Genomic DNA, 62,182 nt, shown 5'->3' with positions numbered 1-62,182 from the left:
TGCGGGGGTCCCCTTTGGGGTGCGCCAGGCTGGTGGTGATGGGGCCACCCTCTGTCCTCAGGGATTTTGCAGCCCGCATGGATGCTTTGGGGTCTGGTTTTGGTAGGTTTTGCCTGCCACTGGCTTGGAAACGCTCTCTCCAGGTGAAGGAGGAGAAGGGTTTTACTCCCATAAAGTCAGCGTGAGGACGGGCAGCCCTTCAGGTGCCCCTCTCTGGGTGCTACCAGAGATGCCAAGCGGGTCACGGCCCCCAACAGGACAAAAAAAATCTCATCCCGGGTTGCAAACTGGGGCAGAGGGATGTGGAATCTTGCTCGGTCCCCCCCTTGGCATCCAAAAAATGTCCCGGTGCCATCCTGTACCCTCAGAGGTGGGTGGCGCGGCGTCAGGGCGCATCGCCTCGGCTGTACCCGTGCCACCGAGGAGGATCAGGTGGCTCAGCCACGGTGAAAGGGGGACAACGGGCGCGATAAACCCCCCTCCACGGGGCTGCGGGGGGCTGGAAAGCGGGGCAGGAGGTCAGGAGCTTATCTCTGCCATCAGCGGGGCCGGGGCCGCCGTTCCCACCGGGCGCAATGATGTCAGGCGGCGGCCGCGCCGCGAGGCAGGAAGCTCCCCGCAGCCAGCGAGTCTGTCCTCCTCGGCCTCCCCATGTGGTTTAGTGAACAATGCTCCCCGCCAGCCTGGCCCTCCCGCGCCAGCCGGGAGCCCAGCGGGGTGGGCTATGGGATGGGGTTGGCCCCGTGCCCTCCGCGCGGGGTCTGCTGCCCTCGCTGCGGGGTCGGGGGGGAGGTGGGGAGGAGCCCCCGGGGGGCTGCAGCTGGCACCGTGGCGCTGCTGGGCGCATGGGGCTGCCATGGTGCAGTGGGGCAGAGGGCACGTGTGTGGGGGAGAAAGGTTGGAGAGCCCCCAAACAGGTTGGTGAGCCCCAAAACGGGCTGGCGAAGCTCCCCAAAAAAACCCTTGGAGAAAGGAGAGCCGTGCTGGCTGCTGACCTGGTGGTTTCACCTTCCTGGCTCGGTTGTGGCAGTGCAAACACCCACCCTGAGCACCCAGCCTCGCCTGCTGCTGCCTTTCACATCGGGGCGAGGCAGCAGCGAGCACCCAAGGGTGCAGAGGGAAAGCTCCGGCACTCCTGGACACTTTGGGATGCTGCGAGGCACAGAACTTCTGCTGCTGGGGCTCTGCTGGGGTACTGGGGGTGAGAACCCCATTTCTGCCCTCCCAGCCCTCCCAGTTAGGGCTGGGCTTTGCCTCCCAGCCCCTCGCAGCCCCCCAGTCCCCAGCAGATGCTCGGGGCCGGCAGGGCGAGGGCGACCGATGTGCGCTCCCGGAGAGCCGGCGGTGCCGGGGGCACGGCGCCCGTCGGGAGAGGGATTTCCTGAGCACGGCGGCTGAAGGATGGCCCCGAGGGCTCGGCCTCTCCCTCTCCGCTCCTCCGCCCTGCCCTGCACGCCCTTGTTTTCGCAGCAGGGCAGCGGCACGAGGTGCCCCCCTGCTCCGGGGAGGCACCAGGCTGCGTTTGCCAGCGGCTGGCAGCGCCGCTCGCGCTGGTGCCGACAGGCCGGCTGGCATGCTTTCCCCCCAGGGAGGCTCTAGCAGGAGGCTGTGCATTTCTGGGAATTGTGTCGGGCAGGGAAGGAGGTTATTGTTCGAGCTGCAAGTGTGCGGCGCGCTGATGAGATCAGGGCTCGCTGCTCGCCGGAGGGGCAGCTGAGCCGGCTGCCCGACGGGGCGATGAGCGGGGAGATGGGCTCATCCGCGGGGCCATCGCTGCGGGGAGAGCTGGAGGGCAAGGGGACGTGGAGAAATCCCGGTGACCCCACTCTGTTCGGCCTCGTGGCGTGGTTAAAATGAGGCAGGAGGAGAATTGTTTTTTTTTTTTTTCAGATAAAGGGAGCAAATGGTGAGGTGGGGAGGGTGCTGCCTTCACCCAGGGCTCTGCTGTGCCCTGGCTGTGGTCTTCCCGTGGGGATGCAAAGTTTTTTCTTCCCACTGACCCCCAGTTTGCCCATCAGCCCCATAAATGCAGCCCCAACCCAGCCCCGATGGCTTTCAGGTCTCCATGGGGGGACTCTGCCACGCCAAAAGGGGATTTTGCTCCTGCTGTGGCTGGAGGAGGCCAAACGCTGCTGGGGTTGCATCTCTGCCTCCTGCTGCTCGCTGCTGGGAGGTTTGTGGCTGTGCAGCCCTGCGCAGGCACTGTCCCCGTGTCCCCATGGTGGTGGTCCCCAACCCAGGGCCAAAACCCTGAGGATGTTACACTTTGGCAGGGCAGCTCAGGAGAAGCCATTTCGGAGCTATTTCTGCTATTTCCCTCCGTGCCACCCTGGAACTCCTCGCTGAGCTTCAAATCCACCGAGCCGTCCTCCCTCTCTTCCAGCCTGTCCCTGTCTCCAGCCCCTCGGTGGTCCCAGTCCCACCCCAAATTCTGCGGAGGCAACCCCAGAGCCCCGTTTGCAAACCAGGGTGACAAAGGGGCTGTGGGGTCAAAGCCGTGGGTGAGCTGAGGGATGCCACCGTCACCCACCAGCTCGGTGATGCGAATCCAACCCTCCTCCTCCTCCTCCTCCTCCTCGGGAGAAGGCCTTCCTCCACACACCACATTTTTTTGGTGCAGAGCGAGCCACGAGAGCCCGAGGAGGGCCAGACCCGGTGCCGTGGAGGGGCACCACCACCCGGAGAGCTTCCCCACCGCCCCGGTCTGGAGCAGTGAGCGGGGACAATATAGGAAACGCGCCATGGGAAAGCCCTGTGTGAGAGCCCAGGAGCCCCTGCCTTCCCACAGTGGATTTATCAAGGCACCCGTTCGGAGTGGTGCTTTCCGTGGGCCAAAAGGGAAGTGCAGACACACCAGACTCCTCGGGGTCAAGGATGCTGGGCGAGCAGCGAGCCGGAGAGGCTGCAGGGGGCAGGGGAGGGAGCCGGGGCGTGGGGAGCGAGCCACAAATAGCCAAATGAATGGCTCCAACTTCCGATGTTTTATGGAGGAGACTGCAAGCAGACAGAGAGACGGGGAGAGAAGGGAGCCCCCGAGGGCTTGCACAAGCTCGCACGCACACACGGAGCCGGCCAGGAGCCCCGGTGCCATCGGTGGTGGCTTGCACCCACCTGGTGGGCACGGCTCTTTTGGGATCGTCCCTCTCGTGGCATGACGGGCTGCTGCTCTGCACTTCTTCCTCCCCCCCGTTGTCGCTATTATTTTGAGCAGCAGCCAGGATAACTGCAGTGGTTCGAAGGAGGAGATTTAGGGAAGAGCATCTGCAAAGCTGGAGGTCCCGGCTCCACCCTGGAAATGAGCAGGGCCTGGGGGGAGCCCTCAGCTCCTCCGTGTCCCCCCTTCCACGCTCCCCGTTTCACGGCGGGGAAGAGTCTGGGCTGCCACGTGGGGTGGTCCTGGCCGTGTGTCCCCTCCTCGGCTGCTCCCCACCAGACGAGGTGTGGAGAAGTCCCTTGGCTCCCCAGAGGAGAAATCAGGAGATTCTGCATGGCAGAAATGGAAGTTGGGCCAAATTCTCTGGTTTTCTGAAGTGTTTGGATGGAGAATTTTGGTCTCCAGGGTCAGATGTCCCTAACATCAGGGTTAGACATCTGCAGCAAGGAGGGGGGCAAAAGGCAGGATCCCTGCCTCTAGTTTGGGGTTGCAATGATCTCATGTCTAAGGGACTGCTTCCTCCACCTCTCTCCTCTTCCTCTCCCAAATGTGAGCTGCCCTGGGCTCGGGGAGGAATCGCAGAGCTGCTTTTTGCAGGGCGCATTCCCCAAATTGCTGCTGCGTTGGTAAAGCCTCCAGCAGCTGTTCCCATCTCCCTGCTGGTGCTTATGGTGCTGGGTGAGGATTTGGGGTCTAACAGCTCCTTGCCGTGTGACTGTGACCCCAAGGCTGAGATCCCACAGAGCTGGGCACACCTGAAGGACGGGGTGTTTGGGGTCAGAGCTCCCTGTGGAGTTTGTAGGGGTAGGTGGGCAAGGCTGGGCCCAGGAGGGGCTCATCTGCACCTCCAAAAATGCACCAGGCTGAGCCTCTGTGGGCTTTAACCAGATGGGGCCACCGTGGTCGGGAACAAGAGAAAATTTTGCGATTTTGGGGCAGCTGACCTCCAAATGAGTGACCCGAGCCACCCGAGCCACCCGCCAGGTCCCAAATCTGCTGAGAGCCACTCGGGAAATGCTGTAACCCGGGGGCAAAACCAGGCGAGGTATCGCAGGGTTTGCTTTTATTTTCACAGCAAATTCTTCCTCCAGGAGCCTGCAAGCAAGGAACCACACGTGGAGACTCTCCGGGAGCCCCCCAGGCGTGCAGGGGTCAGCTCGAGCCCCCTCCCAGCTTTTCCCCCGAGCCGGGCTCCAGCGCTGGGCTCGCCCCTGCTCCGTTTTTAGCGCATTGAAGTCGCTGCTTTCACAAGGGGTAAAGGAAAGTTCACGGCTCCGTTGACAGATCGGCCCGAAGCGGGAATTTCTCTGGGAATTCCTGCAATAGCAGGTTGGCTCCCGCGGAGGTGGAGTTTCCTCTGCATCTACCTCCACCCAAGCTCGGGGAGCGCTCCGGCCACCGGCTCGCGCTCGGGGAGGGCTGGGCTGAGCGACGCCGCGCTGCTTCCCAGCCAAGGTCAGCCAAAAACCCTCCCCGCGCCGCTAACGCCTGTCCTGTTAACCCTTGGGGAGAGAAAAAGAAGAGGGTGGAAGGGTCAAGGCTCGGCTGTGGAGCTGCTCCGTGCCCTCCACGCGTGCGTTTTGCTCTCCAGCTCGGCGGGCAGCGGACGGGGCCACCCGCGTGCGAGCGTTTTGTGCAGTCACATCCCTGCGGGTCCCGCTGCCATCGGGAAGCCGTGGAGGCTCGCTGAGGATGGCCACCGTGCTGGGAGGCCGGTGGGAGGCCGGTGTTTGCCGGCGGTGGGCTCCAGCAGGGTGACGGGCTTCTCGCTCCGAGGCGAGGAGCGCCGAGGCGATGGCGCTCGGCGTGACTGAGAGCTCTGGAATCCGAGACACGTCCCGGGCCATATTTGTGGTCGGGAACCATGTTCGCCTCGCAGTGATACAAACCACATTTACAGTGGCAGCAGTGCCTCTCCAACGCTCCGCTGACGCCAAGGACCGGCGTGACCCGACCCCACACAGGGGACAGGCGGCCGCCCGCTCCCAGGGACCTCCAAAAAGGTCCCCTCGCCTCCTCCTCCTCCCGAGCAGAGCTGGGCCTCTCCAAAATGGCATCCCCTCGCTCCCTGGCCAGACCCTGCCAAGGGATGGAGGCTTTCCAGACGCTGCGAAGGCTCCAGACTGTGGGTTGGAGCGCGTCTGCAAACATGGGGCCAAGCCAAAAAGTTTCAAGGTAGCGCCAAGCGTCACGCCAGGGAGAGGGCCCTGAGTAGCTCAGGTTTGGTCCGGGGCCACCGCCGCTGCTTTGTGGATGAAGCTGAACGTTCGTCTCGCACATCTGGGGAGCAGCTCTTGCTCCAGGGGATCCCAGACATTTGTCCAACTCAGCGGGAGCTGCTGTAAAGAACAGCGTAAGCAGCGGCTTTGGGTACCGAAAAGGCAGATTTGGGGCACAGCCGCCCTGCAGTTTTAGCACCAGGCTGTTCAGTGCTCCCCGCCTCGGTGTAATGCCCTAAACTCCGTGACTTGCAGGGCTGAGGGAAGTGGTTGTGCCACCATCCCTGGAGGTTTTTAAAAGATGTTTAGATGTCGAGCTGTAGAGGTTTAGTGGAGGACTGGTTAGTGGCAGGGCAGAGGTTGGGCTGGGTGGTCTTGGAGGGCTCTTCCCACCTGGACGATTCTGTGATTTTGTGATTCTGTGACCTGTGATTTTGTGATTTTGTGAGTCTGTGGTTCCGTAGCTGGGGCTGAGCTCAGGGATTCCTGGTTCCCAGCAGCTAATCCTGCAGTTTATCCCCCCAAATACCCGCTCCTTCAGCCCATCCCAGCCCACTGGGGCAGCACCCAGCACCCACTGACAGGCAGCGGGCAGCACCCAGCGCTGCCTGGGGCTCTTTCCTTTCCCCTCGCCCCTTCTCCAAACCCTTTTTCCCAGCTGTGGAGGAGGCCAAGGAACTTCTCCTCCTGCCGGGAGCCTCCTGGGGACAGCGACAACTTTCTGGCAGCCCCAGGAGCCGGCTCCACACCCGGGCGCTGCGCAGCGTGCGAGTGCCACCTACAGGGGGGCTCCGGAGCCCATCCACGGACCCCAAGGGGTCGTGTTGTGCCCTGAAGCCCCCAAAATGTCTGCTTTTAACCACGGGGTGGGGGTTACACGGCCCTGAGGGCGTTGGTGTGGTGGTGAAGGGGGTGATGGAGGTGATGGGGGTGATGGGGGTGTAGGAGGTGTAGGACGTGGTGGAACTGTTGCCACAGCCCCAAGGGGCTCCTGAGGGCCGGGTTCACACCCGAGCCAGGCCAAGCGGCCGGCACAGCCCCAAAACAAACGCGTTGGGTCCCCGTTCGCCCGCTCAGCCCTGAAATGGCGGCGGGGGAGACACCGCGAGGCTCCCTCCCCCATGGGGCCTTCCTCAGCCCGCGGAAGCGGGGAGGACTACAACTCCCAGCATGCCCCCTCCCAAAGCAGGGAGGTGGGCGCGGGGTGTGCTGGGAGTTGTAGTCCCCACGCACACAGCCGCAAGCGGGGGAAGAGGCGGGGCGGCAGCCGCGGGGACTACAAATCCCGGCGTGCCCCGCGCGCCGCCCGCCCTCTCCACACTGCGGTACCGGGGCTGAGGTGGGCAGCGGGGCTCCGCCGCCGCCTCCAGCCTCCCCCCACCTCATCCCCGGTCCCTGTCCCCCCCCCTCCTCCCTCCCGGTCCCGGCCGCTGTGGAGCGATGGGAGGGGAGGAGGAGATCGTGAAGATCGCCCGGCGGCTGGACAAGATGGTGGCCAAGAAGAGCGCGGTGAGTGGCGGCGGCTGGCCCCGAGCCTCGCCTCAGCCCCTTCCCTTCCCTCCCCCCCTCGGGGCCTGTGCGGGTTTTGGGGCGGGGGGCGGCTGTCCTGAGGGGCCGGGAGCCGTCCCCGTCCCCGTTGTCTGCCTCAGGGCAGCCCCCAGCCCCAACAGCCACGCCCCCGCTGGGTTTTGGGGGCCCTCCCTGGCGTGATGGTGGGGGGGGCACAGACACCCCTCCCCCCCATTATCCCATTACTGTGGGGACACAGACCCCCCCCATTACTGTTGGGGTGCAGACCCCCCCCGTTACCCCTTTACCCTGGGGACACAGACCCCCCCACTGTGTTACCTCATTACTGAGGGAGCACAGGACCCCCCTGTTACCCCATTACCCTGGGGGCACAGACCCCCCCCCGATTACCCCAGGGGTGCAGACCCCCCCCCCCCCCAATTACCCCATTACTCTAGGACACAGACCCCCTACCAGTACCCTGGGGGTGCAGGACCCCCCCCATTACCCATTACCATAGGGATGCAGACCCCCCCCCCTTGCTACCCCATTACCATAGGGATGCAGACCCCCCCTGTTACCCCATTACCGTGGGGCTGCAGGAGACCCCCTTTATCCCATTACCATAGGGGTGGAGGCCCCCCTGTTACCCCAATACCGTAGGGGCACAGACCCCCCCCCCTCGTTACCCCATAACCATGGGGTTCCCCCTCCCCAAATTGGCTGCAGGGGGTGCCCCCCTCACCCCCATCTCTGCCACCGTGCTGTTTGCTGCCTCCTGCTGAGGGGGGCTCCCTGCTCCCCCACAGGGGGCTGTGGGATCCCCCCTGCCCCACATTGCACCACCAGGTCTCACCCACCCCCACCTCATCACCCTGGGGAGCATCCCCAGCCCTCCCTCCCCATCACCTCGAGTGGGGGGGACCCTTGTGCATCCCCCCTGGCGGCTCTCGAGTTGTTCCCTGCAGGAAATCCCGAGGTTTGGGTTTAGGGAACGTGGTGTTTGGGTTACAGGACATTCAGGTGAGTTTCTGGCTGCTGGGCTGCAGAGCAGGGGAGCACGGGCACCGTTATAAGGTCCCAGGGACACACACAGGGGTTCAGGAGCAGCCTGTGCTGTCTGCTTCTGTCCATGGCAGGTTTTAGGTGCTGTCACTGGAATAGGAAAGGATGGCTGCCTGGAGAACCCGCTTGTTGCTCTAGTTTTTGTGCGGACCCCCCGTTTGCTGCTGTTGGTCTCTGAGTACCGATTTTAGGGACCCACACGTTGCCCAGTTGGATACGTTCTGCATCTGGGTTCCTGGAGGCAGAGCTGCTGCGAGGCTTCCTCGTGTGGGGAGTTTAGAGTGAGCGGCTCCTCAGCTTTGCTGCTCGAGGGCTTTGCTCCCGTTATCACCCCTAGTGCTGAGGGGACGGCTCCGATTCAGGGCGTATTTTTCAGCTGTTAAAGAAAACAAACTTGTCACATAGAGGTAATGGCCTGATGCTCAGTAGTCTTGAAGATATTTTAAGGAAGGTTTGTTGGTTTTGCTTCAATTTCACCTTTCTGAAATTATTCCCATCGTGTTAAATTTCTTAATGAAAGGCTGAGGCACTCACTCCTGGTATCTCTTTTCCTTTCCAGGATGGTGCAATGGATTTACTGAAAGAGCTGAAAGGCATGCCCATGACTTTGGACTTGCTGCAGGTGAGTTGCACGGTTAGGGTATGAAGCTGAAGTCTGGACGAGCACAGCATGCTGTTTATGTGGGCTTAATAGATGTCTCCTGACTCTTTGCATCTCTCAAAGCATCAAAATAAGCATTACATCTAGAAATAGTACTGAACCTGCGCTTTGGGCTGGCAGTTAAATAGCTTCGGGCCACAACGTGCTGCCTGAATTTGATTGCAGTTGATCAGATTTGTGGATATCTGTTCAAATCCTTCCAGGGATCTCCAGAAGGGAAGACCAGATTAAAGTAGCAAACACAAAGGGCAGTCGGGGGAAGTTCTTGAAGTCTTTGTGATGGTGATGTGATATCCAGGATGCTGGGGAGGCGTGAGGAGAATAACAATTCGGAGATTAAGATAGGAATCTGGGATTTTTTCACTCTAAACTAGAGTGTTACTTCCAGGTGTGTGGAGGAGGTGTCTGTGGGTGATGGCATGCCTCGCTTGGCATCAGTTTTAGCAAGCCAGAGTCAGTCATCTCCTTCCAGAGCTGGAAGGATCTAATCACTCTGGAAAATGCTCGGATGCTACATATCTCGGTCGTTGCTTTGCCTATGTTGTGGTTATTTCTGATTCCAGTTAGTAACAAGTAACGAATCTGTTCGGGAATGATTCATGTGAGTGTTCACTTGCAGTCCACCCGCATCGGCATGTCAGTAAACGCACTGAGAAAGCAGAGCACAGATGAAGAAGTGATAGCGCTTGCCAAATCGCTCATCAAGTCTTGGAAAAAACTTCTAGGTAAGGAAATCATCGTGTTCCTGTCACATTCAACTTGCAGAGGCGCTGAGTTTCTCAGGAGAACTTAGGGATTGATCTGCATAGAACATTCTAGCAAATCAGCCTGTAAAAGTGCACTGTCTTTTGAGTTTCAGCTACAACCAGGGATTCCTCGAGGTTGAATTCCTGTTGCCAACCCAATGGCTAGCTTTTCCTGGACAGAGCATTGAAAGCTTAGGGCTACTCTCAACATGTACCTGATCATAGAATAATTAGTAGCATTAATTGTAGGAACAATACCCGTACTCTGCACCCTCCACCCCCACTTGTGTGCTACGTGGTATTAACACAGCGTGCACTGTCACCGTGTGCCTCAGCTTAGGAAGAGAGAAGCTGGAATGTGTTTTGGGTGATGAGTTGGAGAAGGGCCTTAGTTTTACAACTTGCAGACACATTCACATTGCCTGTTCTCTGCTGAGGAGGCTTTCGTGGTGATTGACACCAGTAAACAGAAGCTTGTAACTCTCTGAGTAATCTTGTGCTGATACAGCACCAAATGTCAAAATTATCAATAGAGGGCTTACAATTCTTGTCTTTGTGGTTACGTTTGTGATAAAAGAGTGAGGCATTGGCAGTTTGGAAGCACAGCCATACGTGTGTACTGCACACGTATCTTCCAGTCTGTGCCAGTGGAAAGTGCCCCCACATGAAATTCAGATGCTTTTCACGCTGACTGCTTGGGCACCTGCGTGTAACAAAGACCCGGGATGAAATGTTTGAGGCTGAGTGCAACGTATCTGCACCCAGGGCTCCCCATTTCTATTGGCAGCGCTTGAGACATGCAAGAAATTGTATTCCCAGAAGGAGCAGCCCTTACTGGCCCTTCAGATGGTGCTGGCTTGAAGCACTGCGTTTAGTGACGCTTTACAGAACTCGATCCAATTTATGCTCGGCAGCCAGGGGCTCTGAAAGGAACTTTTGTGATGAGGCCTGTCTTGTGAGGAAGCTTATCTCCTAAGGAGGGAAGGTGATTGCTCGCCGCTCTCTGGTTTGATGGAGAAAGCTTTTATTTGATTTAGTTTCTACTTAGGGGCAAGTAAAAGGTCTGTTGGAAAGCATGGGAGGCCCTGAAGGCCTTCTCCTGATTCTTTTTGTAGATTAATAATTTACCTTAGGCCAAATCTGTGGTTTTAAGACACTGTTTAGTGCATGCAGGGTTGTGGGATAAAAAAACAGTTCTCAACTCTTCAGGATCTGAGCTTGCTTTTTCTTTCTTTTCAATGTAGATGCTTCTGAGGAGAAAAGCGAGGAGAAAAAGAAAAACCTGTCCTTGCCAACTTCTTCCTCAAAGGACACTGGTAATTCAAAAGACCAAAGGTAAAGCTTCCTTTTAGCCAAAGATGATACCGTTAGCTAACCTGAATTTTCTGCTGCCATCTTACATTAATTTTTAAAAACTTTTAAGTGTCTGAGCTGGGGGGGTTGTGTACTCAAATTCCTGGTCAGAAGCACCAGGAGTCTAGGCTGCTTCAGGGGTGAGCTGCATGGTGTTCTTAATAAACTGAGCTGTAATGCAGAAATAAACATCAGAAAAGATGGTGGCTTTGGTGATTTTTTTGCTTTTATTCATGACTTTTTGTTTTGTTTTTTCTATTGTTTTGTGTTAATTTTTTTATTAATAAAACATTTTTTTGGTTGCATTTTTATATATTTTTTTTGCCTGTTTCTAACTTTGAGCCCTTTAGAATGAAGATTATTTTTGGCCTTTGCAATGTCGAGTGATGGATGGCATTGACTCATGCACCGCTATTGTCAAACTTCCATTTCTCTGTCCTCTCCTCAGCGAGTCCCAGCAGAAGTCCTCTTTTCACTCTGGACTGGTGTCCACCCCTCTAGCAGGTCTGCTGCATGCTTGTTCCTTGCCATGCCTTGAGTGTTGCATCCTCTTTCCACCGTCCTATACGTGCTAAGGTCTTGAGTGGAGGCAGTGGGATCAAAGGGGAGAGGGCAAAATGCGATTTAAACCTTTCCTCTGCACCTCTTCCAGAGGCAAGAGGCTTCCCTCAGCCTCAGATCCCAGGAGGGTGGGTCCTTAGGAGGTTTGGCACTTAGAGATTTAGCTAGCTTTATGAGTTTGTCAGAAGATTTAGGGTATTAAGGATTTCCTTTCTGGTTTGCAGACTTCCATGTCCGCAGCCTGTCCCCTGCTGGTCGCTTTCTTGCCACTCTGTGCTTCGATTCTCCTTTGCTTTTTCACTCACGTCTCCCAAGGCTTGTTTTGGTGTGAGCCTTCTCACCCTTCACAGCTCTGCACGGGGCAGGTGACGGAGAAAGCTACTGATGCTGAGCTATGAAACTTTAATTTAGGTGCATCTTTGGCCACCTCACCTCTGTAAAATGTGAAAAGGGAATCGTGAGGTGTTGCCACGAGAGATTTAATGAAGGAGACTTCACAGCTGGAAGAATTGAGCCTTGTAATGACACGGTGCAGCATGGGAGCAGGATAGATCTGTGGGATAACGCATCCAGTGGCAGGACTGATGTAAGAGCAGTGGGATGGGATTTCTGAGGTGCTGTTTCCTCTCATCCTGTTGTTTCCTCTCGTCCAGGACTCAAAGCTTGGAGGCCACAAAGCGGCCTGTGATAGCTGAGAAGGGGATGCTTTGTAAGCTAATTAGTCTCAGCTTTGTGATGCAAATACCTTCTCTTTATGATCCTTATATCCCATAAAATTGCAGACTAGTGCTCCCTTCCCCAGGGTGCAGGCAGGAAAGATTCGTTGTGTGACTAAGGAGGGTGAAAACGGAGTCAGATGCTGGGGTGAGAGCCTCCGAGCTTGTCCTTACTGGGAAGGGGAGCAGCTTTCCCTCCAGCCTGAGGCCAGAAGCTGGCGTGGAAGCACTCGTGAGCTGTTCCTGCTGGGGAAAGGAAAGGGCAAGCATTACAAATCTGGCTGATAGTGCTGGAGCCAGAAAGCTGCGCTGCACTTCAAAGGGAAAGGGAAGCTCCTGATTTAACCTCTGCAGGACTGACCCTGGGGAGCGCGGAGCCGGGAGGGAAGGAAGCGTGGTGCATCCCCTGGGTGCAGTGGCAGCAGCCACATCACGAGCAAAACGAGAGGGGTCTGCGAGGAGACGTGAAGTAATTTTCCTCAACGGGGCCCTGGCTGTAGGCAGAGAGGCAAAAAACCCACTCTTTTCTTAGGCAGACAGCATGGGGGCTGTAGGGTGGAAGCAACGAGCTTCCTGGCTTGTGCTACCATTCCGCTGTGCCTCGAGGGTGTGCTGCAGTTTTTCCCTTGATGCTTTCCACATATTCATCCCTCCAGCATCTTCTGAGTTTGAGAGCATCCCCCTGGTCGTGAAGGATAAACAGCAGCCAAGGGGGTGACTTAGGACGGATCCAGCAGAAGGGGCTCGTTCTGCTGCTAGGCTGAGCCAGGCTCTCCTCGCAGCCCGAAGCGGTTATCCTCCAGCGCTGCAGAACAAGCTGCTAATCTGCCCTGAAAAAAAAATAAATATATTAGCAGCAAAGCTTTTTGGCTTTGCTCTGTGATGGGGGGGCTCTGAGTTAGACCATTAGTGCAGCCCGTTTTAATGGGCCGTGTCTGATGTCTCTGTGCCTGACAGCAGGAAATTTCCCTTTTCCAATGTTCTCTGAAGATTTTATTAGGCGGTTTTGGATCCGTGGCCTGAATTCGGCTCTTCAGTGAGATTTTCTTCCAGCGCAGCCCTGAGTTCTGTTTGTAGCCTGTGGCTCTCACTCTGCCACCATTTTGTTCCAGCATTTTTATTTTTATTTTATTTTTTTTTTGGTGTGTGTGTGATCTTTTGTTGTCTGGATAGATTTACAAGCTCCTTCTCTTGTCGAACAGGAACAGTGTGAACCACAAGGATTTCCTGAAATAAGTCTTCTTAGGTGCGTTTGAGGTCTATTTCCCAACGATGCTAATAATAAACCAACTTCTGAAACTTAATAAATAACTTTCAGTACAGCTGTTGGAATGTCTCAGGAGTCTTTCATCTAATTCACGAGTGATCAGTTGTCATCTCGGGGCACGTAGGGGCATGGAGGCAAATTCCTTTACTCATCAGCTAACAGAAGTGGAATAACCACGCAACTGCTCTAGTTTTTTTTTTTTTTTCCTCCCCCAGGGAATGACCATTTAATATTTAAATCAATATGGGATTGATTTAAGTCAATTTTAAGGGATATCAATTTTAGGGATGTTTAAGTCAACAGCAGTTGCAGATGGAACCTTCCTGAAAGTCAGGTGTGGAAACAGTGGTTTAAAAACCTGACTTTAAGCGTTGAAAGTTAGTGTCCTGGCTTTATTTTCCTGCATGTCAGAGCGCTGGCTGGTTGGTGCTGCTTTTTTTAAACATTCATTGACCTTCACCCCATATTACCTCTGACACTTCCAAGAGTTGACACCAGTATTTTACTCTGGGAAACCTTCGTGGCTCTGCCTGGAGAATGGGACAAACGTAAAGCTGGAAGAGCTCTCAGGAAAGTTTCCTCACCCCTTCCTAGGACAACATGCTCTCTGCCCAAGCTGCTCCCAGCAGGCCTTTTTCTAAGCTGTTTTATTGACAGTCCCAAAAAACCATCAGGGTAAGGTGTTTCCAGAGTTGCCTTTGGCAGTCTCTTCTAATTCATAACTCACCTTTACAGTTTGAAACTTCCTCTTGATCAAAACCTGTCTTGCTGAAGACCTTTGCTTCTTGTAAAATTTTTACGGATGCAGAGGGTTTTCCCTGCACTCCTCCTTTGGAACAAGCCTTCAACAGTTTCAGCACTTGTCTCCTCCAAGTCTTCCCTGCTGTAAACCACTCTAATCCTTTCAGCGCCTCCTTTTGTTGTAGGTGTTTTCTGGGCTTTTTGCCTTTGCCCTCGGGAAGTTTCATTTTTCCCAACTCTTTTGTAGGAGATCAGCCAGCGTTTTCAGATGACTCTTCCTGATTTGGGTGGGATTTGCTGCGTTCACCCCGTGTGCACCACCACCAGCCCTGAGCTGTGCATAGTTCCCTAGGCACAAACATCCCTGGCAGCAATTTGTCTGATCCAGACGAGATCAGCATCTAATTGATTACTTGCAGGCTAAGTTTACTTTCTTGTAATGCGCGTGATGTAAATCCTATTGAATGTTTTTAGCTGTTTGGACACCTGAGTAAATCTGTGTAACAGCCTCATGCAGGGCTGACCAGTAAAATTGGATGGCAACAAGTCTTCAGGTGCTGGGGTTACCCTCCCTTGGAGCCTTTCTATTTCATCTGAGCAAGAAATTAATCCTCTAGCTGTGGTCTGACCCGAGCAATTTGCTGAAGGTGCTCTGCTGAATGCTTCTGCAAAGAGCCCGACGAGGTTTGGAGCTGTGAAAATCCAGCAGTGCTAACGATGATCTGAGGGCTTTGAGGCATCCCGAGCCAGCCTGGATTTGAGCTTGGCAGCAGCAGGGGCTCCGGGGCTGTCCCTGAGGTTGTCTGGCTCACTTTGTCCACCTGCACGTTCAGAAGGCTTCCAGCTTAGCACTGCTGTGCTGCGGGCTAGCTAATCCCTTCTGGGACTTCCCCACTGGAAGTCCCTGCTCACAAGAGATTTATTTTTGATGGCAAAGAGCTGGAGGCAGTGCCCCAGCTTCACAGCAGCTGTAACCCACTTGTGTCTCAAGGAGATGTTGCCCCTATGGCATGGGTGAGAGAAATATCAGGGCTTCTTTCTTCTTCCCCCTGTTTGTCTCCTGCTGCGCTGATGTTACCCAGACATTGGCAATAAATAACCTGCATTTTATGGCCCAAACACCAAAGTCAGAGCAATCTCAGCTGAAAAATTGGCTGTTCTACTGCCTAGATTTAGGGCTGGGGGGGAAGGAAAGCTCTATAAAATCATCTGGGAATCATAACAGCCCAGATTTTTTTTATCTGCAGCAGTTGCAGGGCTGACTAACCCGACGTGCAGATGTTAGGCTTTTACGGGCAGGATGTTTCAGCATCGTGGGTATTCACCAGGCTGAGCTGCGGGGTGAAATTACCCCTCTGGCATCCCGAGCTGGGCCCTTGCTGCATCAACCTGCTGCATCAGGCGGTGGCTCTGTGCCCTCTGTCTCTCCTGGCAGGTGACCCGAGCGATGTGGGCACAGCAGGCGATGTTTGCGTTCCCCTGCCTGTGCCTACGAGTGCTTGCAGGCAGAAAATGAAGCTCTTTTTTTGCAAGGATAAAGCCATTAGCTTTGTTTCCCTTTGCACAGAAGCCCCTTGTGCTGGGGAGGCTTCTCTGATTTCTGCACGCTGCCCTTCTCGGTGGTTAGAGAGCACCAAGGGGGTTTGTTCTCCTCTTCCTGCTGCTGACATCAACAGCGAAGGGTGTGAGACGAGGAACCAATTCTGGCACCTGCTGAGATGAGCCTTAGGGTGGCTTCTGCTTGCTTTCTGCTGGAAGCATTTAAGGACAGGGTCCTGCAAAGTAAGAGAGGAATCCAGCACCGTGAGCTGGGTGCTGCAGTCCGACAGAGGGTGTGCCGATGCTCTCAGGAGTCCTGAGCACGTTTGATTGATTTCCTGATGGTGTCCGATGGCTTCTTAACATTTTCCCTTGATGCCCAGTGCTCTGGCAGATGTGCTCGCTGTTCAGTAACAGGAATTGGTTCGCAGGCCTGCTTCGTGGATTAAAGCTCCGGTTACAGCCAGCAGATTCCACGGGAGAGCTGGAATCTGCTTCGATGGCACCGCCTTGTTGGTTTGGGGCACGCACCTGCACTGTTTTCCTCTGGTTTTGGGTTGTAATTAACAGGATGCTTGGCCGTGTGCCCACTGATCCCTCCTCTGCCCTCGGCGACCCGAGCTGAGGCATTCTGACCGCTGAAGTTTCTCTTTTAGCTCCAACAAAAGGCAGGAGCCTCCGAAGACCCCGACCACTCCCAAAATCACCACCTTCCCTCCGGCGCCCGTCACTTGCGATGCTGTCCGCAACAAATGCAGGGAGATGCTGACAACGGCTCTACAGGCTGACGGTGAGTGCTGGGGGAAACCCCGCGTTGCCTAAAACATTCAAAATATTTAAAATATTTAAAATATTTCACAGCTCCTGGTGCGTTCTGCCAGAATCCTCCGCACTTAGGGTCAGTGCCAAGTTCGGCACCTCTTAGCTAGGCTCTTCTGGAGCTGCCTTGTGGAAGGATTATTGCTATCAGCTCGGTTTAGCCCCCCTCATCACCCTTTTGTCAGGCTGGCTGGCACTGCAGCACCTATAGATACACGGATACAGACCTGGTAACTAATTAGCATGGTAATTAAGAACACGGGGTCACGTTTGGGCTTCTGTTCCGCAGCCTGTAGTGGGCGGGTCTGGCCAGCAGTTTGATCTCCAGGTGTGCAGGTATTTGCTTCCCTTTCCAGGTCTCAGTCTTGCCTGGTTGCTGTAGAGCGAAGCTGGCATCTCTGCTCACCCCTGGGGCACAGAGCGAAGCCGTAACTCGCTGTGTGGGATTTGTCGGTAACGGTGCTGGTGCCAGTCCCCTCCTGCACTCAGATTCCCCCTGCCCACGCAGGCTGGAGCTGCTTAAACACCGGGGTCCTCTGCGGATCTGGGTTCTGCTTGCACTCGTGCTGTGCCACCTAAAACAGAGGCAGCTGCAGGTGCTCAGCGTCTCCGATTTTGAGCGCCTTGAGCCGGACACGTGCTTGAGTCCAAGTTGCAGGTCCTCTTGGAAAAGGGGGATCTGCCCAAGAACTGCAGAGTTTGATTAATTTGAAGCCAAGGAATGGAGGCAGCAGATGGAGAAGGTCACAGAGTCATTCTTTCTATCCTTGCTCTGTCTGTGTGTGTGTGCTGCATTAAGTGCTCTGTGCAACTCCTAGAAAAACCCTTTCTGTAGGAAGCCTGGGAATTAGTCCCCTAAAATCTGCTGCTAAGCTCAGCCTGGTTTTATGCTGCTTTCCTCTGCTTTGTGGTGGTGGTTGCCATACCCAGTGTCCCAGCTCAGAACAGGTTTTTGCACTCTGCTGCTGTTTAATTGGCGAGAAGCAGCACGGGAAAGAAAAGGGCAGGTGGAACCCTGAGCTGAGAGCAAAAAACGAAGGCTTGATTTCGATGCTGCCTGTCCTCAGGCTCTGTCAGATCTGGTCTGAGCGGAGCCACTTCTGGTTGACACCAATATCTGGTGAGAATCAATTCCTTCCTGGTTGATTGCAACTGTGGCAAAAACACATTGGATATGGGAAAAAACACGTGGGATATGGGGAAAAAAACACATTGGATATGGGAAAACTCCTTCTGCAGGGCAGGTTCTCGTTAGCTTTGTGGAGTCCTGGTGGAGAGGCGGAGGGCACAAACTGGCTGGATTTGCGTGTTCTCATCCCTGCTCTTTTCAAAAGGGTCAGAGGGGTGCCTAGAGCAAAGGCCGCGATGCCTTTTGGTGGAAAGAGCACGTAAATCAGAACAGCAAGCTCTCTGGCTTTGTATCTCCCAAATACCGAGCCCAGGGACCCGGTGCCTGGTTGGAAAGCGCTGACCTTCTGTTTTCTTGCCTTACAGATGACTACGTTGCCATCGGTGCTGACTGCGAGCACATAGCAGCCCAGATTGAAGAATATATCCTTGCTGTGCTGGGCTTCCTCCAGGGCCTGCGTGTCTCCAGGCCGTGAATTTAATGAGCTGAGAGGAGAAACGGGGCGCTCTGGCTTTGTGGAAAGGTTCTGATGCAGCTCTGCTTGTCGGGGCTGTGCTCGGCTGTGTCCTGGGGCACGCAGGAGCCACCAGCGGTGCTGGGAGCTCAGGGCAGAGCCCTTGCTGGTGTGATTGGCACAGAGATTTCCTTCCTGTTCACACCATCATGGGCTTGTATGGCCCAAGTTCTCCTTCCTGTCAAAACGCTATTTCCTGCTCCCAGCTCTGCTTCCAAAGGCTTAGCATCTGTCCTGCGCCTCGCTCTTGAGAGCAGTGTGCTCACAGGGGGTAAAATAAGCGGGGAAGACGGAGCAGCAAGTGTAGAGTTGGGTGTCGATGGGGATAATTTTGGAGCTTGCCTTGGCGTGGTGGCTGTGGGGTGCAGCTGGGCTCTCTCTGGAGCATTTTGTGCCTGCCTCGCTGCGGGGGAGAGCAGGTTGAAGAACCAGAGCGTGACTAAAAATACAGATTATTTCTAGTACAGTGCCAAAGCTCCTGGTCTCCGGGATCACCTAAGCCTGTTCTCAAACACAGTGTGAATTTCCCAGAGCGGAGCCTGTCTTTTGGTTCCAGCACCGTGGTCTGTGTCCTGGCAGCAGTAACGCTCCCTGTAGGTGTAGGATGTGCTTGGAGGCTTCGGGGTTGGCTGGAAAGTCCTTGACTGCCACGTACGCATATACCAGGACATCAAGAACACTGACATGAAGTACAAAAACCGCGTGAGGAGCCGCATCTCCAATCTGAAGGACTCCAAAAATCCTGAGCTGAAAAAGAACGTGCTGTGCGGGGCCATCACCCCCGAGCAGATCGCAGTGATGACCTCGGAGGTGAGGAATCCCAAGTGGGGTTGGTTTCGGACAGGGAACTGCCAGGACTGCAGATTTCTCAGCAGCTGCTGCCCCAGTGCATGGGGAGGAAGCTAGCCGTGGGGATTGCAGTGTGGAGAGTCTGTTGGGATGTCAGCTCATCACAGGGGTCTACACACGGGCCAGTAACCAAAAACCAAAAGGCTTTCTGGCTTAACAGCCATCTGTAAGCCCCTTCTGTCCCCTTGGTTCCTTCCCCTGCGGCGGGTGTGGTGGCAAAACTGGGCAGATGTGATTTTATTGCTTTATTTTATTTTATTTTTTTGAAAGGAAATGGCCAGTAATGAGCTGAAAGAGATCAGGAAAGCCATGACGAAAGAAGCGATCCGGGAGCATCAGATGGCCAAGACAGGAGGGACGCAGACCGACCTCTTCACCTGTGGGAAGTGCAAGAAGAAGAACTGCACCTACACCCAGGTTAGTCCTCCTGCTCCTCCAGCCTCCCCAGCACTGCCCAGCACACGATCTGTCACGGTCCTGAGCTCTTACAGCTCCTGGACAGGCCCCGCAGCGTGACAGAAATTTTGCTGCTGGTGGAGAGAAGCTTTTTGCATGCTTGGGGCCCTCTAAAATGCAGTGCTGATGCTTCTGCATACACCTTTCGTTGGAGCTTGTGTGAGTTTCTTGGTTCGTTTGTGCAAATGCTGTTTTGCATCTGGAAGAGCAGCACTAAGGAAGATTTCAAGAGCAGCCTGGGAGAGCTGAAAGCAGGTGCTGGGGGTGTGACAGTTCAGAGGAGGAAGGAGTGGGTAGTGTAGAGGAGTAGAAACTGAGGCAGGCACGGTGATGGTATTAAAAGCGCAAATTAGGAACGTAGATAAGCTGCAGCTGGACAGATCCCAACGCCTTTAAACTAAAACACGAAGCAGGTGAAATATCAATAAGGAATAAATGAAGTGGTGCGAGCAGGCAGCGGCAGTTCCTTCCCTTCGATGGACGGCTGCTGGAAGCCTCGTACGTTGCCGGCGCGTTTTAGTTCCCGTGTTGGTGCCAGGCATCTGGAGATAGATGTGCCTCTGCTGTGAGTCAGTGCTGCAGAATGTGCAGATACCCAAAAATGCACCAGCAACCACGCGATTGCTACTGCCTTTGCCGAGTGGGCGCGCCCGAAACGCTCGTGCAAGCCCCTTGACGTGCTTGGATGCGATGTGCAAACACAGAGGAGAGCCAGGGTGTGCCCCGGGCTCAGCAGCGGTCCTGCAGCCTACAGCGTGCCCCAGGAATTCCCTGCCTGAGCTCTGCTGCTCCCCTCAGCAGCACGTGGGCCCCGAGCTCTGCTTGTCGTGGGCTGCAGTCCGACTGCTCAGAGCTAGGGCAGGTCACGGCAGCATCTCAGCAGAAATATCAGAAGAAAAAAACAAAAAGCTTTTTTTTTTAATTATTTTTTCCAGAGAAGAAACAATCGCTGGTACTGACATGTTCTACATTTCAAGTAGGTGAACTGGCATTTGTGAAAGCAGCCAGAGCCAGGCAGTAACATCGGGTGGGAATTACAGAGTTTAGCCATCCAGCGTGCTTGCAAAACATGTTTAGTTTGCATCATGCAAATGCTATGGCTCTTGCACGCTGGGTAATTACACATGTAGATCACCATAATTACCCTCGGCATAGCTCTGCTGTCTGATTCGCGCAGGGAGTGCCAGGATTTTGAGCGCAGACCTGGTGTCTTGTGGTACTCAAATGCCATGAAAATCGGATTTTTAGCAAACCATGTGTTTCTGGCGCGAGCCAGCCAGAGGCAGCCGTCACATCTGGGTTAAATATCAGAGTTCCTTAATGGCTCAAACACAAACCAGACGAGAAATGTGCAGAACCTGGTAACCCGGAGTCTGTTTCTGGGAGGCCAGGACCTGGGACTGGGTTTGTAAACGGGAGGAATGGCTTTGAGTGCTTTTTTATGTGTTCCCGTGGAGCGAGTGCTTGATGGGCCGAGGGCTTTGCAGCCTCCCAGCCAGCTGCATCCATCCCTGCGTGGGGCTGTGGGTACTGCCAGAGCCACCCACAAAAAATGGGCAGCACAGGGCTGAGCAGGGAAGTTGCTGCCCCAAAACGAGTCACTCAGATAGCGAGGGGTCTTTAGGCAAGAATCTCCTCAAGCAGCTGCTGCTGAACGCCGGTGGGATCATTTTATTGCTGCTGTCTCAGTCACAAGCACAAAGAAAAGGTGGCTGTAAAGGGAGATCAGAGCCCGAGCTGCTCCGTTGTGTGATTCTTGGAGGAGATGCAGGGCTCCGGCAGCAGTGCAAATCCTTGAGGATGCTCCAAGCCAGGGGAGCAGGTTGTGTGCTGTAGGTGTGTGTCCTGGTGCCCTTCGTGGGTGTGTTTTGTGCCTGGTGGGGTAGCTCTCTGCTTCCTACCCGTGGCCTTTCAGCAGCAGACGTTTAAACTGCTCTGCTCTGTGCCCGCTGTACCCTGGGCACGCTGGCAGGCGGCTGTTGCTGACACTGGCTTAATAGGTCATGATTTATCCGGGCGTTTCCACTAGAAGGGGGAGCTCGGCTTAGCTGCAGGATTGGGAATCCTCCGAGGGGTCGGAGAGCGTGTGTGTGCATGTGGAAACTCGTGTGTAAAACAATAACCAGATCCGTTTCGCAGGGAGGCTCCCTGTGCTCTCCCAGGCCTCGGAGTCTCGATGATTTCTGCCGGTGTGACCAGATGGCCAGCAGAAACCCTCGGTGGCCATCGAGGAGCTGCTCTGTGAGCCCTGCGCCAAGGCCACCGGCGGTGCTCAGCTCTCCTTTCCCTCTTGTTCCCCCCCAGGTGCAGACCCGCAGCTCCGACGAGCCCATGACCACCTTCGTCGTGTGCAACGAGTGTGGGAATCGCTGGAAGGTAGCACACCAAGGATATTACTGGCACTGAGGGGTGTGATAGGGTAGCCGTACCCGCGATGCTGCAGATGCTTAGCTGCTGTCCTCAGAGGTGCTTGCCAAACGCTGCCTGGCTCTAGCGAGTGATCTTTCCTCCCAGCACAGAGGCAAGAACTCCTGGGTTCATCCCATCTCTGCCGACCAGCTGGGGCCATGTCTCACTTCCACCTTCCCCATCTCCTTCCTCACATCCCTGCTGCTGCCACGACCAACTCCACAGCGCTTTTCTCGCTCCCTCCGCCACCCAAGAGATGGCGGTGATGACATCGTGTAGGATTTTAAAAAAAAAAAAGCTCTTTTATACTGTGTGCAGAGCTTGGATGTGAGCAGAAATCTCCCCGTTGATGGTGAGCAGAATTGGCACGGCTACAAAGTGCCAGAGCCACAGCTGAGAGATTCCAAGGGGAGCTCTGTTTACCCCCTGCTGCAGGGGGCTGAGCGCTGCCTCCGTGCAGCCCCCGAGCCCTTGCCAGCTTCCGAAACAAGAACCATCATCCGGATCCCCATCTTCTAGGCAGCGAGCGCATGACCTGCACCTCCCCTTGGTAGTGAGGCTTTCTAATCAGGGTTTAAACTCCCTTCTCTTGCAGTTCTGCTGATATGTGCCATGGCCCGCGAGCGGCAGCCAAACGAGAGCGCAACCTCCATCCGCCAGCTCCCACGGCAATTGTGTTTTGTGTCCCGAGTGAGTTTGCATTGTCACGCGCTGCGAGCAGCCGCGGGGAGGCCTGCCTGCCTCTCTGCTCGGGCCGTGCTGGAAAAAAGCCGCTCTTGTGGGCTGACGGCGTGGCAGGAGAAGCTCACTAAACACACTTAGCTGTTATTTTCTCATCTTTAAGCGAGTCCGGTCACGTTTTCTTCAAAAACTAATATTAAACATTTGTCAGTTTCTGACTTTTTTTATTTCAACCCTGTGGGTGCAGCGCTTTGCCTTCGCGCCGCGGAGCCCCCTGGAAGCGTGGTGGGGAGGCGGTGGCCGGAGGGCCGGGAGCTGCTCTCGTTGCTTGGAGCACCAGAAAGGAAGAAGCTGCTCGTGGCTGCGCCCTCGGTGCTTCCAGTCAGCCCATAAAACCATCGGGCCCGCTCCTGGGGCACTGGGGGGCAGCGCTGGCCTTCCTCACCCGGCTGAGGTGATGGAACAGAGCTTTTGGGGCAGCGAGGAGCTCTGCTGGGTACCCGTGGCATTCAGGTGCTGCAGACCTTGTGATCCTCACGCCTTTCGATGCCCACGGCATGGGATTGCTGCACAAAGGTCGAGAACATCGCTCTCCACATCGCAGCAGCCTGAAAACACGGACACCAGTCACCAAAAACAAAACATTGGAAGTTTAGAGGAGCAGGGAAGGGAGGAAGGTGCGCTCAGCCCACCAAAATTTTGCGTTTCCTAGAGCTCCATCCCTCTGTGGAAGGGAGATCTCACAGCCAAGAGCTCTGTGGTGACCTTGCGGGGACCTGCGGGATCGGGCTGGTGGTGGGGGGTAACCACAACCTGCTGGGGAAACTCTTCCCTCACGATAGCTTTTGGTCTGAGGTTTAATTCCTCTTCCCTTCTCTTCTTTCCTTGCCTCTGGCCGGGGTGGTGCAGCACTCAGGGGACCCCCATGAGCTCTCTGAGCGCTGTGCAGCTCTCCCCTGCGCTTCAGCAGCACAGGAGCGTTTGCAGCAACATCTCACAGCCTCGCTGCCCCGTTCCGGAGTGAAAAACAAGAATTTCCACGGGCTTTTCAGCATGCCAGACAGCAGACATTCACCAGAGACCTTGGAGATGCTTCGAGGGGAGTAAGCAGCCACATGAAAGCCACGGAAAACGTGCTCGCAGGCCCTTTGAGGGCTGTGTTCCTCTCGAGGCAGCGATCCCAACAGGATCCTTTGCTCAGGGCTTTCACTTCGCGGGGTGCAGCCAAGTCTCCCAAGAAGGAAAAAGATTCAAAGATGCTGACAACTCGTTAAGCCTCACGAGTCTTGCGGCGGATGGGATTATTCGAGCCAGGCTTGTGAGGGAACAGTGTCCTCACAGTAATGCTTTAAAAAAAAAAAAAGAAAAAAGCTTCAGGATCTAAACCCGAAGCTGGCCAAGGCGCTCTGGCTCGTGCGCTGTGAACGGGAGCCAGCTCGTTACCAGTTGCTGTTGCTTTTTCTTCTCGTCTCGCTGTACGGGGGGGAGTTGAGCTCGGGTGCAGTTTGCTGACAGCCCCCAGTTGCAAAAGGAGCTGCAGAAACAGGAGGAGATCCTCAAAAGCTGGGGGGCTGCTCCCCCATGGCGGTCCGGGAGGGGGAAGCTGTTGGGTAGAGGTGTCTCAGCGGGAGAGGTTCCCCTAAAAGAAGCTTAAAAGCAGCAGGAGTGGGAGCTGGGGAGGAATTGGGGTTTGTTGGGGTAAGTGGAGAGGGTCTGACCCCCTGCCATGCCTTTAAAACAGCTTTAGGGCTGCTCAGCATCCAAACCCTGCACCAAACAGATTTTGGGAAGCAAGGCAAGGAGGCAAACCCAGACTCAGAGGTAAAATCTCTCCAGTTTGGGGTCCGAGCTCTGCCCTGCTGCGCTCCCTTGGCCCAAGCCCTCATCGCTCAGGAGCACGAGCAGGGAAAGCGCCCTGGGCAGCGAGGCTGCTGCTTTGCTGCTCGTACCCACCACGAACCTTACCTTGGGTTTTATACGGCTGCTGGGAGCAGGAGGGGAGCTGCCTGCCACCGAACCGAGCACCAAAAACCCCGACATTCCTGAGCAAACAGCCCAACTCTGGGCTCTCTCAAAAAAATCCCTTTGCTCCAGCTCTGTTTCCAGCTTGGCAAACAGCACCGCGTTCACGGAGCTGAATTTCCACCCAGTCACACCACTGGGAAGGAAGGAAACAGAACCAAAAAAAAATAATAATAATAATAAAAAAAAAGCTGGGAATTTTTTTTGTTTGCTTAAAAAATACCTTCAGTAAAAAGAACCAGGGCTTTTTTTTTTTTTTCTCTTCTTTTTTTCTTTTTTTTTTTGAAAAGGGAGGGGATGAACATAGAGCCCTGGGGTGTCGGATGGGGCTGGCAGAGGGGGCAGCTCCAGGACACCCCCTCCCCGCTCTCCGAGTGCATCCTTGGGGCCAAATCCCTACTGCTGGGGTCCTTCTGGAGGCTGAGCCCCTCGGGCTGCCTCCCTCTGCCCCCCCCCGGAGCAGCTCTCCCCCAGCAGGACGTGGGATTTTGTCCTCTCCTGTCCCCTTTTCCAGCCCCGTGATGTCCCCCGGACCTTTTTGGGAACCCAAAGGGGCTGCAGGACTGCTCCACCCCCCCGTCGGCCACTTCAAACAGACGGAGCGAGGTAAACCTGACAAGTTTTTATATGTACACAGACGTCTGTCAAACCCCCCTCCCGCCCCTCCAGACGAAACCCCCCGCCCTCCTCGTAAAAGCCAACGAAAAAAAAAAAGCATTTAAAATAAAAAGATTAAAAAAAAAACAAAAACAAAAAACAACCGACAATTGACCTTCCCTTCCCGACACCTCCCCCCCCCATAAAGAAAAACCCCAAAAAACAGTCCCCAAACGGGTCTCAGGTGGGAAACGGGGATGTGCTGTGTCCCCAGGGGTGGCGGAGAGGGGATAAAGTGACCTCTTCAAAACGGGGGGCGAGGAGGGGCGCGGGGGGGAGCCCCGGGTGCTTCCCCAGCTCGACGGGGCCGGGGCAGGGTTCAGTAGTACGGAGCCACCCCGGGGGGGGCTGCGGTGCCACGACCCCCCCCCAGCAGGATAATCCTGGAGGGTGGCCCTGGGGGGGACCCAGAAACCGGCCTGAGGGTTCGTAGGTAAAAAGCTAAAAACTCAGGGGGAAGGGAGGATTCGGGAGGCTGGCGGGTCCCCAAACCCTCCCGGGGGTGCCGCATTCCCCGCAGGTGTGTCCCCCCTCCCTTTTAGGACTCGGAGGAGGAGCGGGAGACGCTCTGGAGCAGCGATTTGTATATGGCAGAGTTCAGGAAGCGAGGGTAGGAGTCTCTGTGCATCAGGGTGTAAATCTGCAGCTGCGCGTCGTCGAAGGTGTGCGAGGACGGCTCCTGCATCTTGCGGTTGATCACCTCCCGCACCCGCGAGTCCAGGCTCACCTGGGCATCACAGAGAGAAATTAGGGTTATCATTGGGAAAGCCCGGCACCAAAACCCCAACCCCGAGACCAAACCCTGGGTGAAAACCTTGTGGGGCAGCGCCAAACGGTGGCTCCGTGGCGAGAATTTGGGGACCACCCTGGTGCCGTGCCAGCAGAACGGCTCCATCCCTGGTAAATTCCTGGGGACAGGGTGTAAAATGGGCTCACACGGGGATGTTTTTGGGGTGGTGCTGTCCCCTTCTGTCCCCTCGCTGGGTGCTGGGATGAGGCTCAGGGTGTCCCCACCCGGGGCTGCTGCAGCATCTCCTCGGCGCGCTGGTGCCCTCGTGAGGCTCCGGCCCCGCAGCACAGCCCGGCTGAGCCATGGGCCAGCGCTGTGAGAAATTTTGGGATTGGGATTGGGATGGGGACACTGCTGTGCACCAGCAGGGGGCAAAACCTTCACCCTGTGCTCTCCCAGGGGTTTGGCACGATCCCTTCACACCCCTGCTCTCCTCCTGCTGAACCAGGGTCCCCAGCGCATCCCCGACACCCCAAACAGCCCCGTGGGTGCTTTTTCCCTAAGAAAACCGCCCCAAAAACCTCACTTTTTTACCCCGCATGACCCCTTCCCATGCTCTGGAGGGGCCCTGCCCCGTACCTCCTTGGGCGAGAGGATGGAGATGTAGTCCTCGTAGATCATCCTGGCCTTCTCGTCGATGGTGTGTTTGTTGCACTCGGTTTTGAGCTCCTCGCACGCCAGCCAGAAGAGCATGTTCTCCTCGCTGTACTCAGTCCGCAAGAACTCCCGGAAGACGTTGCGGCCCGCCGGGCTCTTCATCAGCTTGTCGAAGGACTGTGCCCAGCCCCGCACCTCCTCGGGCGTGGGTTTGGCGCTGCGGGGTCGCCGGGATGGGGGGAAGGCAAGGGGAAAAGCATTACCGCTGGAGCAGGACGTGGGATGGGGCTGGAGGGCTGGGGATTCCCCACCCGTGGCTCCGTGCGCATCCCCTACAACAGGGATGGTCCCAGGGGACCCCTAAACCACCCCAAATGCACCCCCTGTGCGCCTGCTGCTCAGGCTCCGCTCATTGCGGGGCTCCCGGAGCTCCCCAGAAGCGCTCATGGGGTTTGTCCGGGCTCTGTTCGGCCAGGCTGGACCCTGGGCTCGGTTTAAGCTCAATTTCCCCAAATTAGACCCATTTTGCTGCCGGTTTTGCACTAAGACAGGAGGGAGCACAGTGCCGAGCTGCACTGCAGGCAGGTCCAAGCCACTTGGGGAGAAACCAGGCTCAGGGCACAGCTGCTCCCCACAAACCCTCCTCGCTACAGCAAGGCAGGGGCAGTAATTACTGCTGGCTAATTAACACACCTGACCCCTGGGTGCTGCACCAGGTGCTGCACAGAGCACCCACGGGTGGGCTGTGTGTGTGGGGGTCCATCCCATGCCCGAGGGAGCAGGGGCTTGGTGCTGGCACCCCCGTCCTGACCCCCGTGGGTGCCACAGGAGGCTTGGCGCACGGCTCCCCGTGCCGTGCTGTGCCAAACTGTGCCGTGTCCCCGGTGCTGCCCCTGCACTCACCACGCTTCACAGTTTGGGATGGTCTCCAGTTTGGTCTCCCGAGACGCCCTCCATGCTCGCTCCCGGTCCTCGTTCCTAACGGGGAGACGGAAAGGTAGAAACGGGCGGCAGGGGCCGGGGCTGCTGCCCCCACCCCGTCCCCGATAACTCCTGGATGAGAAATTTCCTCCGTGGGCACCCACACCCCGCACCCCTGGCTCTTTCATGGGTGCAGCAGCGCCCTGCCCACCCCCAGCACCCCGGCTCCCTTCTTGTGCAATTCCACCCCGCTCGTGCAATGATTTCCTGCGCTCGGAGCACCGCTGAACCGGGGCTGAACCGGGGCCGGGCAGCAGCACCCGCAGAGATCAGCAGCCAGGTGCAGCCGGCGTGCACCACGCCACCAAAAAGTGGCTGCAGGACGCTGCGGGCAGGGTGCTGGGCTGGGTTATCGCCCTCTCCAGCTGCCAGCGGGTCCCGGTTTGTGCAGGAAGCACGCAGCAGGGATAAATTTGGGAAGGGGACGGGCTGAACCCTGCGCTCTTGCTGCGCCGGGGATGCCCCAACCCGGAGCCGGAGCGCACGCACGACGGAGACACCGGGGCACCGGCGTCCTCCCTGCGCTCTCCGCTCCTCGCCCCCACGGTGCGAGAGGAAAGCGGCCTCCAGCCAACTTCCCCCCGCGAATTTCGGAGCCCGGCGCCAACCACAGAGCTTCCTGCTTGCGACACTGCCCCTCGGCGCTCGCACAACGTCGGCCCTGCAAACTTCTCCCCCCCCCTCGGCAGCGGGAGGGTGGGCGAAGCCGTGGCGCGGTGGCTGCGGCTGCGGGCACGTCCCTGCCCACGCTGTCCCCAAAGGGTTTGTCACCCGGCCCTGCCGAGCCCGGGGATGGCTCATCCCGGTCCTTTCTTGCTTTCTGTGGGGTTTTTCTGTCCCGTCTCTGCTCGTGAGCTCTCGCGGACACCGAGGAGGGAGGCAGGGAGGTGGCACGCTGCCCGTGCCCGAGTGTCACCGAGCCTGGGGCTGGCAGCGAGGGGAGCTGGGAGCTGCTCCGGGGCCTCGCCGCGTTGGGAGGTGGAGGAAACGGAGCTGGTGAGGAGCTGGGGCCCCAAGGACACAGCAGAGGCTTGCGGGGCCGCGGTGTGGCAGTGCTGTGGAGTGACAGAGTGCTGCCGTGCCAGCGCTGGGGTGTGCCGTGGGGGTGCACAGGGCTCAGCTCCAGGTCTGGATGCTCCTCCGGGCTTGATGCTGTCGGTGGCCACATCAGGGATCTCAGAGGGCTGACACAGAGGATGGAGAAGAGCAGGCGGGCTCCCCAAAATCCGGTCATCCAGCGAGAAAAGGGAGCTGGGAATCCTCGGAGAGGAGGGGAGGCGCAGCCGACGGTGAGCAGCTGGTGGTGGCCTGGCTTTGGGCAGCACCGGGGCCCAGATCCGCACAGCACCACGCACAGAGCTCCTGCTCCTGGCCGTGAGACCTGCCCGGAGCAGCCGGGTCCCCCAGGAGGGGGGGGCCAAGATTTGGGATGAAGCAGGAGGGCAGCGGAGCTCCCCAGGCTCTGCGCAGATGCCAGAGTGTGCAGATGCAACGTGTGTACCCCTCCCCACAACAGCCCGGCTGATTTCCCGGTCCCCTCCAGGTCCAAACACCCCCCTACAAACCCCACGAGCACAGAAACATCCCAGAGGTGAGAGGGGGGGGGCCACACACGTACCACGAGCAACTGCAGCAGCAGCACCAGCAGAAGCAGCAGGCGTTGGGGCGGTGGTTGCTGGCGGGTTGCACCGTTGTCGGAGAAGTCTCATGCCGGGACATCGGAAGGGGTGTCTCTGCGGACGCGGGTCCTGCGTACTGGGGGGCACATGGAGAGGGGGGTGAGCGAGCTGCGGGCAGGACACCGGCACCAGTTTCCTCCCCCCCCCAAAAAAAAAAAAGCAGTTTTTGGGGCCGTGCTGTGGGTGCCACCACCGGTATGAGCACGGAGCTGAACGCAGGACCCCAGCACCGTGACTTATTTTGGGCTCCCGCTCACCATCAGCCACCCCCCGGCCCCGGTCTCTGTCTCACCTGCGTCCCAGCCTCATACACGGTGGACGTGGGGGGGTCGTGCTGCGGGGGCCCTTCTGCTGCTCGCCGCTCCTCCCAGGCTGCGGGTTGTGACCCGTGGCGCCGGCACAGCCCCGCTAGCGTCCCTGCAGCCTCCTGGATGGAGCCTGTGGGAAGCCAGAGGGGGGGCACCGCGTTACCCCCGCGGCCAGCACCCATCCCCGAGGGGAGCAGCTCGGGCAGGGCTGCTCCATGCTGGGAAGGGCCCTTGGCACGCTGCGGGTTGGGGCACGGCGGGCAGAAACGGGGCAAGAAAAGGAAGTGAAAAGGAAAGGAGGAGGGGAAAGCGAGGCAGAGGGTGCGCTCCACGCCACTCTGGGACCCCTCTGGTGCTTTGCTGGCAGGGTGATGGCTGCGCCCTGCTGGGCACCCATGGGTGCAGGGCTCCTGGGGGCTGCTCTGGGCTGGCCCCGGGCTCGATGCCCCCAAATTTTGGCTCTGCAATTCTGTGTTTGGCTTACAGCAAGGGGATTGGGGGTGCCGAGCCTTGCACGCAGCAGTGGGACCAGGTGGGGAGCGGGGCTGAGCCTCGCCCGCCCCCAGCCGTGCCCCGTGCCATGGCTGGGCCCCAGGGAGCCACATTTTGGGGATGGGGAAGTCAGAGCTGCTCCGCGGCATCATGTGAGTGGAAGGAAACAGGGGGGGAAGTTCTCCGAGCTCCCGGCACCAAACCAGACCTGAGGGGTGCCAAACGCTGACTGAGCCCGGAGCTCTCCGTCACGGCTCACCCCGCTCGCCCACCCCACAGCCCCCAGCAGCCCTGTCCTGAAGCAGCCCCGACCCCATTACCCCTCATCTCATCCCTCTGCTTCAACATCCTGCCACGGGTTCGGGGTTTTGGGGACAGGCTGAGCAGGGGGATGCTGGTGGCAGGCGCTCAAAGCCGTGCACCAAGGCTACAAGGACCGGGGGCTGCGCTCGTCCCCTCCCCGGGCATGGCCACCCCATGGCAGAGCCTTCAGCGAGCTCCTGGCCCCGGCCCTTGGAACCCTCCCGCTGGCTCCCCTCGCTCCCACAGGAACTAAAAAGGAGCGAGGCTGTGTTTCTCTCCCAATTGTCCCTATTTATAGACCCGAGTGCTGGCAGGACGGCTGTGACCTTGTCACCCGGCTCGGCAGCGGGCTCTGCGCCCTCAGACAGCGCTGCTGTCAGGTGCATTTCAAAATCCTCCTTTTTTTTTTTGGTGTTTTTTCTTTTTTTTCCTTTTTTTTTTTTATTTCCCCCTTGGCTTTGCTTCTCCCAGACCCACCCCCTTCACTCCCCCCAGCCGCTCTCCCCCCTGCCTGCAGGCAGCAAGATCCCACAGCAAACCGGCAGCGACCGGGGCGCGAATTACAGCAAGGGGGCTGCGGGGACGGGGCAAACACGGGGGAAAACCGGGTGCTGGGAACACCCTGATCCAGGCGGCCCCGGGGCAAAGAGCAGGAGGCCGTGGGGTTGCCGAGGGTTGGGGACAGGGGGACGGGGCCGCAGGGATGGGGCCACCGGGGCCGGCGGATCAGGAAGCGGGGCCGCGCGGTGCCGGAGGGGAGGCGCGGGTGCGCACGAGGCTGCGAAAAGAGGAAGGCGGCCGAAAAGGGGACGTTTCCCAAGCAGAGGCAAGAGACGCCCCGACAGCCACCCTCGTCCCCACCCAGGCAGCTCCCCGAGCTCCCCGGGGGCTTCGCCCGGTGCCGCCCCGCAGCTCTCCCCATCCCAATGCAGAGCGCGCCGGCAGTGGGGTCGTGGCCGTGCCACCCCAGTGCCTTTCACAGCTCCAAGCCCCCTTTTTGGCTGCGCACGACGGAAGCTGCCCCAAAATCGCTTTGGAAGGGAAATGTCCCCCTCCCCAGGCTGGCTGCCTCTTTATTGGGGCCGCCATGGTGTCGGCTTGGCCCCCAGGCACCATGTGGCACTGCTGGCCCTGGCCAAAGGCACCAAAACCGCCCCACAGCGGCTGCAAGAGGCCCCACGCACCCCGACACCACGCAGCAAAGCCACGGAGAGCGCTGACCCAAGCGGTGGGGGCGATGCCCCCGCACGCACCCCGTGCTCCCCGAGCTGGGCACGGTGCCTGCAGCCACCGTGGCAGCGCCGGGGCATCCTCCTCATCCTCCTCTTCCTCCTCCTCCGGCCACAAATCGGGGCGCAACCGAGCGCCGCGCCCCGCGCCCGCCCCGGCCCCGCCTCGCCGAGCCCCCCTGCACCCACCCGGCCCCCGCTGGGACGTCCCAGGGGCAACCCCGACGTCCCCAAAGGGCCAGCACCGCAGCGCATCCGTCCCTACCTGCGCTCCGGCCATCGCCACGCCGCCGCCGGCACCCGGCTGGGCTCGGCCCGGCAGCCTCAGCGGCGGGAGCGCGGCATCGCCCGGCTCGGCGGGCAGGGAGACGGGAGAGAAAAGAAGAAAGTAAGAGAAAAGAAAAGAAGCCGAACACATCCTCTCACAGGAAAGGGAGTGGTAAGGGAAGTGGCAAACTCAAACGAAGAGTTCAGACCTTTTTTGGGAAAGCCCCGCCAAGGCCCGGCTGCTCTCCCCGCCGCTGCTCCGTGCCGGCCAAGAGCCGAGGGCGCCCGCTCGGGTGGCACGGGAGGGCAGTGCCACGGGCACCGGGCAGCCCGGGGGTTACGGGGAGCCCGCTGGTGGCGGCGGGGCCGTGCTTTCTTCCTGCTTCCTCCCCTCGGCTGCCTCCTGTCGATGCTGTAAGCGTGAGAGCAGCGTGGGGACGGGGCTGTCCCGGCGGTGCCGGGTGCCCACCGTGGTGCCAGGCGTTTTGGGCACAGGGACAGCACCAGGGTGTGCCGGTCCTGGAGCAGCCCCGCAGCCGAGGAAAGAGCCACCACGAGGATCCGAGTGATCCCAAGTGATGCACGGATGCGTCCCGAGCACTTCGAAGAGCCCGTGGTTTCCGCCACGCCGTGCCCCAGGATTTTTCGGGTCTCCAGAGCCTCCTAGGGCTCTGCCCGCGGAGCGAGGAATTTGGCAGCGGGCGAGCGGGGCCGGTGACTCCGGGCGGGCTGAGTCAGAGCCTCGCACGGTGCCTTCCAGCAGCATCTGTGCGAAACAGGGATGCGCCAGCCTGCTTGACATGCAGAGTGGAGCTGAACTCCCTCGGCCAAGAGTGACTCACAAACAAAGTTGTTTGGCTTTTTTTTTTTGAAGAGAAAAAAAAAAAACAACAACACGAGAGAGAAAAATCAGACGCGCGACCTCAGCTTCCTTGATTGAATTTGCCCTCGGCAGCGCTGTGGGTGGAGGGGGCTCCACCCCCGGCCTCGGGTGCAGACGCCGGGCACGGCCCCGCTCCTGCCACCAGAGCCAAGGGGCCGTGGTGACGGCACCGTGGCCACCCCGGGGCAGCTCCGAGCCCCGGCCGCAGCACGTGCCCGTTATCAGCCCAGCCCAGTGCCCTTTTTGCTACCTCTCCTTCCCCGGAGGATGCTGGCTGTTATCTCCCACGCCATGCACCCCAGCACCCAAAAACAAGGGCTGAGTGCGCACCGCAGCGAGGGGGGAGCCCCCTGCAAAGTCCCCCCACGTTTTAGCGGCTCCTTTTCCTGCACCTTGGCCCCACGGAGGGGTACGGCACCGGGTGGGGATGCTGTGGGGCCAGGATTCCCACCGGGCACCTGCATTTCCCAGTGCACCCAGCCCGGCTGGGGCTTCACCACTCGGCCTCATCCTGCCTCTCCATGCAGCAGCTGAGCGGCCCCGCTCTCCTGGGGGCTTTTGGGGCTCTTTTGGGACGTTTTGTTTCTCCGGGCACCCGAAACTCGTTTATTTTCCCCAGGGTTTCCCTTTTCCAGCTCCCAGCCCCGCGTGGGAGCCCCCAGCACCCCCAGCTCGCTGGGCACCGCGGGTATTTTTGTTTTCCACCATGGGCGTTGGCTTTCTGCCACAGGAGGGAGCATCCCCTCGTATTTTAGGGGTCAAAAACAGAAGGCCAAGCTGGACCCACAGCCACACGAGCTCTGCTACCTCTCCATGCCCCAGCAGGGCTGCAAAAACACCCGGAGCTCGTGCCCCCCACTGCCACCCGTGGAACTGTCCCCACGGGATGGTGAGGGGACACCACGGTGCTCATCCTCACCCTGCCACCCGCAGCCCTTCCAGCTTCGGGCGCGCACAACCTCAGCACCTCCGACCTCTGCCAAACTTGCCAAATTGGGCTAGAATCGGCCCCCGCTGGTGGCAGCGGGGCCGGGACCCCCGGGACCCCCTCACCCCATGGGCACACGGCGCCGCCGAGCCCCGCAGCTGCCTCCCGCCCCCGCTGCCTGCCCCAGCCACCTGCCGGCACACAGGAAGTTTTAGGAGCTATTCTTAGACACTGTTTTTTTTGTTGTTTTTTCTTTTTTTTTTTTTTCCCTTCAACAATTAGAAAAGGCCTTAAAAAGGCTGGGCTCAAGCCCCCCCTCACCATCCTGGTGCCCTGTGGGTACAGAGCAAGGCTGACCCGGGGGTGCTACCAGGAGGTGCCAGCGCCTCCTACAACCACAACCGGGCACCGGCCGGATCCGGGGACCCCCTTGGCCCCGTGAGGATGAGGGCGGAGGTGATGCTCCCACATCTGCACCTCCACCCCGCCCTGCCCGCTGCTGGCTCCCCGAGCACCCGCAGAGGCACCCGCGCACGTGGTGGAGGTGGCGGCGGCGAGCGGATGCCTCCGGGGGGGAGCCCGGCTGTGATTTTTCTGCCACCCGCTACGGCGGGGGAGAGGCAGGGCCTGCCGACAGGAAGGAGGAGATGCTGCACGCGGCGTTTGGTTCGTCCCGGCACCTCCCTCGTCTTTAGCACCGGGTCTTTCTGCAGCGAGCATCCTCCGAGCCCAAACCCATCGGTATTCCCCCCAAAACAACCCCAGCCGACACGCCCCGAGGGGACCCCCTTGCAGCCGGCGGCCTTCCCCTCCAGGCCCCGGCTCCTGCACAGAAACGTGGTTAATTATTCCGCGGCGTAAAAATAGCACAATCAGCCGGGGGATTTAATAAGGCAAGCCCTGGCAATTCCGCTTCTATTAGGAGAGGCACCGCGGCGGCGTTAGGGCCGGCTCCCATTAAGCGCTCGGGAATGATCCATGAGAAAGGAGAAAGGTCCCAATAATCAATACCAAGCAGGGGCTAAAATGCACGGACCGAGCCCGGAGGCTGAGAGGAGAGAGGGAAGGAGGGAAGGGAGGGAAAATGCTCGGCGTGGCCGCAGCTCCAGCCCCGTTTTGCAGCGGGAGGCGGCAGGACTGGTCGGGCACCTCGAGCAGGCAGAGCCGGGCTGGCAGCACCCGGTGCCACGGCCACAGCGTCCCCGGCCCCTGCACCGTGCACCGAAACGCCTCCATCGGAGGGATCCAGCCGTGGGTAAACCCCTCTGTGAGAGAAGAGCACAGCGAGGATCTGATCCTGCCTGGTTTTGTCCTGCAGGAGCCCAGGTGAGGTGTGCAGGGGACGCCGCCCGACCCCATCCACATGCAGGCGGGAGCGCTGGCACGGCTCCCCCCAGGATTTGGAGTTATTTGGGGGCTTGGGGAGTCCAAGAGAAGCAAGGAGGAGAAGAGGAGGAATTGGCCTTTCTGAGGAAATGAGGAACTAAAGGAGAATAAACCCGGGAGCGAGGTGAAAGGATGGGGAAAACCCCTGCGTGCCGGGGAGCGCTGGATCAAAGGGCTCGCTTACCGCGGCTCCACGCGCTCCCCGATGGGCGCCGTCCCCCCCAGCCCCGGGATGAGACGGGTGACGTCCTCCCCAGCCCCAGGATGAGACCAAAACCCTGTTGGGATCCCAACAGCCTCATCCGGGGACCCACACACGGTGATTTGGGCTCCTGAGCTGGCACGGGCAGGAGGTGGCTCCGGATACACCGAGGACGCGTCCGGCCCCACTCCCATCGATGTGGTCAGGGGCCAGGGCCACGCCAGCCCCGTGCCTGGGGGCTCAGGGAAACACCTCCCAAATGCTGCACACAGGAGGTGTCAGCTCAGCTCGGCTGCTAGAACCCAGCAGACCCCTGCCCTGAGGACGCCTGCCAGCCCCTCTGCTCCCCCCCATCCACAGGACACCCCCCAGGAGAGCGTCCTGCGCACTGACACCTCAGGCAGGGGAGATTTTGGTGACCTGGCTCCTTGCCCCAGCTCCGGAGCACCCCAGGGGACAGAGGTGACCCCCACACAGCGGTGATGCTCAGCCCCGTCCCTGCTGAGCACAGGGGAGCTCAGCGAGCGGCTCTCCTCCTCCGTCTGTCTGCAACCCCGGGGGTTATTTAAAAACCCAAACCAAAGGGGAAGAAAGGCGGCGGGGTTCGGCTCGGCCACCCCCGGGGAGGAGCTGGCAGCGGCGGAGGAAGGAAGCGCTGTCACCCTGTGCCACGGGGACAGCCCACGGCCGCTGCTTTCCGCGCAAGCACCGCCGGCACCGGGGCAGCCTGGGCACGGTGAGGGGTGGCCCTCGCTGGGGACCTCAGTGAGTCCCCTAGTGTGACAGGCCACCCTGGTCCTTTTTTGGAGCCCTGGAGGAGAGGGAGGCCCAGGGGATGCTGCAGGGCTCGGCTGTCATGGCAATACCCAGCACCAAATCCCTTCTACAAGCTCCCTCCTCGTGGAGAAAGCCACGCCGGGCTCACGAGCGGTGTCTTTCCTCGTTTCTTCTTTGTTTTCCAAGGCTGGCACGAAGCTCTCCCTTCCTTTTCCGGGGTTGCTGCCCGCTAATGCCAATCTGGGGCTGTTTGCTCTTCTCCTGCCCTTTGCACTGACGTGCTGCTCGGGCATTCCTCCTCCCGCTCGAGGAAACTCCCCAAGCCCCCATCGGCTTCACATCTTCAGGAGGGGGGAGCCACGGGAAAAAAAACTCAAACCCTCAGCCCCAGACAGCTTTGCCAGCTCCCCGAGTCCCCTCTTTATAGGGCCAGCAGCAAATTTGGCTCGGGGGAGGGCTCCTGCGCCCGTCCCGCCGGCCGCAGCCTCCCCTGCCTTGTGCCCGGGCGAGTGCTGACAAGCGAGGTGGGAGCGTGGAAAAGCCTCGTCCCCAGAGCGAGCAGATCTGGGCGAGGAGCGAGCAGATCCTGAGCGAGGAGCCCTCAGCAGGCCAGCCGAGAGCAGGCCAGGCTGCTTCCAAGGGTGGTTAGAGAACTGGAAGGGCTGCTTGTGCCGAAAAATGCTCCCATGCGCTTCCCCGCCGTCAGGAAAGCCCCTTTTTTCCATGCCCGAGATGAATATTCAAGCCGAACCCCAAAGGACTTTGTAGTTCTCCTGGCTGCTGCTGCTCCACCCTCCCCGGGGTTGTGGCCCTGCTCCTGCAGGAGGCTGTGCGGGATGGGGGTGAAGCAGAGCGACCCCTGCCTCGATGCTGAGCTCCACGGTGCTGTGCACCCGGCGGAGCTGACAGCGTGGGCTGGGGGCTCTCCCCTCCCCGTGTGCCTCTGCATCCACCAGGCTTTTGTTTTCTCTGTGTTTTTACCCCAAAGCCACCCCCTGCTGGGTCCCCGGGTGCCACGCAGCACCTGGGCGCACCCAAGGCACGGGCACGCTCGCCCCCAGCACGCACGCACAGCTGGATTGGAGGCATCCGACCCCTACAGGAGGTCGTGGGTGTCCCAAAAAGGCACAGAGAGCAGCCCCCACCCTGTAGGATGCCCCAAACAGGCTCACTGCAACAGCTAAAAAGCACGGGGGTCCCCAACGCTGGCCGGGCCCAGCTTTCGGTGAAGGATAACGGAAGAAAACAGGAGAATTAAAACTGCTCGTGTGTCCCCGAATGATAGGGGGGGGAGCAGGAGGGACTGCAGCATGGGGTGGCACGTGGTGAAGTAAACGGGGAAATAAATGGCCTGGGCAAGCCCAGCTGTGATGGAAATGAGCTGGAAGAGGCTCACGTAGAGCTCAGCGGCTGGGGCACGGGGCGAGATGCTCGTGGGGCTGACGCCGTGCGCTGAGCCTGGTGGAGCAGGGGGTGGTGATGTCCCCATGGAGCTGCTGGCGGGCTCAGCACCTTCCCCTCTTGCACCACACAAGGTTCAGGCTGCCGTTCCCCCATCCTCTGCTCCCCACACGGCCGAAAATCATTGCTGGAACAAGTTGGAGGGCAAAAAAATACCCGGTGGCAACATCCAATCTCCTTTCTTCCCCCAAATTAAGAAGTGGCGATTAAATAACGCCCATAAACAACCGGCTTTAGATCCTCCCCCCCACCCCTCCGAACAGCTTCTGTAATGGAAACGCACAGAGATGTGCAGAGACGAACGAGGAACTGAGTAATAGGAAGTCTCGGCGAGGCCGCGGGCACGGGGTAACCCGGAAGCGTCTGCGATCCCGGGCGAAGCCCCAAGCGCTGCGCCCCGCGGCGATGCCGCCTCTGGCACGGCCCGTCTGTGGTGGCTGCTCTGTTTTTGGGGTGCTGACTCCTGGCTGGGGGGGTCGGTGAGAAAAACCAGCCCGAGGAGCACCAGGAGCTGATGGGGAAGGCAGGGTTCCCTCTGGATGGTTGGGGATCGGAGCCAGAAGAGCGTGCGCGGTGATCCCACCTCTTCTGGAGCCACCTTTCCAAAAGCATTTTATCCAGAGGATAAAAGCTTGGAGGGAAGGAGGAAAAAGCCATGGCAAACCTGCACGTTCCCTGAAAAAGTCGAGGAGCTTCTGGCCTGGATGGGCCAAAAGCACCAGCAAGTGCCAGGGGCACGGCGCTGCTCCGCCACTGCGTACCTGGGGGGCTCCGGGTTGCACTGGGAGCGCGGCGCAACCCGTGCCCACATGGGCCCTGTTGAAACTCAAGATCCTGTAGCCTGAGCTGAGCCTAGAAGTGAGATTAGAACCAAAGAGAAGCAAAGACAGCAGAGGATGCACTTTGGGAGGTGGCAGGGACGTGCTGCTCCTGTACCGTGGGCAGCTCAGCATTAACTGCCCCGCCGAGGTATTTTTCTCCCTTGCTCTCTGCGGGTTTGAGTAGCATTATCAGATTATCTCCCTTTGGTTCCTTTTTTTTTTTTGGTTGTTGTTGTTGTTTAATAACAATATCAAAACGGGTGCACAGACCCTGATTGAAATAGATTCGAGTCGCTAAATTCCTGCTTCCCCACTATAATCTTATGAGGTGGAGTTTGTTTAATTGCCGAAGAGCACGACTGTATTTTGATTAGCGGCTTGAGTCATTTGTGGGGAAGGGCTGACGCGGAGGAGCTAAAATCCTTGTAGGGAAATCTGATGTGGCGCTCTCCCCTGGGAGACATTCTGAAATATGTGCCCACTGGGGCGACCCGTGTTCCCAACGAGCACGGTATCCACCAGGACAGCCAACGCCACGGGCTCGGCGCATCCGGCGCGCCACGGGACGAGCGGGACGCATCCAGAGGGGAGCGAACTCCCCTCGCGGCGGGGGAAATCCCTCCCACTCACTTAACACTTTTTTTTGTGTGTGTGTGTGTGTGTTTAGTTTCTTAAATAAGGCCGTGGATCCGTGCCAGAGCAGCCTCATGGCAGCGGCGGGGAGAGAGAGAGGGAGCTTCCCGGGGTGGGGGGGAACCTCTCCGCGCCCCGCCATGTGTCGCCTTGACCCTCTCCATCCCTCCTCGGCCACGGGGACGCGGTGCCAAGCGGTGGCACCCCGCTGCCACATCACACACGTGTTGGGTGACAGGGAGATGTCACATCCCCATGATGGGGACACGTCCTGGGCACTGCCGAGCCAGGTTCCCCCTTGCCCTGAGCTCCTGCGTGGTGCTGGGGGACCTGCGGTCGCCTTGACCTCAGCCAACCTCCCCGAGCCGTGGCCCCAGCCGGTGAGGTCGGGGCTCCCCGGTGCTGCTGCTGTCTGCGGTGGGGCTGTGGACCCCCCCTGCACCCCCCCGCACCCCTCCTGCACCCCTCCTGCATCTGTTCTGCACCCCTCTGCATTAGGGAGCACGCAAGGACCCAGGCGCCCTGCCCAGGATGCTCCAACGCTGCCCGGGCGCACACCTGTGGGTGCAGGGAGGCCTCCAAAGGGGGGGGGGAAACCCAAGGCAAGCAAGCAGCCCCCCCTCCAAGGCTGGGCAAGCCCTGGTGCAGCCGGCCCTGCAGCTGGGGGCCCCCTCCTTCCTCTTCTATCCTCCTCTTCCTCCTCCTCGCAGGGGCCCTGCCCTTCCCCGGGGGCGATGCAGAGGGAAGCCCCCCCCCCCTCCCCATTTTGCTCGGTCCCCACGGAGCATCCCGCTACGGACAGCAGCCCCCCCGGCCCCCCGGGAGGAGGGGGGGGGCTTGGTGACAGCCGGACAGATGGACAGCAGGACAGCCGGACACACGGCCAGCAGGACGCACGGCCAGCAGCCCGAGCTCTCCATCAGCCCCAGCGCCCCGCCGTGCATGTGGCCGGGGCTTGGGAGGAGGAGGAGGAGGAGGAGGAGGAGGAGGAGGAAGAGGAGGAGGAGAAGGGAGGATGCACGTTAAGGGGGGAGCGCGCACGGAGGGGTGGAGGGCAGGAAAAGCGGAGGGGAGGGGGGGGGGTCACCGATTTTTGGCACGCACCGCGCCAATACACGAGGGAGGGGAGCGCGGCGGGGCCCGTGCGCGCGTATCCGTGCCCCCCCATCCTTTTTATTTTTTATTTTTCCAGCCCCCCCTCCAAAAAAAAAACCACAAATACACCCCAAACCCAACCCGGGGAGGGGGTGGGGGTACTCACGGGCCGGGCATCCGCGCTGCCACCGCCCAGCAGCGCCGTTCGCTGCCGCCGCTGCCCCGCTGCCCCCGGCCCCCGCCGCCGCTGCGCTGCCGCCGCCGCCGGGCTCGGCACCGGGGGGAGAGGGAGAGGCAGCGGGAGCGGAGCGGAGCCGAGCCGAGCCGAGGCACTGCGCACGCGTTTCCCGGCCCCTGCGATTGACTTCCTAAAGCAATTGCAGCTCCGGCACTTCCTCGCGTCAAAACACAGCCGCGCGGACACGCCGGGATGGAGAGGGCAGCGGGCACAGGCGCACCAGGGGTTGGGTTTTGCTCCTGAAAGGTGCTGGGGGGTGCGCAGCTGGTACAGGCAGCTTGTATCCAGCTCCCAGCACCCAGCAGCCAGCTCCCAGTACGCACCAGTGCCGTGCAGCCGGACTGGTGTGCTGCACGAGCAGCCGGAGTGGGATCCTGCAGCAGCACCGTGCACCCAGTACCCGGCGCCAGCACCCAGCAGCGCACACCCGGTGCTGGGGTCCTGTGCCAGGACATGGTGTGGGGACCCCTCACCAGCACACTTGCACCAGCACCCGTTACCATAATCCCCAAATTAGTACCCTATTCGGCACCATAATCCCAAAACTGGCACCCTGTTTGGCACCATAATCCCCAAACTGGCACCCTACCCAGCACCGTGATCCCCAAACTGGCACCCTTCCTGGCACCATAATCCCAAACTGGCACCCTACTCAGCACCATGATCCCAATACCAGCACCCTGCACCAGCACCCACCCACATGCACCCAGCACCTGGTGCTCTGCAGCAGCACCCAGTATAGGTGCCCAGAACCCAGTATAGGTGCCCTGCACCCAGTATTGGTGCCCAGCACCCACTATAGGTGCCCAGCACCAGCTCCCTGCAGGCTGGACCCAGCATCATCCCCTGCCCCAGCACCCAGCCGGCCCCACACTGTGCCTCCCCACGGGGGCACAAGGAGGGAGGTGTCCCCTCCGCACTCTTCCCCCCAAATGCATGGGGATGGGAAGGTGCTGGAGGTCCCCCCGCCTCTGTGGGGTCCTGTGGGGTCCCCGTAAATGGGGCTGCTGGAAGCGGAGCTGCCCCAGAGGCTGCTTCCCTGGCTGAGTCCCTGCCAAGGAGCGGCTTTCCCTAAATCAGTGGTTTCTCTGCTTTTTTTTTTCTTCTATTTTTTTTTTTTTTTTTAAGGGGGATTATGCATCGCTAAAAATAAAGTGTGATAAAACTTTGGGAGAGAAAAGAAGCATAAAAATTTCATGATCGTGCCAGCCAGGGAAATTATCCCACTTTATTATTTAAAACCTCATTAAAACCCATTTCCCTGGGAGAGACAATGATCAAACCACCGTCTATTTCAATCCCTGAGACGTGCACTCTGCTACGTGGGGAAAGCGTTTAAAATAGGCCTTTACATCTGACTGCCGAGCTGAAAACCCCAATCCCGACCCCTTCCCACGCGAGCAGCATCCCGGAGCCGAGACCCCTACCCCTGTGCAGGCGGGTTGCACGATCCCACTGTATCTCCTGCTGCCATTTAAGCATTTTCTTTGGATTTTCCTGTTTTTACCCCTCCAGCACACTCGCTACAAAGCGTTTGCTCAGGGCGGACCTGGGCACGGGCCCTTCCAGTTGTAACTTTCCCAAATCTTTGTTCCGAGCAGCTCCAGAGCCGGGTGGCTGCTCCCTCGTGCTGTGTGGGGCTGCCAGCTCCCGGCTTTGCTTCAGCGGTTCATTTAGCTGGGAGCTTGCAAGCGCCTGTAAAGCCTCCCACGTCTCCAGGAACTGCTTTAGAGTGTGTGTTTGGGATTTTTCGAAATCCCCATGCATATTTGGGCTTGTGAATCTTTGTGATTCTTGGGCCAGATGTGTCCCTTTTGGTGACAAAGCCAGGTCGCCTCTTGGAAATGTGAATGGGGAGAAGATGTGGGGAGCTCCCAAATCACCAGCGAAGTGGCCTGGTCAATGAATAGCTCACAGTGCCAGACACCTCCTCTTTAAACACACCCAGGGAAGGGGAAATGCATATTTTCCAGCAATTGCCAAAAGCTCCAGCAAACAACCAGGATCCCTGCTTGGATTCTGGTCCGAGTTTCTTCCCCCAGTGCTGAGAAGCGGGGATGGGAGCAGGGGAAGGCCACCACCACCCCGGGGAAGGCTGCCCAGAGAGGTTTTGGATGCCCCATCCCTTGAGGCATTCAAGACCAGGCTGGATGAAGCCCAGAGCAACCTGATGTAGTGGGTGGCATCTTTTTTACAACAAGGCTTTGGAAATGGGAGACCTTTATGTCCCCCTCCAACCCAGCCAGCCCACGAGGAGCTCCACCAGGGCCTGGCTCCAGCCCTTCCCGGTGGCAGCTCCCGGTACAGCCCCGGAGGGCTCCTCTGCATCTCCCTGCCGTGCCTCAGCCCCGGGCAATGCCCCAAAACCCCACAGATTTATTTTATTTTTTCCCTTCTCCGGGGCTCCCCGGGGCCGTTGCAGTAGCGGGGCCCGCCCGCAGGTGCCGCCCGACTCCGCCGGGAGCGGCTCTGAGGGGCGGCGAGGCCCGGGCCTGGGCCCTCGGTGGCGGCCGGGCTGGGGCTGTGGGGTCCCGGTGTGGGGCTGAGGTGTCCCGGTGTGGGGCTGAGGTGTCCCAGCATGGGGCTGAGGTGTCCCGGTGTGGGGCTGAGCTGCCTCGACCCCGGGGTTGAGCTGCTTCGACCCCCGAGGTTGAGGCGCCTCAGCCCTGGGGTGCTCAGGCAGCTGCCTCACGGTCCCCTTCTCGCAGCCTGGAGAGTGTCCCCAAAGCACACAGAGGGGTTTTTTGGTGGGGCTGCCTCTGTTTTTTTGGCATTACCCACGGGATTCTTGCTGGGTGGTGTGGGGTGAGCGTTGGGTGATTGCTGCCTGGAGAGCGGGGGCAGCAGGGACTGCAAGTGGGCACAAAGCAAACGCCTGCAAAGTCCGTTTTCCACCCCAAAATGCAGAGCTCCGGTACCTCCTGGCAGCCTGGGGAGCTCTTTTGATGAATATCTGAGAGGAGGCGGCCTGTGTCAGGTCTGCAAGGCTCCCCGGTGGGTTTGCAAAGCCCCATTTGATGGAGCAATCCTGTCAGCGGTTGCTCAACACCCATCTCCAAAGCACTCAGCAATAACAGTGGGGCTGAGTCCTCCCGTGGTGTTTCCAGCTTCTGCACACCCCCAAAAAAAGCTGGCAGGCAACGGGACGGGATTTTCGGAGGCTGCTCAGCAAGGCTTTGTCTTGGGAGGGCCTCCTTCTCCCCCCCGACCTGGGCTTTGCAGGCAGCAGAGGGAAATTTGAGTGGAAGGACCAAAAAAAGGCACCTTGGGACCGGAGTTTTGGAGTTTCAAGGGATTAAATGAGTTAATCAAGGTGCTGTGGGCAGGAGGAGGCAGAGCTGCCCCCAACAGCACCCCTGCCCCAGGGCAAAAACCCATCCGTGTGTCTTGGTTCCCCCTCTGTCTTTGCAGAACGCCCGGCTCAGGGTGTGCACTGTCATCACAGTTAATTTATTCCCTTCTCAGAAATACCCCGGGCACCCTTCACAGCCGCTGTGCTCTTTTAAGGCCCCGGAGCTCGAAGATAAAGCAGCAACATGAAGTTCTGGGCTGGGGCTCTCCGCAGGTTGTGGAGCAAAGTTTAAAAGGGGCTTTTGCACCACCAAGAGCGACACAAGTATGAATTCTATCATGTTTAGGGGGAAGAAAAAAAAAGGGGGGGGGGGGGCTGATTAGTTTGATTTCTTAATGTAACAGAGCTTATGCAATCACATCGTATATCAGTGCACGCGTATTCTTCCAAATTCCTCTCTTTAAAAACTTGTTAACCCTTTTTTCCAGCTTGAGCCCAAACCAGCGGCGGTGCAGAGCTCAACTCCTCCATTTACGATCGGACAAGGAGTGACCCTGCCAGGGCTGCAGCTGTGAGAAAGACCAAGCCAGGCTGTCAGCCCCTATTAGACAGCGGAGAATCCGCACGGCCCTGACGTTTGATTGATGCCCGAAGCGTGGGAAAAGCTTCAGTCGGAGCTTGTGCCCTCTCAGGCACCCAGGTCGGTCCCCCAAGAGACGCCAGCCCGCTGAGAGCCAGCCTCTGCCGCTTCGCAGGGCTGTTTGTTTGCTTTTGAGTGCTGAGCTTCAGGAGGAAGCCAGGGGGATAGTGCTGCTGCTCAGCAATGGGATCAAAGCAGCGCTGGGGCTGCAGCCCCAAAGGCTTTGGCATTGCAGAGGTGTCCTCTGTGGAGAAATCGCTGCAATTTATCAGCACTGCTGACAAGGGGCACAAATAATCCTTAAGGGTCCTGAGCAGCCTCACCTGGGGCCTCCATCCACACCCCTTGCTCCCAGGCCAGGAGCTTTATTTAAGCTCAGCCCAGAGCATTCAGCTCTTACTTGTGCCATGCTGCAGCAGTGCTGGTGTCCAGCTCAGCAGGGCCCACGGGTGGGCAGGACCCAAATTTGGAGGTTGGCTTCGTGACCACAGCCTTGCCTTGCCACCACGGAGCTGCTCAGCAGGCACCAGACCTGATCCTGACCTGGGGACTCCTATAGTATGGAAACCATGCATGAGCCTTTTCACAGAGCAGTACTCATTTAGTTGTTGACTTTACTACTTGTTGTAGTGTTGGTGAATAACCTTCCCTATTAGCATTATGATTTCCACCTGTGCCAGCTAATGATAAGACTTTCTTTCAAGCTCTCATCACTGTGTGAGAGATAGCAGCATGGTTGTAATGCAGTGTCAGAAAGAAGTGGGAAGTGGCAACAGCAGGGACGAAGCTGAGGCAGATGCGTTCTTGGGCTTCTTCTTTTTGGCTGGAATCAAGGCAGGCAGGAGGCACCTGGGTGTCTGTGCCCTCCTCTTGACTACCAGGCAGAAAAGCTGGACCACATCAGGCCTGCTCCAACCTGTCTGCTGTGATGGTTCAAAAACTTTTAATATGTGGGAGGAATTGAAAGCCACCGTGGAAATCTTTCATCTGTGTCCAGGAGCGTGGCTTGGTCTGGTCTCTGTGGAAGTCCACAGATAGCTGGAGCAGCTCCCGAAGGTGTTGGAGAGCTGGTGGGAGCTCTCTGCTCTTTGGTTGGAGGGGGAGATGATGATCAGTGATGGGAAGGGTGTCTTTGGGGTGAAGGCCAAGTGCCTACAATGAAATAATTAGCACAAGATGGGAAGGTGAAGGTACTCCTAGCTGTGTAATCAAGCCCACTAAAAGTACTCTGATTTTTATTCTACTTGCAAGAAAAGCACCTCTCCCCATTGCTTCCTCATCTCGAAGTGATTTGGTAGATGCAGTTCATTAGAAATCTGCCCTGCTGCACAACAAACTAATGAACCTTTGTGCTTTCCATTTCCTCCGTCTGAGCTGGAAAGTGTCTTTCTCATACAGGCCGGGTCTTGAGCAGTAATAACAAAACCACAGCTTCTGTCGCAGTTCTTTATTTGTAGGCTGGATTCCCACGTGGACGCATCTAAACAAGCGTGCGTGAGCTGCTGGCTACGAGGCAGCAGACAAAGCAGATGATGGCTGGTGACTCGAAGCATCATTCTGGTATTTCTGTTCTGACATAGCCAGGTCCAGGGCTCGCTGTCAGGAGCAGCACTCATGACCTTGAGGTTTCTCACATGCGCCCAGCCGACCACTCTTACATGCAGAGCAGCTGTTCCTGTGCGTGATTTCTGGCTTCATGCTGCACAATCCCTATTTCTAGCAGATCAGGTGATACCGAAATGGGGAAGTTCTGATTAAGGCTTGATTTATGCATGTGCAATTCCAGAGCGAACAGCTCCCAGGATTTGCTTTAAGGCATCGTGGGCTAGCTCGTGTGGCTGTCCTGCCTGTTCCTCTAGCTCAGGTGCTCAGATCCCAAGTGAAGTGCCAGTGGTAGCCACTTCTGTCCAGAGCAGTGAAGACAACAAGTAGAGCATGGATGTTTTTCCCCCTCCTATTTCTGTAGTGGTTGTGGGACAGCGGGTAAGTGCTGCTTGATGTCCCTGCACTCTAAAGACGTTTGTCAACACAGAAGTGACACAAAGGCAGAGGCCCCATGTGCAATGCTTGCACCCCAGAAATGTGAAATGCTCGCACAAGCTCTGCATCTCCAGAAGGAATTCACCAAGGCGTCCTCTCTCTGGGATAAGCTGGGGTGAGTTGTTTGCTCCTGCCCCGTTTCTCAGCGGTGCAGATGCAGCAGCTCTTCCTCTGCCTTGGTGAAGGGAGGGGCAGTTTCCTGTTTTTATGCGGCTGTAATTGCTGCAATTAATCCGGGATGCCTTCGTTCTGCTGCTGCTCCCTGCTGCGTGGAGGGGCGAGCAGTGCACGTGGGTGATGCCGCAGCAAACCAAGCGCCCGCGTGCCCGGAGCCACCCCTCCAGCCGAGCAGGAGGCTGTGAAACCCCGCTACGAGGCTTTCAGAAATAGGCTTTGTTTTTTTCAGGCCCCCCCAGCAGGGTGTTTGCAGGTGCCTGGAGCAGCAGCGTGGCTCCATCCTGCTCCAGCCACGGGAATGCCCGTCCAAGGCCACGGCTGTATCTGGCACTGACATCCCAGGAATCTGCTCTGGGCAGGCAGGAATCAAGTGGAGAGATGTTTACGACTGCTGGCAGAGGGGGCAGGGAGCAGGGGAGCAGCCGCAGCCCTCCCAACCTGGCTGTCCCCGTCAAGGAACTGGTCTTGAATAAGGAGAAATGGAGAGCAAGCCGCAATTTGGCTTCGCTCAGTGCTTTGGCCACAATTAATAAGGAGGGAATTGGGCAGAGATAATGTATAATTAAATTGGCTGATAGCAGAGCTCCATCCAGGGCAGGAATGTGTTGTACGCTGTCATGCTATAATTAGCAGCGTTTTGTTATAGCGCTTTTCCTTTCTTTGACGGGTCCCAAAAAGCTTCACAAAATGCACTCGGTTAAATCTGTCGGCTTCCCCCGGGGTGGGGAGAGAGGCTCCGTGCCCTTACCCTGCATGGAGGGGACGGCCTGGGGTTGATGGAGGGAGCAGGACGAGGCTTTTCCTCCAAAGCCACCCAGCTGGGAGCAGCTGGGGCTCTCCACCTGGGGTGTGCCCTGTGCAGTGGGTGATTTTTATTTTTTTTTTGCCTTCCAGAAGGCTGGAGCAGGGAGAGGTGAAGTGGCTTTCCAAGGTCACCAAGTGAGTCATGGGTAAAGCTGGGAATAGAAGCCAGAAGCCAGGCTCCCAGCTGCTCTACCTATGGTTATTTCTATTTATGCTCTTCGCTTCTCCTGTCCATGGTTTACTTGAGCGCATTCCAGCAGCAACTTGGCTGCCAAACTTCCTCTCCTTCAAAACCAGAAATGGACAGATAAGATAGTGGAAGAAATCAGTTTAACTGCTGGTATGCGCACAAACATACCTGAATTCTGTCCAAGTTATCAGCTTTTTCTTTTTTTTTTAAAGCTCTTTTGGGGCAGGAGAAATGCCTCCAGTCTCGAAATGCCTATGGCAGTTTGCTGGCAGGGTATCAGATGATTTATTTCTTTCGCCTGTGGTCAAAAGAAGAAAAACTAAAAACAAAAAAAGAGCAAAAAATAAAGGCGGCGATCACGTTAGACATAGCAAAACCCAGTCAAGTGACTCCAGTGTAAATTCCATGAGGGCAATGGGAGAATCGTGGCTCTGGGAATCAGAGCTTTAGGCTGTAAAAAAATGAAACACCAAATAAATGCTGTGCTATGCCCCAAGTAAAAATTCCAAGGATGCCTTATCTACCTCTCAAAGAAGCCCTTAAGAGTTTTTCTGTTGGCTTTAGTTATAAATTGGTTTGGGCCCAGGTCAGAGAACCTGACCCATGGGGTAGGGGTTTGGCTTTTCGTTGTTCCTGGGGCGAACAGAGAGGCTGCTGTGCCAAAGAAAGGTGTTGAAAGGTTTCTCCAGGTAGCAGAATGGACACGAAGTCATTGCTCCATCCGGCAGAACCACGGTGGTGGCGTGGCTGAGGGGGCCAGGCTTTGCTACGGGTGATGCCTAAATTCCCTCCAGCTGCCCTTTGTGGATCAGCGATGGGCTGATATCCTCGTACACTTGCTTCCCAGCATCCCGTCACTTCCTCATACCGCTTGTCTCTTGTTTCTCCTTTTTTTTTTGTTTCACCTTTTATTTTTCTGCTTGCAGTGCCTTTATCATGGTCCTGTTTCATGATTCTCAGAGCTGAGGTGATTTGCTGTGCAAGGAGCTGGTGTGGATGCCCCAGAAGAGCACAGGTGCCCAGGTCTCTAGGCTGTCATATGAAGCTCAGGACGGGGCTGGGAGCTGTTCTCTCCGTGATTTCCCTTGTGGAAGCAGAGAGCTGCCTAATCTTTGACCAGGACAGACTCATCACTCTGTGGTTTTCTGCATTTTTTCTGTTCTTCTCTGCTTTGCTGGACTCTTCCCCACCTGCTCTGAGATCTTTGCAGAGGGACCAAACTGGAATAATGTTGGTCTGGTTCCCAGTAGCTTGTATACAGAGGCCATCCACTTCTCCAAGGGGATTTTTTCAGTGTCCCCAGGCACAAAAAGTTGACCTCCCCTCTTCGCCTTCACGGTGATTCCCCGAGCTCAGAGCTGCGTTCAGCTGAGCTCTCCCTGCTGCTGCCAGCCCTGGCTCTGCCCGCGGCAGCCCCAGGTCCCTTCGTGGAAATTAACATTTACTTTAAGAGCTAAAATAAACAGAACAGATAAATCTAACAAAATAAGATCAATGAAAGCCCAGCCAAGTGTTTTGTTTTTGTTTAGGAGACGCGTCTTTGTGCATATCCCGTTGTGTGTTGCCAAGTTTTGGGGATCGGCAAGGGCTGACATTGTTTACCCCCAAATTAAAGACCCTCTGGAGACACCCGGTTTTACTTTCCAGTGTAGCCTGGGGCTGGGGGAGGGAGGCAGTTGGACAGTAGCATAGAAGAAACCCTGTTCCAGTGTTGCTAACTATAGCATTAATTTCAGTCATAAATAACTTCAGTGCCATGGTTACAGCGCTAGCCAAGTATGATATCATTTAGTTTGGGATTAGGGAAAAATATCTTCCTTGAGGCTGTGGCTTCTAAAATAAGCAACTTTTCCAGAGTGGGTTTGCTTCCAAAGAGAAAACTCCAGGCGGTAGTTGTGAGAAGGATTACTTTGGTGACACTGGCTGGGTGGGAAGCGGCAGCAGGTAAAGCAGCACAGAGGGTAAATTCTTCCAAGTTTCTCAGTGAGTGACAAGTTTTGTGACGGCTTGCTCAGAAAACAGCACCTTCTGTGAAGGAAAGCAAGCAGGGTCTTTTCCAGCCCAAGTCCAGCAACGTGGAGCCATGCAGCAGCACAGGTCCTTTTGGAAATCAGACACTGCTAATGACCATTAGAAAGACGGATGGAGGGCTCAGCAGTGACAGTTCCCATGGCTGCATGGGCAGTGGTAAAGTAACTGTGCAAGCAAATGGCAGCGTGCATCCACTGCTCCAGTCAAAGAACTGATATTTGTATTAGAAAATTTGCACCCAATTCCCCAGGATGCTGGGAGCAAGGGTAAAAGGCTGTTGTGTTTCGAGATGGATCCTAAATACTTGTTATTTATATTTATGGTGCTGTAATGGACTACAACAATAACTTCAAATGGGACAAGGGGCTTATGTGGAGGCATAATAAAAGGAAAAAAAATATGGAGAAACTCTCAACACTGCAAAAATGGCCATAGGTTGCTGGTAGAGGAAATCTGGCCCTAGGGCTCCTGGTTATAAAATACTTGACCATGCAACCCAAAGCACTGATCCCATACAAAATCGTTCAAAAAAAGTTACGGCATTAAATCTGTATCGGCAGGCTTTATGCCAGATTAGATATTGTCTCTTTTCCTGCTGCCGGCGTAAAGCCAGCATAACACCACGTTATGTGCTCTGGCTAATTCAACAGAAACGTGCTTGTGTGCCCAGGATCTGGATTGAATTTGTCATGCTAAATGATCCAGTAGTGCTCAAACCTGGTATAAATGACCACAGAACTGTGGTCCAGGCTTCCAGTCCAAATTTCACATCTAACGTAAGGCAGGAGAAGCTTGCCACATGCAGATGTCTGTGATAATTTCTGGAATGCTTTCCCTCAGCTTAATGCCATTTCCCAGCACAGATCAGAGGCTGCCCTGTGAAAAGCGGAGGAGAAACCTGAACGCATGAAGAAAAAAAAAATAAAAATGCACTTTTTTCTTCTTTTCCTGGTTCTAATCATAGAGAAAACAGCTGAAAAGTGACATTTCGGGATAGGCTGAGCAAGGCTGGTACGCTGCATTCATTAGCCCTGCCTCTCGCTGCTCTGGCCTGATCCCTGCTGAGAGATCTGCTGGTGGTTAACGTACCCTCGGCTCCTGATAGAGCAGCCTCAGGTTTTGAAATGATTGCAGGTTTCTGCAGCCCTGATCAGCCTGAAGACCGCGGCCTCTTTCTTTCGCGCTTTGTCTATGCTAGGCTTGGCTTCCTTGAAGTAGCTATTATCCATCACGAAGACTTAGGAGGCCAGTGAGGTTTTCATTTTCTTATCAATGGGCTGGCTCGGGGAATACCAGGCACTTTGTCCTCTCTTGGGCAGCATTAAATGGAGGGATGCTTCTGGTCTGAGGAATAATCTTTGGTGTGCGTGAATCTCTCTTGCCTTGAAGTCATCTTTCTTTCAGCTGTGAATTGCAAAGCAACCTACAGGGGGAAAAGAGGAAGAGTGCGGGAGAATTATATTTGTTCCTTATATATATGGGGTTCCTTGTGTTAGCTGGTGTACTTGACATGAAAAAACATAGAGGCCATCTGGACAAGGGAGTGGTTAGAGCAGATCTTGCTGACATTAGTACTCATTTATGGCACCACAGGTTTTTTTAGTGTGGCCAGCAAAAAAGAGTATTGCTTTCAGGTTCAAGATACACAGCTTGCTTGCAGCTTTGATGCTGACCTGTCCTTTAACCCTAGCAAGCTCAAATCCTTGCTAATTCTCATTTTATCCACCTTGATTCCAGGGCACGTGTGCATTGTTTATCATACAGGATTCTGAACTGTTCTGGGATTTCTAAGTACCACCACAGCATAGGGCATCACTCTTACTGTAAAATGACCCCTGGCTCAGTGTTTAATCATGATTACTTATGGTTATTTACAGCTTCACTGTTTTCTTCAAATCTTCTGCTGCCAGGGCAAAGATTCAGGTCTGGGCCATCTGAGAGCTTTTGCAGATCTGTGAGCTGCAATAGGCCAAACAGCCAGGTCTGTATTTGGGATGGGGCCTGGCTAGCCCGAGGAGCCCTCTCTCCTGTAAAGATAAACCATCTGTCAGAGCTGTGTATGCATCTCTGCTTGGAAGCTCCTGGAAGCTGTTCTCAAGCATAGTTTAGAAATATGCAGACAACTGCATATCGCTGCTGCTGCACGAAGTCTGCCAACTGTGGGGTCAGGTTGTCCCCTTTGTTTTCCAGTAACTCCTATTTTTAGTTCCGTTTTCATTCGAGTTGTAGTGTTTTCAGATGAGCCCAAAGGTCTTCTGGCTGCGCTCTGTGCGGCTTCTTAGAAGACAGATGGGGCATGGCAGACACCGTGCTTAGTCCCTGCCACTTCGTGAGGCCCAACGCCCAATTCAGCTGATTAAAGAACGATGTTTTCAAGCCCTTAGAGGAGATGTCTCTGGATGGAAGCAGAACAGCTGCCGAAGAAATGCAACAGGGAATCGTTTCACCTGCACAGTGAACGAGGAAGATTGTAAATATCCGGGAAAAAAAGGCAGGGAAAAGTCTGTCATGGCCGGTGTTTTTTTTAGTAGCTCAGGCCGTGGCAGCCTGTCAAGTGTGCTTCGAGAGACTCTCAGCCCTCTAAGGCAGCCTGTGAACAAACCAAAATTGGATTCGATGAGGAGATGGAGCACCCCCAGCCCCCATCAGCAGGGGAATGGGGCCTGGTGGCCTTCCTGGAACCGCTTTTGGGGCTCGGTCCAAGTGCTGAGGCCCTCAGCGGCCGTGGCAGCTGCAGCAGGAGCTGAGGGCACGAGGCAAGGCCGTGAAAAGCTCCTGCGGCCTTGCCAAGTGTAAAAAGTGCAAAGATGCTCGATACTGCCTTTTATCTGCCCTGCTGGTTCCTTTTGGCTGAAAGCAAGGAGGTACAAGCCTCTGAACACCAAATAGCCAGGTGACTGGGACATCTCAGTCCCAATTTTGACGGCTGCACTAACACGGGGCTCTCACGGCTGGGATGTCGTCACGACAGAGAAGCCGAGGCAGGCAGGGTTAGGTCAAAAACGTCTGAAAACAGCCTGCATAAAACAGAAACTACTGTTGAATTTAGCTTGTTGCTACCGAAACAGGTTCCTCGGAGTCATAGCGGTGTTCTGTAATGAAACCTGAAGTCTAGCTCCTGGTTTCAGCCCTCGGTGTAAAACATAGCTGACTGCACAATCAATGCAAGGTGGTTAGCGGCTGCAGGTGAAAATTATGTTAAAGGTGGATTGAATGCAGATAGTACGGGTGAAATGCTGCGAGCTGCTTGCCAGAGCTGGAAGGCCTGGGGAGAATGAGGACAAGCCCATGGACGAGCTACGGGAGTCGAGATCGCTTTCACCAAGCTGTGTGAACCAAACCTGTCGAGTTTCACACGAAGGGCAGCCCAAGGCATGCTGGTTTAGTTCTCAGAAACTGGAATTTGTGCATTAAGTATGTGACAGCCTGTGGTAACCAGAAACTATTCTTATCACAGGAAACGCTGTTGGTCAGGAGCGACGAAGGCGTTTGGTCCCCACAACGCTAACAAGGCTTAGACTTCATCCGTTTAGTTCATTGAGTGCTCTTAAAAACAACAGAGATCAAGTAAATTGGCTCGAGTTTAAGCAGACAAGCCAACAAGGCATGGAAAAAACACGCTCAGAGCAGAGGGGTATGGTGGAATATTTTCAGCCTGCCTTTGCCTCAACTGGGTTCTCCCTAGATTAATGTGTACCCAGATGAAGATGACTAGCAGGAAGGTAAATTGATTTAATTTACATGTTAATACAGAAGAAGAAAGTTTAGGGTGTTTGGAGGGCTTGTAACACACAATGGAAGGTGGGTGGCAGTTTAAGTGAGACTAGAAGCATCTAATTGAGTATAAAGGAGGTTAAATTTCTGCGAAAGCTCGGTTTCGGGAGCTGCCAGAAGATGCCAACTTACCTCAATTTAGAATCCATCAAAGTAGTATTAGAGTTTGGCCTTAAGCACTGAGTAAGCAGCTTTAGTGTCTGTGGGAGGGAGTGATATCCTAACAATAGTAGGAATGGTGCACGGTGCATGCAAATTACTCTGAATACATTTGCTCTTCACAGTGGATTTTGGATGGGGATGGAAGGGAAATTAATTTCTTTACGAAACAAAGCCCAAGACATTTGTAGCTATTAAGATCGCTAAGTGATTTAAGTGAAAAATTAGCTCTTGTGCATGCAGTAAAAACTTTGCTGTGCTGTAGCTCGGAAAACACATTTTGTAACAGAAATAGCAAGTTTGGAGGTCTCTGTGTTAATCTTAACTGTATTAAAACAAAAAGTCGGGAAAAGGATTTGGGCTGTAGAGAGATAATGTGAATTAAAAAAAACAACAAAGGAAAACCTGATAGGAAATTGATTTAAAAGGGGATTTTGTAAGTAGAATTGAAAAAAAATAGCTGCTAAAGACAGAAAATGGCTTTCTGTAAGCGAGGAATCCTTTCATTCGTACTGCTCTTACAAAACGAGGCAGGAAATCACACAGGATGCTGCTGACGAGAAGGAGGAAGTGGTTGTAAGGATGACATTGGACTCTGCGAGCGGGATGTCAGGCACATCGCAGCACATGTCCTTCCACCGGCTGCTGCACCTCGACTGCTTCTGCTTTCTCCTCTCCTGCTGCCAGAGGAGCCGGGCATGGCACGACAAACCGGGCTAGCTCTGCTCGAAGCCTCTCAGGCTCGTGTCTCAATGCAGCCAAACCATACTTTCTGGCTTTGGGGTGTCGTTCTTACAAAACCTGCCCAGGAACCGAGAGTCGTGAAGCCACCCGGAGCTGCCTGGCAGAGCCGCCTGTCAGCGTGGCACCTCTGTGCTATGCGAGGCAGTTTTGGAGAAGGCTGCCTGCCTGTGCACAGCCTCGTGTGATGGCTGCGATAGCTCCTGCAGCCCCTCTAGCTGCAGACGAAAAGAGTTTCAGTTCTAGCTGTTCGCTTGCTACGGTTTTGAAGGCGCTCGAAAATAACTGCACGCACCAGTAATGCAAGCGGTTGCGCCTACGGGTTTTGCGTGTGTTTGTGTATATATAAATATGCTTAGCATATTTCCAGTGGAGCTGCCTATTTCTGCACGGATTCAGTGTACATGGATTTTTTACTACACAGAAAATGGAGTTCTGATTATTTTCAGCTAGTCTATATAGCTTTTAAGCAGGTAATGTTCAGGTCAATAGCTTAAAAAAATCTTAAGTCAGTGCCCTTAAATAAATCCAAACTCAGAGTAAAATAGCCTTTTGTAAGTCTCGCTCAGAAATGGTTCATTAAAATACAATATTGGTTATAGCACCGCGAGCCTGTAACAAGGCACAGGCTTTCACCTCCGTGCTATTTGTTCCCAGCAAACAGCGATTCAGGAGACTGCCTCCACAGCTCTTAATCTAATCAGAGGCAGTGCAGATGTGGCTGTCTGTTCATGTCTCTTAACTCTCCCAAAGCAGCACCAGTGCTGTCAGCTCCTGCTTTGAGACTGTATTTTCCTGCTAAGTGTCCCCAGATTGCCAGAGGGATGTTATCTGAGTCGAAGAGGGGGAAACCCCACTGGTGTGTGGCTCAAAAAGCCCCTGCCCTACCTGTCCTCATGCACGGGAAATGTGCATTAAGAAAATATGATGGAAAAGATGTGTAGGATTAAGTATAGTCACCTTTTAAATTTGCAATTTGTAAAACAATTTCAGCTCTGCTGAAAAGAAAAAAGCCTCCTTGCCCAATAAGCAAGGACCACCTGCAGTCTGGCCTTTTCGTTTCAAGGTTCCTCTCTGCTGATGGAAGTGGCCTTGGTGTGGGTTAAAGCTCTACAAACGGTCCCTCATCGAGGTTTAGAGCTTAGCCAGTTTCTCAGGAGGAGCTCAGCCCTGGTGGTAGTGTGGTCCAGGGTAAAACAGCATCGGTTTCCACGATGGTAGAAATGAGACAATTTCTAGGGAATTACAGGGATGAGAATATCACCATCCCTGGAGCAGGAAAACCCTGGGCTAAGGCTATTCCCACTGCTGCCTCTCCTGAGTGAAATCCATCCCCCGCTACTGCCTGGGCTGGACAGAAGGGTCCAGAGCAGGGATCATTTCAGTGCACTGTGCTCCCAGATGACAACTGCTTCATTAATTGAAGGAAAGGCTGATTTCCCCCAGCATGGTATCACCCTGCGAGGCCTGGGTGGGTGACAGCCCTGCCCAGACCTTGATTTTCAGAGGAGCTCAGCTGCCATCTGCACGCTGGCTTCAGCTTTGGAAACAGCTCAGCTCTTCGGAGATTGAGCCGGCGAAAATCTGGTCAGCTGTGTAACAAAAGAAGCTCCCACACGCTAAATCGTAGTCATTCAATCTCTAAGGAAAGCCACTTAGCAGATATGGACGAGGGCTGAGGGCTGATAAGGAAAGACCTCATTAAATTGATAGAATTAGAGATCTCTTTATCCTTCTCCCCAGCCTGTCATTTGCCACGGTTGTTTCTGTAACTCAGAACGGCAGGTTTTGGGGGCAGAGATTGTGTCTTCCTACATCTTCTGCTTCAGGTTCTTCAGGCGTTACGTAATTCCCAATAAAACAAAGGGAATGGGGCATGAGGAGAGAGCTGCAGAGACAGAGTTTTTGTGATGTTGCCCTTGACAGCAAAAAGCCTCTTCCAGCTCAGGAAACTTTTGGAGTAAGTGTCTAAATAAAACGTGCTAAAACTCATCAATTCTCAAAAGAAAGATTAATAAAAGCAAACAAAAAAAACCACCACACCACAGCAAAGCCCTCAGTAACCAGCACGTTGCTGGAGCTGGCCTGTCTATGGGCTCGGATTGTGCCAGCTCTGGGTCAGAGGTGCCCCAATAGCACAAATTCGGGTTCAAACACCAGGAATCTCATTTTTATTGGACACAGGAGATGTTTTATTATTATTATTATTAATATATTTATTATTATTATTACAATTTCCTCAGGAGACAGAACAGATGGAGGAACGGAGCCTGGCACCACATGTATCCGCAGGGAATTGCCTTTTGCAAATTTTTTCAAATTTTTTGAAAAAAACCCTGACACCCCCAAGCTCGGTGTCCTGCAGATGCCACCTCAGGGACCTCTCCCTGCCACCAGAGCTGGGCTGAGGCACCTCAGCGTGGCCTCAAGGCCCTTCCCTGCCCTCGTGAGGATCCTGAGAGACAAAAATGAAGCTCGTGGGGTGCTGGGGCTGGGGCACAGGACCCGTAGCAGCACCCACAGCCTGCCGGGATCCCCTCCTGGCCGCTCTGTCACCCTCTCAGCTCTGGGTTTGTCCCCCCCTGCGGTCGCCATTCCCCGTCCCCCTTCCCCTTCCCTCAGGCCCGTTCCCGCCACCCGCGTACGGCCGTCGCCATGGCAACGGCGCTGCCAGGCAACGCGGTCACGTGACAGCGGCCCGAGCCCGGGAAGAGGGCGCGGCACCGAGCGGCTCGGGGGCGGGGCTAAACGGGGAGGGGGCGTGGCTTGAGGAAAAGGGGGCGTGGCTCGGCGTTGCTAAGGGGCGGTTGCTAGGGGCACGGGGGGAAAATGGCGGCCGCCAGGGGTGGTGGGCAGTAGGCCCTGGCCCTGGATGTCCCTGTCCCCATCCCCGTCCCTGTCCCCATCCTGCTCTGTCCCCAGCACCACAGCCCAGGCCCTGTGCTCCCCCAGAGCCCTGCTGTCACCCCAATAACAGCAACAAACAGCCCAATAACTGTAACAAGCAGAATCACAAAATCATAGAATCACAAAATCACAAAATCACAGAATCACAAAATCACAGAATCGTCACCTGCCTGCCCCTCAGCACTACGCCAGCCCCGGCGTGGCGGCCCTGCTCCCCACGGGCCTCTTGGCACTTCACAGTAATAATTCATAAGCCTCAGCGTTCTTGCAGGCGTTTGAATTTTTCTCATCTTTTCCTCTCAGCGCCAGCAGAGATAGGAGCTGCTCCGCGTGATTTAATTTACTGCGTGCTGGAGTTTTTTAGAGAGTTTTCCATGAGCGATTTCTGCACGTATGGCTGAGCTTATTTCATGGTCCTGGCCCAGCGCTGGGGTCTCTGCATGAGCAGGCTCCAGAGCAAGGGGTTTGTGGCAAGCAGCCTTTGTGCCCTTTTATGCCCTTTTTGGCAGTTCACAGCCATCTTGTTTTTTTTTTTTTTTTTTTTTTTTTTTTTTTTTTTTTTTTCTTCGAATATTAGGGTTGCAAGCAAAAGGCTTGTCTAGAAGAATTAAGCTTTATATGATAGTTAACATCTATTATTATTTTTTTTCAATAGGAAAGCTGTACAGTAAAATCTCTGTAAACAGGTACTGGACACTGCTTCATATGCTTTTTTCTTTTTTTTTTTTAAAGACAAATACTTTCAGTAACTCCATTTTTATTTCCCAGCATCTTTCACTTCTTTCGGCTGGCCATCCTCAGCCAAGTAGGTGTAATAAAACCTTGGAAGAAAGCAAATGCACAACAACCTGTTTCACTTGAGCAGATGTAAAATTGCACTCATTAAGGAAGTACATTTAGGCAGAAAACGCAGCTCTAAAAATCTCTATAAGAGCCTCCACTAGGGAAAAAGATTGCTTTGACCTTCAGGGATTGACGTAAAGTGCAATGTTTATTAATAGTTTTAGCAAGAAAGTGTCTATATGGGGGGATGTCTTGCCTTTTATTTGGCTGATTTTAAGAGCGTTCTTACCATTTCCTAACTTTCCTCCTGAATAGGGTTGATGAAAAACTCCCCTACTTTTAGGTTAATGACTTGGCTGCTGGCTTATACTCGTGTCCATCAAAAGACTTTCTCTGCTGCTCTGATGATGAAAGTAGCACTGTAAATGCTGCAAGACCCTGGGTTTAATCCCATTCATGGCATTTCCAGAAAGAGGAGGCGGCACCGAGGGCTTTATAGCTGTTCCATGTGTGAGAAACAGCCTCTGAAGCGGAAGGGATTTTCTTGCGCTGGGCTTCACACAAGTTATCCAAGAAAACAGGACCCCACAGGGAAACAGGATGCTGCGGGGTCATTTGTAGGGTAGCATAATGCTGTGAGCCTAAGGCTGAATGAGCCCCCGGGCAGGTTTTGACCCCGGGGTCCTGTGCCGTCCCCCAGATATCCTTTAATCCTCTGTTTTCTAACTCTCCCCATGTGCACAGCTTCGAGCTGCAGCAGTGCCCCCGGCAGCACCACTGCCTGCAGTGGCCATGAGCTGGCCAGGCCACGTCGGGGCCTTTTTCGTGGCTGTCTGTCAGGCACACGAGGTAAAGAAACACAAATGCGGACAGAAGGTGGGGAACACCCCATTAAAATCATGCTCGGGAGCAGGATTTTCCCGGTGCTGGGCTCAGAAAGGCGAGCTGCCGAAGCATCTCCTTGCTCCTCTTCAGGTGATGCTTCCTGCCCTTTTCTACAGTCAAGGCTGTCAAGCTCTGCTTTCATGTTTTTGCTCACGATTTGTCACGGGTGTAATTGCTGATGCTGAGGGTTGAGCTGGTGCTCTGCTGAAAACCACAGCTCAAAACCATCGGCAGCGAGACACGCCTGCCTCCTTGCTGTGGACGTGACTTTCAAGTGTAAGAGCGTCTCCATCTAAAGCCCGGATTACTTGAGTTTTACCAAGCCCCACGCTTCTTTTTTTGTTGATAAGTCTCAGAATAGCCAGGCTGTGAGGAAGAAAGCTGGCAGAATAAGGCCAGTCTCAGGTCTTAAGCTCAGACCAAGCCAAGGCAGGGCCTGGGAAGGGTTGTGGGATGGTTTTTGGCAGGATGTTGGAGCAGGAGCTGCTTTTTCCCCTTCCCCAGCAGCCTTTCCCACAGCCCAAGTGAGCCTGCCAGCAGAGGGAGCGCAGCACACGGGCTCACAAAAATAGGAGAGCTCGAAGAAAACAGCCCAAACAAACCCAAACAATTAGCAAGATGATTACGGGCTTCGGCAGAACAAACAGAACAGTCAGGAGTCACAAGCCTTGAACTGGCAATGAGATCCAGCTGCAGGCTGCAAGTGCTGCATCTGGCAGCGATCACATCCCTCCGGCAGGGATGTCCCCATGGCCAGGGTGTCCCCAAGGGCCACCCAGGGCAGTCCTGGTGGCAGCGGTGATCCCTGTCCCTTTTTTTCACCCTCCTTGGTGGATCCACCTCTGTCTTTCCCCAGCCGTGTCGTGCTTGCTCATGCTCGGGCCGTTTTTGGGTTTGGGCCAGAAGTAGGGGGAATTTGGGGCTTGTCTGCAAAGCAGTGCAGTTCCTGTGGTCAGTGGGCTGCGCTCAGCATGGGAAGGTGGAAGCTGAAGTGTCTGTCTTAAAGAGGATGATAAATAAAGGTTAACGAGAACTGAACTCCCCCGGACCTTTTGTAATCTGTGGGTTCTGCTATGAGTGGGCTTTCCCGAGGGCTTGGGCTGGCGATGCCCTTGGTGAACCTGCATTGCCTGCAGCGTCCTGCTCATGTCTGGGTGTGGGGGGACAAAATCTGGCTTGGAGAGGTGAAGACCCCTCTGTCCAAGCACCTGAGGGCATCCTGACAGCGCTGGGCATCTCAGCAGGGTCTGGGGAGGGGAAGCAGGGCACAGGGGCTGCATTTCTTGGTGGGCAGCAGCAGCCTGCCCTGCTGCAAATATTTAGCTCCCTGTTTCCTTGGAGGCAATTCGGCACAGCCACGATGTAGCTGGGGTCTGAGTCTGGCACCAAAGCCCTTCTGTAACAGGTTGGTGGTCAGGAGGAGCTCAGCGTTTGCAGGGCATTTCCACGAGAGCTCAGCAGCCCTTAAAATACAGCGCGCGGCTCTCATTGCGGATTACAAATGTAGGATCCGGCCAGGCTTTGTTAGTTTAGTTTTTAACAGGGATTTAAGCATTTTAAATCCTTTCAAAGCTGTAAGTAAGACTCGTAATTTAAACTCTCGCAGACAGATGTCATGGGAAAAATATGAAGAGCATTTAAAAGGCTGCCTGCCTGCCTGTCCGTCTATCTATCACCTTCTAATCTGCCCGACGCGTGCAGTCGGCTTTCTCTTTCAAAACACCGCAGGGCCAGGTCTGCAGAGGCGCGTGCGGCGTGACCTGAGCCCCCCCCGGGACCACCCTGCTGTGAGGGGGCCACCTCTGAGCAGATCCCAGCAGATCGCAGGGAGGAACAGGCTGAAACGAGCGGCAGAAGGGATGGCCTTTAACTTGCCACCCATTTCTCCCCTCTTTTGTCTGGGGTTAAGCCTGACGTTCGCAGAAACTCAAGCATCCTTCGGAAACAAGGATGATATTTTGCTTTTTTAGGTGACCCTCTAGTATTTTGCCTCCACCCCCCGCCCCCCCTTGCCCTCCGTTGCAGGGAATTAAATGATGCTCAGCCAAATAAACCTCTTACTTGGTCAAACATTTCCAGCTGTCCTTCGCCGGCCGGGGAGCGGTTGCCTTGTATGGGAGCCACGGCTTCCATAGAAACCCGCTGCCGCCCTTGCAGATGTTTGTGGGGAGCAGGAGGGAATGGGGCCGGCACACACGGGTCTAATTCGGGCACTGCAGGGGAGGTCAAAGGCGACGGACGACGCGGGAATGGCACCTCTGACTTCCAAGGCTGGATCTAAACGAGTTGCAAAAAAAGGCGCTCTGAAGAAGTTTGGGAAAATTGTGTTTAAGGGGTTTTTAGGGAGAAATGAACGGGGCTGAATTCTGTCTGGGTTAAAGCATGCCAGGGCTGACTGCTGAAATGCCCTTCGTGTCGGCAGTGGTTTTGCATGAGAACCTGGGTTTATTTGGTGCGTTTAACGAGGGACTGGGGAATGTGGATGAGAAAATTTATTCCAGAAATTGCCGAGGCTCCGTCTGTGCGAGCTGCTGGGGCCTGAGGAGCGTTTCCAGCGACGAGTCTGGTGTCTGCCTGCAACAAAGGATGGAAATGCCCTTTGATTTTAGCTTATCAGTGACTGTATGACTATGGCATGGGGAATAAAGAGGTGGAAGAGTAGGTGTAGAAACATGGAAAGGTTGGGGTTGGAAGGGACCTAAAAATCCCCTAATCCCAACGCCCTGCTGTGGGTACTGCTCTAAGGTGGCACAGGAAGACTTAGCACAGACCAACACCTGGGTGTCAAGTGCAGGAGAGTTCAAATTAGAAACAAGGCAAGCATTTTGGGGAGAGATTTACCCCTCTGAACCCCTCTGGAGGGGCTTTTACCCAGCACGAGTTCCTGGGCTCAGCGCAAAAATAACCCTGAAGGGGGAAACCTGCGGAGAAAATGCCGTGGTTTCTTTTGGCCTCAGGGTCTCAGAAAGGTTGGGAAGGGTGATCTGCTCTGTAAATTTTCCTCGTGAGACCATCAGAGGAGAGAAGAGCGATCTCTGGCTGGGCTTTGCTCTGCCTCGCTGCTTACACTGAGCGGTCCTAGGGGTGTCGGGAGGGTTAACGGGGCTGCAGAGCGCCGGGCGAGTGCCTCGGTGAGGAGGGAGGGCATCATTTAGTGCTGCAGAGATTGGAAACTCCCCGATGTGATTATAACGTGTAGTGATGGAGGCTATTTTTGTTGTATGTTGTGAATATTTCCTTGTATGGAATAACAGGGAGCTCGCCTGTGACTTGGAGCTCTGGTGAAAGCTCCGGCGACGAGGTTCCCAATGTCTTTGGCATTCCCAAGGCAGTGATATATGCAGCAGCGTTAATTAGCCTGGGGAGCGAGGCAATAGTGAGATGATAACGGGTAGCTGAAAGATGCAAGGATCCCTACGATCCCTCCTTGCAAGGGGAAGGAGCAGAGTGTCATGCTCTGCTCGGCGTCCGAGGACCTGGTGTCTTCTGCCCGGAGGAGAAATCCCCGCTGAAATGGGAGGAAACTCCTCTTTCTTGCTAGCAATCCAGCCTGCTGCTCAGCAAACCCCCTTGCCGTTGGAGCTGCAGATCTGTAGCTGCTAACGAGTCGAAATGGCATTAA

The 62,182-nt window shown here is 56.1% G+C and overlaps 2 protein-coding genes across 4 annotated transcripts; one reads left to right on the top strand and one right to left on the bottom strand.

Annotated features, from left to right (window-relative positions):
• Positions 1-6,659: 6,659 nt before the first annotated feature.
• On the top strand, positions 6,660-22,621 carry TCEA2 (transcription elongation factor A2). Of its 2 annotated transcripts, XM_068700245.1 has the most exons (10): positions 6,662-6,882; positions 8,507-8,569; positions 9,228-9,333; positions 10,599-10,689; positions 16,188-16,321; positions 17,845-17,901; positions 18,649-18,803; positions 19,113-19,259; positions 21,603-21,674; positions 22,303-22,621. In XM_068700245.1, exons 1-10 carry the CDS (start codon positions 6,814-6,816, stop codon positions 22,309-22,311), a joined length of 903 nt encoding a protein of 300 aa, XP_068556346.1. In that variant the 5' UTR covers positions 6,662-6,813; the 3' UTR covers positions 22,312-22,621. The 2 variants fall into 2 exon arrangements, with proteins under 2 accessions (XP_068556345.1, XP_068556346.1); XM_068700244.1 differs by lacking the exon at positions 22,303-22,621 and having other exon boundaries at positions 6,660-6,882; positions 21,603-21,704.
• RGS19 (regulator of G protein signaling 19) lies at positions 20,968-32,090 on the bottom strand. Of its 2 annotated transcripts, none has more exons than XM_068700247.1 (6): positions 31,923-32,090; positions 29,407-29,552; positions 29,054-29,190; positions 27,358-27,432; positions 26,437-26,671; positions 20,968-25,794 (listed from the first exon to the last, which is right to left on the bottom strand). In XM_068700247.1, exons 3-6 carry the CDS (start codon positions 29,152-29,154, stop codon positions 25,606-25,608), a joined length of 600 nt encoding a protein of 199 aa, XP_068556348.1. In that variant the 5' UTR covers positions 29,155-29,190; positions 29,407-29,552; positions 31,923-32,090; the 3' UTR covers positions 20,968-25,605. The 2 variants fall into 2 exon arrangements, with proteins under 2 accessions (XP_068556348.1, XP_068556347.1); XM_068700246.1 differs by lacking the exon at positions 31,923-32,090 and adding an exon at positions 31,712-31,869.
• Positions 32,091-62,182: the final 30,092 nt, after the last annotated feature.

This window comes from Anas acuta, chromosome 16 (genome assembly GCF_963932015.1).
Source record: "Anas acuta chromosome 16, bAnaAcu1.1, whole genome shotgun sequence".
Taxonomy (NCBI): Eukaryota; Metazoa; Chordata; class Aves; order Anseriformes; family Anatidae; genus Anas; species Anas acuta.
The sequence above is the reverse complement of the archived record's forward strand: the minus strand, read 5'-3'. Positions and strand labels throughout refer to the sequence as shown.

Excerpts from the sequence above, each read along its gene's own strand:
- TCEA2 (XM_068700244.1), top strand. The coding sequence starts at position 6,814 with ATGGGAGGGGAGGAGGAGATCGTGAAGATCGCCCGGCGGCTGGACAAG. Across the intron at positions 6,883-8,506 it reads TGGTGGCCAAGAAGAGCGCG|GATGGTGCAATGGATTTACT; the intron begins GTGAGTGGCGGC and ends TTTCCTTTCCAG. Across the intron at positions 18,804-19,112 it reads TCGCAGTGATGACCTCGGAG|GAAATGGCCAGTAATGAGCT; the intron begins GTGAGGAATCCC and ends TTTTTTTGAAAG.
- RGS19 (XM_068700247.1), bottom strand. The coding sequence starts at position 29,154 with ATGTCCCGGCATGAGACTTCTCCGACAACGGTGCAACCCGCCAGCAAC. Across the intron at positions 27,433-29,053 it reads TGCTGCTGCAGTTGCTCGTG|GAACGAGGACCGGGAGCGAG; the intron begins GTACGTGTGTGG and ends TCTCCCCGTTAG. Across the intron at positions 25,795-26,436 it reads CCATCCTCTCGCCCAAGGAG|GTGAGCCTGGACTCGCGGGT; the intron begins GTACGGGGCAGG and ends TGTGATGCCCAG.